This window comes from Nuphar pumila, chromosome 8, assembly GCF_984573655.1.
Source record: "Nuphar pumila chromosome 8, dmNupPumi1.hap1.1, whole genome shotgun sequence".
Lineage (NCBI taxonomy): Eukaryota > Viridiplantae > Streptophyta > Magnoliopsida > Nymphaeales > Nymphaeaceae > Nuphar > Nuphar pumila.
This window is the reverse complement of record NC_143256.1, coordinates 4,122,722-4,194,810: the sequence shown is the minus strand read 5'-3', so window position 1 is coordinate 4,194,810 and position 72,089 is coordinate 4,122,722. Positions and strand designations below refer to the sequence as shown.

Below are 72,089 nucleotides of genomic sequence, written 5' to 3'. Positions count from 1 at the left end.
TGGGTACTGTCACCGGAAATCAAGAAAAATAGTCTAAATGATAAAAAAAAATTGTTATATTTACAATGCAACTGAAATTACAGCGATCCATTTAGTGGTTGGAGATATATGCTTCTAGAAAGGCAGACTAGCTGACTGTTTCACCGTACAGTTAAAGAAAATGTACCCAAATTTGAGTCAAAAAATGAATGCTCTAGAGAAGGATTCAACTTAGATGAAAAACTAAACTGAGTTAGATATACTTCTTAACTTTCCAACAAGCCAAAAAATTCAGTTTTTTTTTTGGATATCTGAGAAACATAAAAAAAAACATACCACTCTCATAAAAAATGGGCGCAGAAATGAATTTTCACTATTCATGCCTATTTTCAGAGGCTGTAACGACAAAATATGGAAATGGGATAAACATGTGAAACAAAGCCCTACTTGCTTGCTTTCAAACAAGCCAAAGAACATAAAAATTGGACTTAAAATGACAGAGATACATCTTTGTCACCATGACAGGGTTTGACAAGACATAATGTTGAAAAATGGGATTTAGATTCGAGGTAGATCCAAATCTTAAAAACACAAAAAAACTACGAAATTACTAATCTTGGTTTCTTTGATTGAATGAATGGTCCCATCCCGATTAACATTTTGTGGACACCTTCCTCGTGGGTTTTTGAAAAATAAAAAGAAAGCAAGGTTTTTCCAATTTAAATTAGTTTTTGAAATGGATCTGAATTTTGAGATGGTGTGGGGACCATTCTTCAAGGTATAGAGTCTTTCCTCCTTCGATGAGCAGGGATCATCCGAACCAGGAATCATTGATATTTGTTTTGGGTGGCAGCATTGAAGAGAGTTGCATATATTTATAGTTAAGACCTAAAAGAAAATCGAGTAATCACAAAAAGAAAACAAATATGAAAATGTTAGATAAATTCAATCTTAAGTAATATGTAAAATAAATAAAACACAAAAATAAGCGAGAACTAAGTCTCACCTCGAGCTTAGGTAGCCCTTTCTACGATGTTGACGAGTGCGAGGGAGCAGAGGTGGCACTTTGGCTAGGAACGAGCTCTAAAAAATGGGTAAGACTAAGGACCTGGGTCCTAGGCTAGGCCAAGTGGGCTAAGTAGGTTGACTAAGCTAGGTTAAGTTTTGTCTGGATTTTGGCAAAATAATAGTGCTAGGGGATTTGAAGACCAAATGCTGAAATAGGGTGCGGTGGCTCCTTATTTATAATTTTTTTAGGCGGATACATATATGTTTTCTGCATATTCGAGATCTATCTAGATGGATGGTTAAGGTTAGGATAGGTTCAAATGGACGGTTGAAATTCATCCAAGGTTTGTTGCCCTGAATGGATGTTTTTCAAAAGGAAAGGATGAGGGGGCCAGGATAGGCTTTCCATTTCGATTTTGGAAGGGTGAGAAGGCAAATCATGCTCAAGAATCGCACTGCAAAAGGGCAGTAGAGCGTTAATGACAACCCACATTAACAACAACCAATGTTAATGACAACTCAAAGATGATGATAACTTGGGTTGTTGTTAGTGGTAGGTGCTAACGACAATGATAGGAAGGGCAGACAATGGTGACAACTTAATGGGTGTTGATGATTACTTGGGTTGTCATTAGGAATGGTTGACATCACCATTCAGAAAGGGGAGTCGCTTCTGAAGATAACTCAAAGTCGATGGTAACAACTGGGAAGTGTTGACGATAATTTTTTATCTTTGACAACAATGCTTGATGGGCTGATGACAACCTGCCATTAGAAGGAGTGAATGACATTTCCATAACTTTTCAATTCAATGTCAAATTGAGGTGATTTTTTATGTGTTGAAAAGTTAAGAATGTTCCTTACAACTTTCATTTAAAAAAAAACTGAAAAAGGTTATTTTGGAGGGTCGAAATCTGATCGAAGACAGTTAAACATAGATTTTTATGGAGAAAATATCTTGGTCAAAAATTGGGTATCTACGTGCCTAGAAAAAGACCACTGCTAATTCATGCACATTAACATCGATCGTGCATTCGACATTTTTCTCGTTCGACATTATAGGTCTTCCTATATATGGAGAGAGAGTAGAGCGTAGGTGCTTAATGATGCTTGTTTAATGGGTTTTTCAGGTTTTTTTTTTAAAATTCTGACCATACATATGTGATCCATGTACATGATTTTATAGGGATCAGCTCTTGAAGTATTCGATTCTAACACATGGGTGTTTTTATAAGGTTTGAAAAAGCAATGGTCCAAAATCTTTGTAAAATTTTTAGGCTCCAAATATCATTTTTTTCATAAAAAATACATGATCTAGGTGTGGATTCTTTATAAATCAGCCATACCCAACACATTTATGGGGTCAAAACTCTAAAAAAACACTGAAAGAGCAAAAAAATCATTAAGCACCTACTCTCTCTCTCTCTCTCTATATATATATATATATAAGGTGGTAGTTGCTAACCACTTTGTTAGCTAAGTATCATGCTAACCTGGCTTTCAAAGGATTTTTTCACATTTTTCTTAAATATGACCATACATATGCGTTCTACATGTTTGAGTTTATAGAAATCGACTCTTGGATCATCCGAATCCAATAAGTAAGTAGGTTTTTATAAGGTTTAAAAAATCACGGTTCAAAAAGTTAATAAATATTCAAGGCTTAAAAAATCATGTTTTATAATCCAAGTATTGTTTCCTAGTAAATCAATCCTGTCAAACACATCTGTATGGTCAGATTTAAGTAATACATGGAAAAAATCCTTTGAAAGTGGTGGTTAGATAGAAAAGTGGTTAGCAGCTTAATATTGGTTACTAATGAAGGTACAGATCTAATGAGTTAGAGATGCAAGTTGTATAGACTCAATCTAACCACATAGATGTGTTCATCATGGTTAAATGTGTACATCATGGTTTGTTTGCTAAGGATCAAGCCTTGGATCATGCTCTTAAGAGTAAAAATGTGATCTTTTGAGTTATAAAATTTTGACACATTGTGGGTCGTTGATTTTTGGAACCCCTTTAAAAACATAATCACATGATTCAATTCAAGTTTCTTACAAAACGAACGATGCATCCATAACATTTGATTTAACAAAACTTGGAAATTTTTAAAGGAAAAAATATTTTTTACTCATTAGTTTTGTACCATCATTAGTAACCAATATTTACCCTATATATATATATATATATGCAAACATATATTTGTCTGATAGTTTTAGATGAAAGTCCACATTTTTAAAAAATATTCTGACATTTTCCTTTGTCAAGATCTTCTCCAACCGAGACTGTGACTATGGTTAAGACATTAGAGCAACTTAATCATTACCTTTTTCTATAATAATTAGGTGGAGGCAGCTTTTTTTTGGATATTTATACGGAGAAACAGCCCTTAGGAACAGAAACCTAGCCACGCTAGCTCTGCCTACCATACTTACGGTCATTATGAATGAGAATGCCAAAATATCTCGGTGCTCTGTGGTGGTTAGGGGCATCAAACAGAATTGGGTAAGCTTGGACATGGATCTGCCTAAGAAATATCGGTACTGAGTTTGGGACTGGATTTTCCTATGACTGGACTTACCTTAGGAAAAATCCATACATGGGTTTCAATAAGGATTATATAAACCAAACCAGGCCCATACTAAGTAAGAATAATATTTTATATATTTTTTCACTGTAAATTGCTGATCTTAATTGAAACTTGGAGCAGACCCTGGTCTGGTATGAAATTTGATAAGCAATACCATGCTTCGTATATTAATCAGACTCCGTAGGTCCGACATGAATTCTTAATTGGACCTCTTTCTTTTATACCAAACCAGATTCTTTTGGATATGATACGAGTCTGGATTGGGTCATACCTGACCTGTTGACATCTCTAGGTGGTAATTTAGATTTCGTTGACTGAATAGGTATCAAGCTAAAAATTGTAACCACACTAGCGTGTGTTACATGTCAAAATTAGGTATTTGATTGGTTATCAACCAAACCTACTTTTGAATTATCATCATTTATAACAAACTTCTTTTTCGTTTCTGTGAGAGAAAAGAATCGTATTCATCTTTTGCAACAAACTATGATATGTGACAGCTTACAATTACAAGTGGAACTCACTAATCAGTAAAATCATACCAAACCACTAATAAAATCATTTTAACTACTTCCACTGAAACAATAGAGCCCAAAAAAGAAAAAAAAAAAAAAGAAATTTTCATGGGTCAGCTCCCAGTCAGCAGTCAAGATAGCATGATGAGCTGGTTGGCTAAAATCAAGGAAATCAAGGATAATGTTGTTATCATTTTCAACCAAATTGAGAAGGATAAAGATGATTCAAATAAAAAGATAAAGGCAAGTCAAGTAAGGCAACTTTTATATTCAGCAGTAAATGTAAAGGGTTGGCTCTTGTTGAGCCTATATGTATTTCTCTAATAAAATAAAGTGAGAAAGAGAGTGAGGTTTTCTCGTGGATATAGGATCCATGTGATCTGAACCACGTAAAGTGTTAGTTGCTTCTTTTGTGTAGTTTGTTTCTTTTGCTCTCTCTATCCACCATATTTTTTTATGGTATTAGAGCTTGCTTGAAGCGTAAAAGTTGATGTTAGCTTTATCTTTTTAAGGTGGCCGACTCATCTCCTTGCCCATACCCACTTCAGTTGAATGTTATCAATTTTGTTTCACTCAAGTTGACTCAAACGAAATTTCTGTTGTAAAAACCCTAATTGATGGCACTCATTGAGAGCCAAGATATGCAGAGGTTTCTAAATGATGAAACACCCATGCCCCACTCACTATTGTTGATTCATCTGATACGACAAAAGTTGTTCAAAACCCACCGTTTGTTGCTTGGCGCTGATCTGATCAGTTATTGAAAAGTTGGATCATCGGCACACTTTCGAAAAGTGTATTGAGATTAGTAGTTGGGATTGAGACTTCAAGAGAGATCTGAAAAACCCTCGTGAATGTTTTCACTCAGGAATCTCAAGAGCGAGCTTTTCATCTTCTTCATCTGATGACCTCTCAAGAAAGGATCCGATCTTCTTGAAGAATATGTTGGAAAGTTTAAAGTTGTATGTGATGATCTAGTAGTTATAGGAAAACTTATTGAAGAGGAAGAAAAAGGTTTTTGGCTTCTTTGAGGACTTGGTTCCAAATATGAGTCGTTTGTGTCAGCAATGTTCAAACTGCTTGTTCTTCCATATGAGAAAGTAGTTCCCTTACTTCAAGATCATGAGGCTCGAAATAAGCTTCATGAACCCAATGAACGATATATTGCTTATTATGCTCAGCAGAATCAATATAAGAAAAGAGGCAGTAATCAATACCATTTCAATTCTAGAGGGTGAGGTTTTTCCCAAGGTGATCGGGGTCAAGGTGAGGCCTCTCGATCAGAGAAACAAGGTCAAGGAGGTTCTTCTTCAAAGAAAGATAAGGATGAGACTGTGATTTATCAAATTTATGAAAAAAGAAATCATTCAGCTTTAAAATATTACAACCAACTCAATCATGCTATTCAAGTTGATGGTACTCCTAAAGCTCTGGCGACTATAACAATAAAAGAAAGTCAGGATAAAGAATGGTTTATCGACACAGGTGCCTCAACGCACATGTCAAGTAATGTTCACAAACTTAAGAATCTTGTTCCATAGTATGGAAATTATCTGGTCATGGTAGAAAATAGACAAAAAATTGCCATTACTCATATTGGGGAAGCATAAATTAAATCCGCCATCAGATATCATTTTAAAAAACATTTTGTTCATTCCAATTTTAAAGAAAGATTTAATTTCTATGAGTACACATGATTTGCCTTACTCTTTTTAATTTACTTCTTCCGGTTGTATGTTAAAGGATATAATAATAGGCAGGATGATAGCCACAGGGACTAGGCATGGGGGACTCTACGCCATTGATGGAGTTCACTCAGCTCTTTTCTCCAATCGATTTATAAGGAAAGTTACTAAAAATAAATAGCATGCTCGTCTTGGACATCCATTTGTTGAAGTAGTTACTTTTCTTTAAAAAAAAATTTATTGATGTGGTTTTAGATGATTTAAAGGATCATGTTTGTGAAAGTTGTCAAATGGGAAAGGCTTGTGGACTTCATTTTCTTATTTCTGATGGTGTTGAATATCAACCTCTTGAGAAAATTCACTCGAATGTGTGGGGGGCAGCTCCTGTTTGATTTCAAAAAAAAATTACAAGTTCTATGTCATTTTTGTTGATGACAATACTCGGTTTTCCTGGATTAGATTTTTTTGAGATTTTGTGAATTTTTAAAATTTCATTGAAAAACAATTTGATAAAAGGATAAAAATCTTTCAAATGAATGGTGGGGGAGAATATATGAATGCCAAAATGATAGGATACTTGAATAATCTGGGAATCAAACATAAAGTTTTTTGTCCTAAGACTCCTGAATAAAATGGAGTCTCAGAGAGAAAGCATTGAAATGTCACAGAGTTGGGTTTGACTATGATGTATTATGCTAGGATTTCAAAAAGATTTTTGGTTGAAGCATTTTCTATTGTTGTATTTTTAATCAATCATTTACCTTCTTTCACCCTAAGCATGCAATCTCCTTACTTTAAATTATTTGGGAATCATCCTGATTGCTCCAGCTTGTGTGTTTTTAGAATGTTGGTGTTTTTCTTATCTTAAAGGATATGCAAAGGATAAATTTAACCCAAAATTGCTACCATATATTTTTCTCCATTCAAAGTATAAGGGTATAAGTGTTACCACCCTCAGACAAGACAAATCTACATGTCAAGACATGTAGTGTTTGATGAAGAATTTTTTTTCTTTTAGAAATCCTGCCTCTCTTTTCAAAAATGAAAATATTGGAAATGATTTTTCCAGTTTTATTGATTGAGAGTTTGGGGGTGACGACCAAGATGTTAATTCAAAGACTGATTCTTATATTCAAAGAGATCCTCGAAATCACTCTTATGAAGACAATAGCTGGTCAGCCTTGCTTGATACAGATCAACTGTTAAATAACCATCCTATAAGTTCCTTATCCAGAAATGATTTTCATCAAGACCCTGTTGAGATTGATCCTTCACCTAAAGAAAATGTTGATGAACATCCTATTCTTGAGTCTATCGGTAGAACAATGACTACCTGTTGGATATTAGAAAATTTTAAACCTAATCCCAAGTACGCTAATCTTCATATTTTTTATGAGACAATTCCAAAAGAATCAAAGAATATTAGGGTTGCCATTTTGCATTTTGGATGGAAGGCTGTCATAGATGAAGAAATGACAACTTTAGCTGAAAATCAAACTTGAAAATTAGTTTTATTGAAAACTAATATCAATATAGTAGGATCAAAATGGGTCTTTAAGATGAAACCCAAGTCTGATTGAACCCTAGATCATCTTGAGGCTAGACTTGTTGCTAGAGGGTTTACTCAAATTGAGAGAGTTGATTTTCATGAAACATTTTCTTCAGTTATTCAACCTGCAAGTATTAGAATCACTCTCATTGTTGCTACAGTAAAGCATTGAGAAATATGACAGCTTGATATAAAAAATGTGTTTTTACATGGATCCCTGAAAGAAATCATTTTTATGCAACAACCGCTTGGGTATGAAGATCCACTATTTTTTAATCATGTATGTCGACTTAAAAAAACATTATATGGGTTAAAGCAAGCCTTTCGAGCATGGTTTGAGGGACTAAGTGATTTTCTCTTTCAATTTGGTTTTAAAAGCAATGTTTTTGGTCCTTTCACATTTACATATCATGACGAAGAAAATTGTCTCATTCTTCTAGTATATGTTGACGACATGGTTTTCACTCGAAATAAGTCTAGCCTTCGCCAATAGTGACTAAAGTTGATACTCAATTCTCGGGTGATAAAGTTTGTGAAAATCTTACTTTATACCGCAGTCTTATCGATGCATTTTCAGTACTTAACTATAACTCATCCTAAATTATCCTTTAGTGTGAATTTTGTTAGTCAATTCATGCATGAGCTGATGGACAATCATTACCAGGCAGTGAAATGAATTATTCGATATGTTAAAGGGACTATTGATTACAACTTTTAAATTCTAGTGCAAAGCACTTTGGACCTATATGCCTTTTTATAGGAGGATTGGGCAAGCAGTCAAATCACCAAAAGATCTACTATTGGATTATGTATATATCTTGAAGCAAATTGTATTTTTTGGAGTGCAAAAAAATAAAACATGGTAGATCGCTCAAGTGCGAAAGTAGAATATCGATCCATGGCATCAACGATAGCAAAGATCACATGAATTCTTTCTATTCTCTGAGATATTGGAATAAAGGTAGAATCTGCTTCCATTCTTCATTGCGGCAATATTAGTGTTCATATGACCATTAATCCAGTCTTTCACAATCGGCCAAAGCATATACGGATCAATTTTCATTATGTTCGAGAGATGGTTGCTTATGACAATCTTACCACCAAGTATGTGACTTCCAATAAGAAAATAGCAGACATATTCACTAAATCTCTAAGAAAACAACAATTTTTGGGTCTAAGATCCAAACTAAGCCTATGTAGCCCTCTTAGTTTGAGGGAGCATGTTAACATTTTGTGTCAGCAGTCAAGATAGCATGATGAGTTACTAAAATCAAGGATAATGTTATCATTTTCAACCAAATTGAGAAGGATAACGATGATTCAAATGAATAAGATAAAGACAAATCAAGTAAGGCAACTTCTATGTCCAGCAGTAAATATAACAGATTGGTTCTTGTTGAGCCTATGTGTCTAATGAAATACAGTGTGATAGAGTGTGAGGTTTGCCCGTGGATGTAGGATTCGTGTAATATGAACTACGTAAAGTGTTGTTGCTTCTTTTGTGTGGTTTGTTTCTTTCGCTCTCTTTGTCCACCATATTTCTTGAGGATGTCTATCTCTCCCCTATGATGAGTTGAGCTGATCTTGAACTAATGACAAGCTCGAGCTAAAGAAGTTAAGCAAGAGCTGTTTTCTTAAAAAAAAAATCATTGTTCCCAAGCTAAAAGTAATAGGATTTGAACTATAGAAACATGGAGCCAAGCTCAAGCCAAACTCATTCACAGAAAAATATCATTATTTCAAATATAAAAGCAAAAGGATTTGAACCATAAACCTATTGGTTCTAAGCTGAGCATTTTGACTGTTTCTTATCACTACATTATGTGATGTAGCACAAATCTAAAATATATTCGTTGCTACTTAATGAAGCTGCACAAACGGAGCCAGATGAACATTTGTTTTTCACGTTCTGACTTGCTGAATCGTATTTTACAAGTTCAAACAAGTTCTTTAGGGTGCGTTTGATTGCGCAGATGGTGGTGTCTGCCGTCCATGCATTGAGTGGGGGCACATCTGCCCATGCTGGCTGCAGACGGGCAGGACGACGCATCCTGAGCATCCTTCTGGGAAGATTTTTCGTGTTTGGGAGAGTTCCGCTCTTCCCCTTAAGAGCAGAGGAAGATAGGACACCCTGAACACTTGAAAATAAAATAAGTCCTTGCCTAGCCTTGGACAAGGACACATGCTGACAAGACAGTTCATGGTGTCCATGTCCAGGCCTGTCCATGAATCGAATGCTCCCTTACCGGTCAAGTACGAGCCAAACTATGAGCAGCAGCTTGTCTCGTTTCCCAGCTCAATTATCATGCCTCATCTAGTATATGACAATATGTAACGAACTTTTGAATTTTCCTTTCAACTATACCTTTTGATACCTTGGGTCAACCTAAGGCACTGGCTAAGGATGCACAATGAGCCGAGCTGGCTTTGGCTCAGAGCTTATCCGTGTTTTTAAATGAGCCGAGCTTGTACATGGCTTTGAGGCTCGGGCGAGCAAATGAGCCAAGGTTTAATGACCTACTGATCTCGATTAAGCTCTTTATAGACATTTTTGGACCAGCCCTGTCCCTTTAACCCCTTCTCACTCTCAGGTAGCTAGGGTTTTCTTTTTCAAATTTTCTGATCTAGGCCGCTCGCCTTGTCGCTGGCTGCCAATCCCTCCTCCCCTTCACCTCTTTGACATTGATGATTCGACCTTTGTCTCTTGTGCCTCCCACTGAGGATCAGCTAGAAATCACAATGGGAAGCATGGTGGTGCTGGTCTTGCCACGTCAAAGGCCATACCAAAAGCTTGGTGACATCGAGGCCATGTCGGGGAGGTCTCCACTGCTCGAATTGATGCTCGAGAGCCTACAGATGCTCTGGGCATTCATCTAAAAGGTCGACACCATCCTCTCCTTCCAGCTCCTCGGCACCATCGTCGTTGTCTTATGCTCGATCACCACCTTCTTCGTCACCACGTCGGCCGACCTCACACTCTACATTGTCCCCTTCATTAGTCAGTCCCCGATGGCAACACTAAATTTTTTTACTCATATGCTTCTCATCATCATAGGAGGAAGGTCGTTCCTTCTATCTTCATTGGGGATGTTTCCTATCTTAATCAACACATTAATCTGACAATCACATTATATTTTAAGGCCTTATATTCTGCTTTGTTCGCTGCGAAGGATGTAATTGATAATGTCCTAATTGGGTCGATTCAGCATGAACAAGCTAGATCTATACAAAGGAGGTTCTCTGAAGATGAGATTTTTAGGGTCATTAAGGATCTATCGGGTTGGAAAGCACCCAGTATTGATAGGTTTCATGTCGACTTTTTCAGAATATTTTGGGACTGTGTTAAGTCAAATGTGGTGAGCATGTTTGACGAGTTTTATCGTAACTCTAGACTGCCTTATCATTTTCACTTAGCCATTATTTCGCTTATTCCAAAAGATGATGAGGCCACTGATATTTCTTGGTTTCGCTCGATCTTGGTTATGAGTATTCTCTATCGGATGTTTGTCAAGGTTTTGGCGAATAAGCTGAAATCGATGGCTCACAAGATTTTTTCACACTCTCAGTTCTCCTTCATCCATAATAAGAGGGTTCAACACTCGTTCATCATGGCGTCCGAGGTTGTTCATTCCTTGCAGCATAGCGGTCAACCTTATTTTGTTCTTAAATTCGATTTTCATAAAGCTTTTTATTCTGTGCATTGACCCTTCTTATTTCATATGTTATCTAATTTTGGGATTGATCATCGTTTTTCTGGTTGGGTGAGAGAGTTGATCTATAATGCCCAAGCCATGTTAAATATCAATGGTGTTAGAGGAGACCGGTTTAAGCTGGGGCGGGGTCTGCGACAAGGGTGACCTCTCTCATCCTTATTTTTCAATGTGGTTGTTGAGGGTCTTGTGGTCTTGCTTAAGCGGACAACGACATCACGATTCATTGATCTTTTGTAGGTTCTGAACTTCCCAGGTCATATTCTTATTTATGTTGATGATATGATCATTTTTTATCGTGCAAATATTCAGTAGATGCTTAGGTTTAAGCTTATCCTTCAGTTCTTCCTCTCTCTATTCGGGCTTTCTCTGAATGAGAACAAACATTCTCTTACTATGTTCAATGTTCAGTCCACTATGCTTGCAACTAGGAGGATGATTTTTAATTTCATTATTTTTTAGTTGCCTATAATGTATCTGGGGCTTGCCGTTACAAGTGAAGCGCCTCTCTTCTGCTGCATGGGCTACGATACTTTAAAAAGTGAAGCACAAATTATTATCGTGGCAGTCATCTTATCTCTCTATCACTGGCTATCTGACTTTAGTCAGACCTGTTTTTTTCACTATTCTAGATTTTTTCATGTTTATGTTTGTGATATCAGTGGGAGTGGAGAAGTAACTAATGTGCTGACAGGTTTTTTATGGTTTGGGTGTCAACTCAAGGTTAAGCTTTACTTAATTGGTTGGCGTTCAATGGTCTTACCTCAGCGTATGACTGGCTTAGGTGTTTCTGTGCCCAAACTGCGGAGCATTGTTCTTGTGTCGCCAAGCAATGTTGGCTGACCCACAAACCGGATAACCCTTTTTGCTTGTTTGCTTTTTGCTAAATATGGGGCTCCTGCTCTTATTCTGGTTTATATGTTATTTTATTATAAAGTCATCATGGGCAACATTGGCATATGAATTATTGCGGGTCCTAAGATATTCTTTCGTACACACAAGAACACACGAATTTGTGTTTCGGGGAGAACACACAACACCCACTCCGAGTACTGGCCCAGTTAAGCCTAGGCAAATAAGCTTAACTTGACAAGTCACGGGCCACATCATATTCTTATTACAAAATAATTTTCAAGTTGGACAGCTGTACTGCTGTGGTCATGCATAAATCACATCTTCAGCAGTCCAACTTACACAAAATCTACTAACAACTCTATGTAGGTCATATTCCTTTTTTCGCTTTTCCTAGAGGAACATGTCATATGGGCCTAAAGATTGACTTTTAGATGGAATAGGAGAACCATAGTTAATAAAATACATTATAGGTCAAACGGAGACTAAATAGCTCCTATCTCTTTTATATGGCACTTTCAATGATCATATGGCACCTGTCAATGACCCGTTAAATAATAGAGGTCCACCTAAAGAAAACCTAAAATACATGTGCAGTTACTCATGAACACATTTAAAAATTATCAAAAGAAAGTGAGCTTTCTCAGATTGAGGATCATTTCTTACCTTGTTGGTTTTATAACAATATAGCTAGTTTAAAAATAATAACATATTTTTTATGTTAAGAAGAAACCACCAATTTTTAAGATCACTGAAATGTGAAACGTTGACCCTCTCAGGTTCGAGTACCTTCAATATAAAAATATTAATAATAAGGTTGTTAATGGAAAGGTATTCACCATATACAACCCACCATGTTAACACGCCAAGTAACATTTCAACAATTATACTTCCATTCCTTCTCATGGTTTAGTACAATAACCCACATTGCTGACCTTTGGAGTGCCTTAACTCTTTCAGAGGTTGTGCACAATGAAGTGATGCATTCCTTGAGTGAATAAATCAAATAATGTCTTCAAAACTGGATGTTGGGCCTTGCACAAAAACACCTGAATAAATTCAAGGATCTCCTTGTAAAGTATCTTTCAATCTAAAAAACATCTATTACCATGTATTCTTACCTTTTTCAGTCCATCTCTCTCTCTCTCTCTCTCTCTCTCTCTCTCTCTCTCTCTCTATATATATATATATATATATATATATATATATATATATATATATATATATATATATATATATATATATATATATATATATATATAAAGAGATAGAGAGAGAGTTATGTGGTGCATTGGCATGGTTCTTGAATAACCATATCTCAGCTTCATTGCAAGTGTTATCACGGTTGTAGACCGTGGACCATCTATGCACTGACTTCCTTGGGAATGGAACTTGCATCACGCATCTCCTGAACTTTACGCTAAAACTATATTACACCTTGAAACTTGATTTTTTAAAGATTTATGTCATGATATAGAACTAAAGAAATCTTTCATATCCATAAATGCCGATTTAAAGAATCATCTAATCAGCCTAACACATAAGTTTGTCCAAACTCATTCATCTTTTTTTAATCAAAACCCCTGCTTGGATCAGTACAGATGACTAGGGGTGTCAACAGGCCTGGTTTACCCGAACCAAACACTATTGGGTTCTGGTATGGTGATAAATAATAAGACCCTCCGACCCAAAGGTCAGATTAATACATGGATCCGGGTATAGTTTGTGAAATTTTACCCAACCCGAGTTTTGATTAAGGCTCGCAAGTTTTCAATGTAAAAATGATAAATTTTACAGGGTATAGGCTGGGTTTGGTTCATGTAGTTCTTATCGGGTCTGGGTATGGTTTTTCTTATAGTGGACCCGATTAAACCCGAGACCGAAATGAGATACCATACCCGAAAACCAGGTCCAAGTTTGATACCACTTGGGTCAGAACCAAACCCGACCCGTTGACACCCTCTAAGATGACCAATCTTTATCTAACCATACTAATTTCATGGCTTATTAAACACCCTTGACCATATCCCTAGTTTAATATGTGCAACTTGGCCTTCAACTAATTAATTCACAATTAGAAAACTGCAAAGTTGTCACTGTTTCCACTTCATCAAGGAAACCTAACCCCCTCCCCAGTCTCATGGAAAACAATACACTAATCCATCTCTCTCTCTCTCTCTCTCTACATAAAGTTGGACCCAGGAGATCCATATGTTTATTAACAAAGTAAAAAGGTTGCCTTGAAGAAGAAAAAAATGGGGCAGAAGAAATAATGCTTTGGTTGTGTTCTTATTATATGAGATCATCCTTATGTAATGAATTATGAGAAAGTTGACCCTGTGAAGATACTTTCAGTAAATTAAATGGATTGGCAACAACTTGTGCACATGCCCATTCACTCGCATGTGTGCGTGCATGCACACATCATGTGTATGAGAGAGAGGTTATGTCACAGGGACACGCAATTTTGGTGACATCTCCCTCTTGACAACTGATCATGCTCGGAAATAGTGAAACAGACGCTCACACATACAAATACTATTTAAATTTTTTGATAAATTTTCACTAAAAATGCATTTTAGGTATTAAAAATACTTTTATTGATTAAAAGTTAAAAAAAAATCCTGTCCATGTTAATTTCCTTTTCTTGATTTATTTTTCTGAATTTGTGCAACATACTTGCATCGCATGTCGGGTTGTACCTGTATATATAGCCAAATTTGGATATAATTAATAATTGGGTTTGGTTTTGGTATTGAGTTTTGCATTCAAATCTGAACCCCAAATCCAACTAAGTGTAAACATCGAGTTTTAAGCTAGTAAGATCATGATCCAGTTTTATCTGATTCCATCCAACTCTGAATCCTATTAATTCAAAATCAAATTGGGTTGGACTTGGTAATGATTAGATCTTACCCAACTTCGACCTTTTACATCTGAGAGAGAGAGAGAGAGAGAGAGAGAGAGAGAGAGAGAGAGGTGGGAAGGAAAAAAAAAGATCCATAAAGTCCAAAAGTTGTAAAACTTAGTAAAAATATTTGTCTGGACTTGGAAAAATTATTTGATCAAGAGCCATGCAACATATAGACAACTAATTTGAAAAACAAAGAAGCTAACAAAAAATAATCAAGTAGAGGGCCGGAAACTTATGCGTGTAGGGCTCAATTTAAGACTAAATGGACCTTAGACCCAAGTTTGGTTGAATAGATCAATGGCCACACGTTTCCTATATACCAGAAGAGGGTAACGTTTGACTTGATACTCAAAGAAAACCGTGTGTTAACACATGCAATTCATGCATGAGTAAAAGCATCCATGAGCATATTTATACATGCACTCATGATTGCCTCCACACACACCACACACACACACACACATATATTTGGTGTTATTGAAGATATAGAATTATATGAAACTATTGAGCTAAAAATCATAGGTTTAAGCTTTATTGAGTCAATCTGCCCACATATATATATTTAGAATGGTTTGTTTGCTAAAGATCAAACCTTGGATCATGTTATTTTGATCCAAAATTATAATTTTTTGAGTCATGAAATTTTAGTGCATTGTGAACTATTAATTTTAGAGCATTTTTAATGAAAAATAATCATATTGTATCACAAATATGATACATTTTTCAAAAATGCCCTACAAATTTTGCTATTATTCCCATGTCCAAAATCACAAATATCTGGTTTTCAAAAGACCTTTTTACACATTGCACATGCAATTTTCTAAATATATGAAATTTTTCTCATTGCAAAATAGGTTTTGTTTTTAGATATGTATCTCTATGATTCGATATAACAAACTTGCGTATTTATAGTCGTTAAAAAGCTGAGGCATAGTCCTATAACTTTTCTGTTTTTAGTCAAAACAAAAAATCATTTAGGGTTTCTGTTTCTGTATTCCAAAACCAGAATAGAAGCATGCTTTGCAGATTGAAACAGACGCGGTTGTACCTTTTTATCTTTTCTATGTTATTTTTTGGCAACATGTGCTGAAAATCAAGAAAAATTGAAAAAAGACAAAAATAGATTAGGATGTTTAATTTCCAATGCTACAAAGATCACCTTAATCTGTTGAATGATTGAAGATAAACATTCTTTAAAGAATAGACTTTTCGATTATTTCAGTTTGCAGAGCATGCTTCTATTCCTGTTTTAAAGCTAAAAAATGGAAACCCTAGAACGGTTTTCAGCTTTGACTTAAAACAAGAAAGTTATAAGCCTATCACAAATAGAAGAGGAAAATCACGTTTATAGGATGAACTCTGCATATATTTAAGAGAAAATTATAAAAAATATTTGAAAAAATCACACATATATTTTTTGCATAGCAGTCTTTGTTCTCGAGTATGTATCATACGACTCTGATGTCAAAAAAATATATTTTTATAATCGTTGGAAAGCTGAGACATAAGCCTATAACTTTTTTGTTTTGAGTTAGAGCTAAAAACTTATCTAAGATTTTTGTTTTTGAGCTTTAAAACTAGAATAGAAGCATGCTCTGCATATTAGAATAACCAAACTATTTATCTTTAAGAGGATGTTTCTCTCCAACCGCTCATCAGATCAGGGTAATCTTAGTGGCGTTGGAAGTTAACGTCATAATCTATCTCTATCTTTTTTTTTTCTTAATTTTCAGTGCATGTGACTAGAAAATAGCATATAACAGACAAAAAAAGTGTAGCCGCACCTATTCCTGTCTGCAAATCATGCTTCTATTTCGGTTTTGGAATGCATAAATGAAAATATTAGAAGGGTTTTCAATTCTAACTCAAAATAGAAAAGTTACATACCTAGGTCTAAGCTTTTCAATGACTATAAAAATACAAGTTTTTAATGTCGGATTATAGAGATATAGATATAAGAAAAGAAACTGTTTTACAAAAAATAAGCACATATTTAAAAAAAAATTGCATATATTTAGAAAATCGCATGTGTAAAGGATAAAAGGGTCTTTTTAAAACCGGATATTTATGATTTTGGAGATTGGTAGAATAACAAAAATTGTAAGGCGTTTCAAAAAATGCATCATATTTGCCATACAGTACGATCAATTTTCATTAAAAAAACCTGCTTATGTGTTGGAATCATGTGATTCAAATGTCATTTTCTACTAAATAAAACTTTTAGATTACATTTATAGAATTTAATCTACAAAAGAAATCTAAAACTTATGATTTTCATCTCAATAGTTCCATATAATTGTATGCCTTCAATAACACCAAATATTAATCTTATATATATGATCTTCATGTATCCATACATACGTAGGCAGCATTATATATGTGAAGGCATGCATGCATGCCATGTTGAATATGTATGTTTTGTATGGCTTCGAGGAGCTTGGGGGCCCATTTACACTTATTTGTCAACGCTTCCATCCATAGGTATTAGGGAGTACTGACCAACTAAGATGACATCTTGCTGACGCAAGTTCAATAAATATGGGAGTGTATCCGCATCTAAACATGTGCCTATCAATATATATATATATATATATATATATATATATATATATATATATATATATATATATATATATATATATATGCATTTAGGTTCAACTACATCTTTGCAGAATCATAATTCTTATGCTATAGGTATGCATAACGGCGCATGTATATAAACATTTTTGCATGCATGTAGCATGCACACTTGCATTTTACAACTTGCTGAATGGTAGAAATGGAAATAAGACTACTTCAGTAGAAAACTTACACTAAGTTTTTTTTGTTTCAAAAAATGAGTTATCATGGTTGAAATAAATGTTGTTGGAGTCAGCTTTTCAACTAAATCAATTTCCGAAACCATTCAAAGAATCATCCAGTTAAGAATCGTTTTGAATTGGACTTTTTATATTTTATTTTTTAAAAAATTGAAAAAAGTCACACAAAAAAACAAAATTTAAAAATATATAAAAATTAAGTAAATGATGACTTATAAGGTCCAATCAAATTCAAAAATAAGCATTTATTAACAAAACAATGAAATGGCTAATAAATATTATAATTATTATAAAAACTAAATAATAGATGAAAGATCGATTGAGCAAATTTTTTAAAAATTTGGCCAAGAACTCTCTCTCTCTCTCTCTCTCTCTCTCTCTCTATATATATATATATATATATATATATATATATATATATATATATATATATATATATATATATATATATATATATATATATATATATATATATATATATATATAAGTAATGAGTTCCTTAGGCCACTTTTTTGTTAGGTCTCGTTAAGCCCCTTCATAAATCATAGTTTTAAGTATTTTTTCTCACATCTAACATCGATGTGATCTATAGGTTTTGTTTAGTGGGAACCAGCTTTTGGATCGTCGGAATCTGACATGTATATATGTTTTTTCAATGATCCAAAATCAATGGCTATGAAGGTACCAGTTTTTTTTACTGTTTAACAGGCAGTCTAGGTTAAAATCGCATGGTTTAGACTGTTTGGCAGATTCCTTCAGAGTTTTAAGCTGACATGGATAGAGAGTCTCTGTGCTTGGGGTAGGTTTTTTGAGTATATATATATATATATATATATATATATATATATATTGAGAAAAAAAAGGAAAATAAATTTTGCACACAAGCAAAACATACCACTCGTGTGAGTTGTGTGGTTTGAAATTTGGGTCGTGTGTGATGAAGAGCTTTTAAGGAAGTTGACAAAGAAGTTGAAAGCTCATTATCATCCTATGGAACAATATTATTTGAAGTCTTCTTAGGAGTTAGGCCAATATGTTTTCGGCATTAAATACTCCAAATGATATAAAAAAAAAAACTAGAGCCGTTAGCTAACAACTTGACATACCCAGGTCTCTCTTGATATTACAATGACTAAAGTGCCCCTAACAGTTGAAAACTCTAACAATCACTATTTGACGGTATGGAGTGACAAAAATGCCCCTACTGAAATGGACATGATTCGGGTTTGAATAGGAGAGCAAACAGGTTGGATGCAGGCTGGAACATGGTCGGTCTTAAACCGAATCCTAATTTTGACCACCAAGTCCAACTGCAAATTCAAAATCTGAAATATGTCATAGAAATATATTTGAATTCGGATCCAGATTTTACATGGTTATCAGATCTAGCATAAATAGGTCAAAAATATTTGCTTCGCATGTAAAAAAAAAAAAACACGCGCACAAAAGGATCAAATTTGATCTGGATCTGAGCACAGATCTATTGCCAAATCTAAATATGAGTCTGAATCCATGAAGAGTTCAAATGGTAAAAGACCAAATTCAATCCCAAACACGTTTGGATTTTCTTTTAAGATCCACATTCCAAAATAATGTATGGATTAGGATGGATGATGTGTCTAAATCTGATCCATTTGCGTCCCACGTGCTTGAAGGCCTTTTTTAGATATCATCAATGGTCAACTACGTGTTGTTGAAAGGAAAAGTAGGGGGGCTAAGGTTTGAGGGGTATTATGGTCATTCAACTATTTAGGGTTGCTTTTGGTATCAAGAATCTTTTCACAGTCGGAGACGAACCGATGTCAAATAAAACAGCGACAGACGGTAGTAAAATATGAAGGGTCGTAAATACCCCTAATGAATTTGCCAAAAATACAGTTGAAGTTTTTAGGAATTTGAAAAAGTAAGATCATCGCTTTTGTAAATATTGAGAAGTTGTAGTGAGGTCACTACACATCACTGATTTTTTGAAAAACCGTAAATGCTAATTTCTCGCAAGATTTTCAAAATATCGCAAGAAATTCATTAAAACATAAATATCATATTTTATCTAATATTTATATTTTAAATAACTATTTTTTGTGAATAATGCAAGGTCTTATTTTTGTATATTTTTTGTGATTTATTTATTCATAAAAACTATTTTTTAAGTTCTTATTATTGCCAATATTTTGCTAAAATACTTGAAAAATAAAGAAATTCAATTTCTGACTATTTTAACTGTTGATGTTTACTGTTTTAAACGGTTTGTCGCTATGAGTGAGGTTGAAAAAAAGCCAATAAAACAAGTTTTTTAAAAGGAAATATGTGGCCATAATTTCTTTAGCTAACACAATATTATGATGGATGTGAATTGGATATATTATTGATTTGAAGGGAAAGCACATGATGGCCTCATCCTTAATTACAATTAGGATCTATCCAGTGTACAAAAACTTAAAAGTCAAGGCATTTGAAAATTTCTACAAACATAAAAAGTTATTTTAGTAATACTTCTTTTTCTGATAAGCAGATAATTTAGTATTACTTATATCTTTATGTCGTGAAACAATTTCGTCGTTCTATTAAAATAAGCTTTAAATATTAATAAATGTAGCCATTAATTTACCAACATTTAAAATGTTTTGTGTTTTTTTTTTTTTAATTTAGCATGAAAAACCCACCAATATGGTTTGGACATCCATTAAGGGCCAAGAGGTGTCACGTTGACCATGGACATGACTCGATTTCTGCAATGTAAAACTCAGTCGGGGCTCCACTTGTCTGGCAAGAAGAGTGAGTGCACGTCACCTTGTGTTGGGACGTTGCAGGTTCGAATCTCAATGGTATGATTGTACAACTGGTAGGCGTATGCCTAACCCCAGCTTGCCTATCAAAAAACAAACAAACTCAGCGACCCCTTACCCACTGGGAATAATGTCACTTTGTCTTAGGCCTTGCGACAAAGGAGTCATACCCTGGGTATCGAACTCTTGACATCCTTCAACTTTAAAGCCTTAGCATAGCCAAGTATACCGAGCTCTTGTAGGTAAAATGTTTTGGACATAGCCCAAGTTGTTTAGTTTTATTTTAGACATAGCATGGTGTTGTCATCACCAAGCCAATTAAGCTGATCTCTTTTCCTTATTGGTATAGAAAGACCTGTCCAAGTCAAAGAAAGGTTGGGTTGAAACTTGATAGTTGAATTTCTAGGTACTTGTCATCCTTAATTATCCCAAGGAAAATATTTGGCATGCTAACTAAAACTAAAAGTAAAAAGCAAAAAAACAAAAGTAAACCCTAAAGAGATAGGCAACATCAAAGTCGCAAGGATTCAATCATGCAAAAAGGTCTAAAGGATATTCAATAACTTAAAGGAATTGCTAAGAGCATGAGTCAGGTTGGGGCCTTCAATCCTTTCCAAGGTTCCACCCATAGGACTTGGCTAATCCAAACCAACCAATGTTTCAAGTCTATGACATGTCAATCGAGTATAATTGCCTAGCTAAGTCTTGCTTATAACGCCCCAAATGGGTTTGGGGTAGTGGGATGGGGCCTAGGCGGTCTAGGTTTAAATCCCATGGGCGTCAACCCTTGCGCAAGCTGAAGCATGGTGACTCCCTAGAAGTAGGGTTGTCAACGGGTCGGGTTCGGATCCAGGTAGAACCAGACTTGGACCTGATTTCGGGTATGGTATCGGGTTTAGACCTGGATCTAATCGGATCCATTATAAGACAAATTAACCATACCCTGACCCGATAAGAACTACATGAACCAGACCCTGACCATACATGATAAATTAATATTTTTTTATCATTTTTATATTAAAAAATTATGGGTCTTAATTGGAACTCAGGTCAGGCCTGGGTCTGGTATAAAATTTCACAAACTATACCTGGAATCATGTATATATAAAAAAAGAAGAAAGTCTGGCTTACAACTTGTCTCAATATGTGGTCTTTCTAAGGAACTACTCACGAAGCTAGGTAAGTTAAAATCTTGTTCTTATCGAAAAAAAGAAGTTCAATTGAAAAAAATAAAATAGAAACAGTAGGGCGTTTTAGTCAAGCGCCTACTGGAATATTGCATACTTGGGGAGGAGGGTTTACAAATATCCTTAAAAACAAAGGGGTGTTCAATAAAAAGTTCTAGCACCAAGGTTACAAAGGTAAATTTCTCCTTTCAAGAGTTGATGAGAAATCAAAGGTGGGGAAGTGGCAGCCGAGAGATGCGGCTTGAAGTTCTCACGGGGTTCGCATATGCACAACCAAATTCAGCGTTGAAAATCTTATTCCAAATTTCTGCCTATGCAATCCATAGTTGACATTTTTGGATTAAGTAAACTTAAATAATATATTGGTTAAGAACTTCATTTAATACTTGTGGAGTTGAATAAAATATGGGTTTGAATTTTCACTGTAGCTGGTGTTCTCACACCACAGCAAAGCGACTTCCAGGCCTATAAATAATAAAGAAGAAGCCCTAGAGTTGTGTCAGAAAAAGAAAGGAAGATTAACTCCCTGGAGATGGCCCTGGAGCTATTGTTGAAAAGGTCTTCTTTTCTTGAGGAGAGAAGTCATGAAGGCAAGAAAGAGATTGAAGAGATAGGAAAGGTGTGGCTTCTATAGCTTTGTTTTCATCGATTTTTATTTTTTTTTTCTGCTGTTTGGGTGAATATGGGAAATGGGTTTCATTGTTCTCTTTTTCCTATGTATTCGTCTCCTGGTTTTCTTTTCTTTTTTTTCTAAATTTAAAATCTTGGGGTTCCTTTCTTTAGATTGGAAGGTGGATGGCCGTTGAAGGTGAAAGCTTGAAGCCTTCCTTTCCTTATAAGAAAAATTCAAGCATTACCAATGTGTTTCTTTTTCTTTTTTTTGAAGATAAAGAGAATCGTTTCATTAAGCTAGCAAATAAGAGAGAGAGAGAGAGAGAGAGAGAGAGAGAGAGAGAGAGAGAGAGAGAGAGAGAGAGAGAGAGAGAGAGATCATCGCTTCTTTGCTATATTGATGAATCGATTCTCTTTATCTTCGAAGAGGGAAGAAAAATATCAGATTAATGAAATGATTCTGTTTGTTTTCGAAGAAATTAAAAAATGTATCATTATTAACAGCACCAGCATCATTATTATTATGGAATGCAGAAAAACCTTGATTGGTTTTATCGATGATGTATTAGAATCTAATCTTTCGGTTTCTTTCTTTTATATCTTTTAGAAGTTACAACTATGAAGCTCCACAAAATCCTTTATGGTTGTTGCAGTTCATGAAATTCATGAAAAATCTTTTATAAAGATCTGCTAAAATATCGTGGACAAAACTCATTGATCACCAATTTGGATTGAATGGCCAATAAAACTTTCGGTTTTTGTGGGTCATGTGCCACAGAATATATGATTTATCAGAATATATTTCTATTTTTCCAGTATGATAATAAAAGTTGAGCTTCATTTTGAAGAAATATCAATTTCTATTTTTTTTTCAAGAAAATATCAATTTCTATTGGTCTTTTGTATTTCTTACTCCTGTTATATGTTGTTCTTGACCAGGCTTCAGGAGGAAATGAAAGGGCAGAGAGGGGTGGTAACATGAAACCATTTTCAGACGACCTAAAAGATTCGGTCTCAGTTGACAAGGTGAGTTTCATCCTTTATACATTGATTTTTCAGGCTACTGAACATGCAAAGATGTGGTTTATTATTATTCAAGGAAAATATTTGTCATATTTTTTTGCAGCTAATATGAGTTTCATTGTGAAAGTGAAAAATAATTTTATTGGTTAATAAAGAGTAAAAAAAAGTTATTATTTGGTAAATATAAAGAAAAATTATTGTTTTAGTTCCCTGAAATTCTTATTAATTAAGGACAAGAAAAAGCTTCATCATGCTATTGCTGGCTTAGGGGATGACACAAAAAACTTAGAATCTCCATTTCTTCAGCTGCATACTATTACTAGGAAGTCTAGGAACATAAAATATCCAGGAAAACTGGGAACTTAAATAGGCATTAGAAGACTACCTTGAATTCTACTGAAAGTTGAGAGTTTCTTGGATTATTGGTGTTCTTGTGGGAAATTGGAAAAACCTTGGAATCTTGATTAATTACTGAAGGCACTTGAATTGTACTGAAGAATCACCAGACTCAGGTCGTTAGATAGAATATAGTTGCTACAGGTGCCAGTTTATGCATCACATTCTGTGAATTGACAAATGATAATTAATTATTCAACTTTTTTTTTTTGTGAATTGACAAAATATTATTCAACTTTTTTATTTTGACTGTTTGTTAATAAAATCAACAAATCTGTGCGTTGGACTGTCCAATCCCACAGAAGTCATGGCTGTTGGATCAAGGTTTTTATCATGATATTTTGTCCTTTTCAAGAAAAATTAACAAAAAAGTTTAAGGTAGGAAAATAGCACCAACCTTTTTCTCGTGAGAATTTGAACTTTTTTGTTTTTCTCACGTTCTTATCTGCAAAAGATACCCAACAAAATTAATTAAAAAGAAACAATAATTTCTGCCTACATTTACATCTTCATCAGCTGCATAATATGTCATTTCTTTTTTTAAAAGCACCGACATTTTCACACCGGTTGCCAAGAGATAGATCACAAGACAAATAGTACCCTTGAAATTTCCAAGTGGGTCCGATACGCATATTGGCAAGTCAGAGTGGATCTGCAGCTCCAGGATCCGTCAAATATGTCGGAACCAATTCCTGACCTGGATCCAACCATCCATCTGTTGCAGGTTGGATCTTGGTCATGTTAGATCCAATTTGAACCCATATCAAATGAAATCCAGGTGGTTTTGATCCGGGTATGTGGGCAATATATCTACAGAGTCTGACTCAATTAAAACGTTGTATGCAAAGCTGTGTTGCAGGGCATGCCATTTTGGCTGCATGTCCCTGGTGACACGTCCGGACACGCCAGGCTACATACACACATTATTTTTAATTATCTTTGATGATTTTCATATTATTCCAGTAAAAAAATTTATAAATTAAAATATCAAAAAAAATTATTGATTAAAAACCTTTAAAATCCATGCCCTTGTATCCTATATTTCGAATATTTTACGAACTCACATCTCAAATCGTGTCAAGTGTTGGATTGTATCCATATCTTTGTGGTACAGATGCAAAATTCTTCATTAAAAAGTTATCCATATAATATATATGTATTGTAACATAACACTATCACTATTATATCCAGGAGGGCCAACTTGAATCTGCTAAAGCTGAGATGGGTGAAGTGAGAGAAGAGAATGAGAGGTTGAAGATGATCTTATCACGAATAGTGAAGGACTACCGAGCACTGCAGATGCATTTCTTTGACATTGTTCAACAAGAAGAGAACAACATGAAATCCTTAGAAGGCACTACTACTACTACCAGCAGTTCAGATCATGATACTGAAGAGACAGAGTTGGTTTCTCTAAGTCTCGGTAACAATTCCACAGCACTTCCTAAGAAAGATCAGGAGAAGGTGAACTGCAAGAGCAACAACAATAAAGTGGGAGATAATCGTTTGAAAGAAGGGTTAGATCTTGGACTAGATTGCAAATTTCAGCAGAATGATCAGACTCCACAGAATAGCCATGAGGGACCAAAAGGGGAAGACGTTGCAGAGGGGTGGCCTCCAAACAAACTTTTGAAGACACCTAGAAGTGCAGAAGATGATGTTTCACAGCAGGCCCATCTCAAGAAAGCTAGGGTTTCTGTTAGGGCAAGATGTGACACACCCACGGTGAGTACTGTTACAGCTCTCATATATATATATATATATATATATATATATATATATATATATATATATATATATATATATATATGAGAGCTAAACGATGAAAATTTTTGTATACAAGCAAAGGAAGTTAATTGATCTAAACGATGAAAATCAATTTTTGTAATGATCAGATGCAAGATGGATGCCAATGGAGGAAATATGGGCAAAAAGTATCTAAAGGCAACCCATGCCCAAGAGCCTACTACAGATGCACAGTCTCACCAGCATGCCCAGTAAGAAAGCAGGTATATGTAATTCAAGAATTGTAATAAAGTTAGATTTTTTTAGCAATTTAATTAAAATATGGATAGTAAATATGATTTTTCTCCAACTTTGATCAGGTCCAAAGATGTGCAGAAGACATGTCCATACTCATAACCACATATGAAGGAACCCACAACCACCCCCTCCCACTCCAAGCCACAGCCATGGCTTCCACCACCTCCGCTGCCGCTTGCATGCTCATGTCAGGCTCATCTGCTCCTGCGGCAGCTGGAGCTTCCACCGCTGCCGGATTCATGTTCGATCTATCCGATAATTCAAGAACAAGACCATTATATCTATCACATCCTACCATTTCATCATCCCCAACTTACCCTACAATCACACTGGATCTGACCTCCACATCCTGTATTCCCCAATTCACCAGCCTCCCATCTGCTTTCTCTGCAGCCCCTAGGTACTCTTCTTCACTTGGGTTCTCAAATTTGACATTTTCTTCAGACCAAAGCACCCTTCCTGCATCTTGGAACACCAGCACTCCCTCCACCAACAGCGGCTATTTCAGCTATGGGTCCCATCAATTCAACAAGAGCCCAATTGTGTCATCAGCTCCAGCAAGACCACCACATGAGCAATTCTATCAGACCTATCTTCAAAAACTGAACCATTCATCATCAGCACCAGTGTCATCATCCCAGCCAAACTTCTCGGCCGACACGATCACAGCTGCTACGAAAGTGTTAACATCGGACCTGAATTTCCAGTCGGCATTGGCAGCCGCGATCACATCTATCGTCGTCGACGGCGGCAACAATAATGGGACTATTCCTGCTGGGCAGAGCAATGGAGAGAATGTGGTTCAAAGTTTGAAGTGGGGGGAGCAGTTTTCAACATCCATGGCTGCTTATTCATCAGCAGGAGGTGGAGCAGGTTGTGGATCAACCTATTGGAATAAGACTTCTGCTAATGCTAGTGGGAATGGAAGCTTGTTATTTCTTGCACCGCCTTTGCCTTTTTCTTCTACCAAGGGTGCTTCTGCCTCACCTGCTGCTGATAGTAGAGAACATGTTAGCTGACGCTTTAGGTGATTGTCCACCGTTGATTTTCTTGGATTGGAATCATGAAATTGGTTTTGAGCAGTCGGATGCTAGGGAGAGAAAGAGACAAGAAGAGAGATCCGGTGAGTTGGCGCAGGCTGACTTTATGCTGTACATTATGAAAATGAGGATTGAATAGAAGAAAGAAGAAAAATTTGTTGTGGTTGGTGAAGTTTTGGTTGTAGAGAGAGAGAGAGAGAGAGATGCAAAAGATGTCTTGTATTTATTAAAAAAGTTAATAATGGTCTCTGATATGAATCAGATCTACATAGATCCAAGGGCATATTTGAATCAAGTAGCTCCCAACTAGATCAAAATACATGTATTATTCGTTGGATTTTAGACCAGTTTATTGGAAGTTGGCCTTGATCGATATGAAAACCCATGTTTTTAACGTGGTATAATGGATTTTAGATTTATCTAGGCACACACCTGCCCAGGTTACCAGAGTGGTAGCGGGCCTGGGGAGAAGGTGCCGATGCCTTCGTCCTAGCTTCGACTCCCGTGTTGGGTCTGCGAGTGCCTTTAACTGGTAGCTAGGATCAGGCTTGGGTGTCGGTGACCCCTTCATAAAAAGTAAAAAGAAAAAAAATTATATACGAGCGGCTGCATTGTTTATTTTGACACGACAGCTGTCTCTCTATTGCAGGTTTCTCCATTACCTTTCATGAGACTGTGCGCCACTAAGGACATATTGACAGTGAACTGATAGTTCCCTGGTCCAAATCTATATGTGACTAAGGGTGACACCGTGATAATCAATGCATACAATTAGGGGTGGCAATTGGGTCGGGTTGGTGGGTCATGTCGGCGGGTTGGCGGGTCAGCATACCTCAACATGAACCTGACCCGTTTCCCGTTTATTAAACGGGTCGGCTGTGGCAAACACGAACCCGACCCATTTATTAAACGGGTAACCCGACACGACACAGTCAACCCGTTTAATAAACGGGTTGGCGGGTCGGGTTCAGGGTTTTGACTGCCTTTAACGGTTTTACCCTATCAATTTTGAAAAGTTGGAGGGGGTGTCCTGTCATTTTCCCTTGAAATTTGTGGACCCCACACAGGAATCTTGACAGCCACTTCACGTGGCTGAATTAACTTGTCCCATTTTTTTATGGGAGGTGATTGGTGGACCCCACAAGCATTACAATTTTTAACTTGTCGCATTAAATCATAAACAACGTGAATTCAAAACTTTGGCGGGGGTAAGGGATCGGTGGACCCCACAAGCATTAAAAATTTTAACCCGTCAAAACCGTTTTACATTGAAAAGTTTACAGGTTGGAGGGTTAGCGGGTCAGGTTGACCTGCCTGCCTAACCCGTTTATTAAACGGGTTGGCATACCCCTAACACGAACCCGACCCGTTTAATAAACGGGTTAGGCGGGTTGACCCGTTTACGACACGAACCCGTTTAAGCCAAACCCGAACCCGCCTAAGAAGCGGGTCGTGTCAGAAATTGCCACCTCTACATACAATCAAGATAAAAAATGGATACGTGGGTGAAAGTTTTAGAGAGTTAGGCCTCAATCTCATACCTTCGTACCTGTTCTTTTTCTCAAAATTTGGTTATGATGATGAGGTTGGATTATCTTTCTGAGGTAGGCGATTTAGTCAAGGCTGTGGAGAAACTCTCTTGTAAAGATTTTCTAGCTTGTAAATCCTCTTGGACCAGGTTATATTTTTCACTCTTTTAAGGTTTTATTTATGGTCTACCAATTTGGGAATTTTAGTAATTGGCTTTTGAGGGTCATTTAGTGGAGGGGCCCTAGTAATTTTCTCGGTATCTTGGTCCAAGTAAATGACATTGGTTTTAGACTTTGATTCTTTTTTGGACTTTTTTTTGGTCTAGACCCTATCTCTATGACGAAAATTGGGGTTCCTCTTGGGATAACTCTTGCCCGATCTTCTAGATCCACTAAGACTTTTTTAACGATTCTGAATGACTCGTGCACAACCTCTTTTTTCAGAACTTCACCAGAATAATTTTCTTCTTTCTCCTTGACTTGAGTCTCACATTTGTGGACCTGAGTGCAAGCACGCTGTGGTGGTTCAGATAATAATGAGGCTCCTTTCTTATCAGCAAAGTCATCGTAAACTTTGAGAATTTTGACAAAAAAATTTATTACTAGTTTAGCTTTGCTAATCATGTAGAGTTTTTCATTCAGAATGCAACTTAGTTCCTCCAGAGCTTCTTAATTTTCTAAAATTAATCAACCTTTGTCATTGTAGTCCTGGATTATGTGCTTAAGGGGAATGCACTCTTCAATGTCATGGCCAAGAGACTGGTGATATCTACAAAATTTCATTGTCCCTTCTTTTCATCTAGAGAGGATTTGACACTTTGGACAATTCAAAATACTCATTTTGCAGAAAAAATATCCAGGACTTGAGATTGAGTCTATTGGATCTTAGTGAACTCTCTGTCTTTGGGTTATCTATGACTTTGAGTTGGCCCTTGGTTTTGTCTAGGATACTCAGATCTTTTCTTTACTTTTTGAAGAGTAGCCACAATAACCTGGATCATTGGCTATTCTTGTTTTTCGAATCTATCATTTTAGACCCAATATTAACCAGAATCCCATCATACATGCTTCTTTTAAATTTTGCTTTCATCCAACTGACAACATCAATCAGATCCACAAAGGTCTCACACCTCTCAGTAGCCATGAGGCCCTTGAGAAGTTGATTAAAGTTGTTCATAATGAGTATGATGGCATGTGATTCTATTATAGGGTTTGCCATGCGATGGTATATTGATCTTTACCCGTTTATAAAGTCGTGAGTGTGCCCATCTTTCTTCTACTTAATATCATAACGCTAGTTGATTATTAGAGAACACCTATCTTAAACCAAAATTGCTCAATGAATAGGTTCATGAGGGTCTAGAACTATCTTATTTGAAGAACATTCAGGGTAGAGAACCAATACAAGGTCTCCCCATCTAGACTTCTAACCATCAGATCAAGGCACAATCATTCTTTATGCAATTTGAATAGGTCTTTTGGAATAGATCTATGTGAGCTTCAAGATTTTTTGTTCTGTTGAACTTGATCAACTTTCAGGTGGTAAGACCCAAAGGTTCATTGTCTTGACTCAAGACAAAGTCTTGGATCTTGTAAAGCCTCTTTTTTTCTTTGGTGCCTTTTATTTGTCGAGTGACATTTTTTAACTCTTCCTCTTGATTTCAGACTCACTCTTCATACTCACTGGATTTAGAGAAGATGGTTTTGACCGTCAATGACTCTAGAATACTGACTGAACCTTTTTTACTGGCACACTCTGACCTTTTTGGTGTTTGTAGCTTTTCAACTTGGCTTCATTTTTCTGAAATCTCTGATGTATTTTCTACATCAATATTCTTAAGGCAGCATTGGAAATTTTCACTTAAAATGGACTCTTTAGAGAGTTCTTGGATCGTCTCTTTGCCCTGAGCATAATATTCTTCTTCCTCTTCACCATCTAATCCCTTCTCAAAGGATTGATTAAAGGAATCCCCTCCAGAGAGAAGGGTTTCCCCCACTTTTTGAAGTGAGCTTCCAACCAACAAGGCTCACAACTCTCAGATGCCTCTAGGTTTCATCTTGGTATCCCTTGGTGGATCTTGGATCATAGACTCGGGTTGCATGTTCAGGTTGAGATTCTCGAAACCTTGTCCCAGATCAAATGAGATCGAGTTCTTAAGAGCATCAGTATTGAAATCCTTCTTCTAAACCATGATTTGAGATGTAAAGAACCCAAATAGCACTTAGGTTAAAATTTCAAAAATCAGGTTTTCTGAATCTTCTCGAATGCTCCACAGATCTGCAAGGACACTTCAACGGGTTCTAATAGGTAGAGGTTTCTTCTTACCACCAAACCTTTCACTATATACTCAAGCTATGACTCTTGGTACTTGCGAGCGGGCTCCCGATCTTCTTGGTCCACTGTTGAAATACCCAAGCTTATGGCTTTTGGTACTAGCAGGGGGATCCAAAGAGCCAAAATATGAAACAAGATATGGGGTTTTAAAAAATTCAAGCAGAAAAATAGTGGTTCCATAATCAAATCCCAAGAAAGTGAGAAAATTATTTGAAGAACTTGAGATGCGTGAATGCAATCTAACCTAGATGATGCATGAATGCAGTTTTGAGAAAATATTTTTTGAAGAACTTGAGAAAATTATTTGTAAAAGGGTTTTTTGTGCCTTATGGAATTTAGAGGAAATATATTTGCCATATATCCCTGACTATGGCCACAAATATATATTAAATATAGTTCATTTGATTCTAAAAGAAAAAAATACTTAGAAAACTTTTAAAAAATATGCAATAGTTTTTTAAGATAGCCTAAGAGTGTAGGTCGTTTGTGGCTTAAAAGAAGATTATAAATCTAGATATTATTTGTGTTCTGACTATGGCCACAAAGAAAACCAGCATCAAAATTTATAAAAACTTTTAAAAGCAAACTAGAAATCATAACGAGAAGAACCCCTTTTATCGATCAGAAAAATGATCTCTGGTGAGGGAGAAATCATTCTGACAAGTTGAACCGTTATTCAAATCAAGATTTTCACTCAAGAAATACTGGTTCTAATTGCGAGCTTCAAGAAAATAGAAATCCATGGTAAAAATTTATAAAAATTACAGCATAAAAATTAGACATCACAATGAATCATTGGCTTTTTATGGATCATCGATACGATCTCCGATTAGGGAGAAATTGTTTCGGCAAGTTGACCCTGGCCCTGAATCAGGTCTGTCAGTCCAAGAAACATAGGTATTCTTGTTGGATAAAATAAACATAGAAATTCATCGTAGAAATTTATAAAAATTGCACAGATTGAATTAGACATCATGAGGAGTACACTTCTTTTTACAGATCATCGATCTGATCTCCGACGAGGGAGATATGACCTCAAAAAGATGCTCTTAGATTTCCATAGCATTTTCCTAACTCAGAAAACAGGTTTCGACTTTGATTTTTGAACACAGGGTTACAAACTCTAAAAATCTTAATTTTTTTATTGAAAACCGTAGACACATACATGATTTCACCATAAAAATTTAGATTTTATTAACTCACATAAACTGGAAAAATAATTACATTAACTGACGGCCAGATTTGCAGATAATGAATCTAAAACCCTAGAATAAATAAAATTGATTATTCATGCTAAAAACATAGAAAAATATGTAAATGATGCAATGAATCATGATTTGATGCTTAAATAACTAAAATAAACATGAATATGATTAAATAAACAAAAAAAATCAGGGAAGCATGGTTGAAAACTTGATTTAGCCATTAAAAGAGGGATTCGACCTATAGAAAGGTCGAACATTGATCTTTTTCGAGCATTTAGCACAATAAATGTATCATCAACAATTTCAACAGATAAAAAATGTGTAAAACCCCATGGATGATCGGTAGATCGTCCTCTTAAATCATTTTTATGGTCCCTTAAACAAAAAAAATGAAGAAAGAGCCAATACATAGGGGCGGCAATAGTGAAAATGCATAAAAAAATAAATAAAATAATAAAAAAAAGAGAAGAAGAGAGCTTACCTTGGTTGCAGCAATGGAGGAGGAGGAAGGAGCCTGAGAGAAGTTAGAGAGAACTCAGATGAGAGAGGGAGAGATGCCTTAGTCGACCTCGCCTATGCCCCTATTTATAGTTTTTTATTAGGTTTAATTAGAGAGTTTCGATTTTTCGGAACTCTTCTTAATTAACTCAATTAAGGGAGGGCGATTTCTACTTGAGAGTTCTAACCTAACAAGGCACTAACTAATTAACACTAATTGAATCCTAATTGACTTTGAAAATCCTCAAATGTGGCGCCCCCTATGTGGGCCCACATTTGGTTTTTTTAAAACCCTAATTAAAAGTTAAAAACAAAGTTTTAAAAATACTAAAATAAAGGTATAGTTTTAAAATCAATTTTGACTTTTTCAAACTTCTAATCTAAGTAGGATACTAGTTAAACCTAAACCAACCTAAATGTCCTCAAATGTGGCGCCACCTACTCTGGGCCCCATTTGATTTTTAAGAAAATGATTTTAAAGGCTTGAAAATAAAGGGGTTAAAAACGGTTTTTTTTTACAACTTCAAAAGGACACCTAGACTCACTAATATTTTTGTATTTTTGAAATGTAAAAAACATAGAAATAGAATAGAATTGGATAAAAAATGAAAAATTAGGGTTTACACCCCTGCAGGGTGAGCCCCACATGAAGAAAGTTATAAAAATTAGAAATCTGTTTAAAATTTGAGTTCAAAATGAATCCAGATCATTTTTCTAAAAAAATTAATTTTGAAATAAGGGAATATAAAGCCCTGGGGATTGCCCAAATGGCAAATATGGATTTAAAACCTAGGTTTTTGAAATTGATTTTGAAATAAGTTTTTAAAACTCGAATCTGGATTTGAAAATTTGAAAGATCAAAGTACTGGACCTCAAAGATGACATGCAATAACATGCAATGCGATGAAATGACATGAAATGATATCAAATGGCATGAAATGATTACATGTAAACCCTGGGTGAGGGATTTGAAGTCCCGAACTCCTGACAGAGACAAAGAATTGAACATTCTTGTTCGAGGATGAAAAATGAGGATTGAACATCAGACCCGATATTGGATCCAATCCAAATGTGAATTGAGTCTCGGATATAACTAAAATTTTCAGGAAGGGAACTGATCTGAGCTTCAATTAATAGTTATACCAGCTGGGGGAATGATAAAATGAAGTTCTGGATAAGAATGATTTGAGGAATGATTTTTCCCCGGCAGGGCATAGAGTGACACTGGAAACAAGGTTTGAACTGGTCTCGACTGGTTTAAACTAGATTCTAGGGTTTCTAAACTCAGAGGAACTAAAACAACACTAACTCAACCAAACTCCTAGACTGATTGACCGAGAAATGGTATAATTCTCAGAGAAATGATGAGAAATGACCACTAAAGTGAAATGGGTAACGAGACTGCACTGGGTTTGAGTTAGAATGAAGATCAGTAATACTGAGATGAACTAAATTTGAAGCTCAAACACCAGCTCAACTGATTAAATTTAGCTCAATTTCAGTTGAAATGTGCTGAAATGGGCTAAAGTGGACTCCAATAGTATGGAAAACGGATTTAAACTGAAACTGGAACATTTGAACTCCTGGTGAGCTCAAGCTAGTCTCAGAGGAATAGGGTCAACTGGAATTGACTGACTCTGAGACAATTGGCTACAATTCGAGCTAGAAATGAGATCATTTTTTAGAAAATGAACTGATTTTAGCCAGAATGGTTAGAAATGAACAAGATTTACTCATCGTGAGCTCAAGGGAGCTGGAAATTACAGACATTCTAACTATTTTGAGCTTTGAAATGAGCTTGGTTGGGTCTAACTGACAGTGGCCTAGGGGTAAAATGGTAATTTTTTTGACAGAGTGGGGTGAAATGATACCTAAACTATGATCAACCTAGGGATAGACTCCTAAGAGGACTGGCATCTACTAAAAATGGGTGTATGAGGATGAATGAGGAAAATTTGGGGTGTTTACATTAGGCATGAATTGATTTTTAGTTAGCAATCATTTTAGTTTGTTTTAGCAACTAGTTAGAAATTGTTAATTTGTTACTATTCTAGTTAGATTGTCAGTTTAATTAGTTAGTTGATTTAGATATAGTTTAGTTATTATTATTCTTCTAGTTCTTTTATCTAACTAACCTCTTTTATTTTAAAAAAATGTTCCTCTGTCTTCCTTGTTTTGTTTTTCTTTTGTGAGTTTTGTCGGAGGGTCTGTATTGAAGGATAAAAGTGCAATAGCAAGAGAGGTCATGCACGTATTACGAGAAGAAAGCTAGAGTACTTAGAAAATAAGCCCTATAAATTTTATTTTTCTTTATTTCTATTTTTTTGGGGTCAGGGGGCCATTTTATTAATTGGGTTGTAATAAGGCCATTTTATTTTTTTAAGCCCTTTGCAGAGGGTAACTCTTGTAATTATTTAATTGTTTTTTTCTTTTATTGAAGGGCAACAAATGTCATCTTGTGTGGGGTACAAAAGTGATTGAACCCGTTCCCTGAGTTTGACCCAGACTTCACCACTAGTGTGAGCCGGCTTTTATAATTTGATACACGGTTTACACAGACACTTTTATTGAAAAATATCATTTAAAAATACTTTATTAGAAAATTTGAATCAAATTTTAGCATCGTTGCTGAGAAATGATGTTTTAAAAACTGAGTACCCACTTGCCTTTTTCGCGTTATTTAGAACTATTAGTTTCTTTCCTTCATATTATTTAGGATTGCTAGTTTATTTTTCTTGCTTATTAATTATGATTGTTAGTTTGCTTTTATATTTAGGATTTTAGAACCACGTTGCTTGCGAGCCCTAGAGACCAGTTTACTTTTTCTACACGGCCCACCTAGTAGCTTACCCCTTAGTAGGTGATTGTGCACATAGTTTGCTTTCTATAAAATATTTGTTTGGGTGTAAGTGTGTGGTGCATGTTTACTATTTTCTGCTTTATTTTATTTTGCCCTCTTCATAATTTGCTATAGTTTGATCATGTTTGCATATTAGGTAGGTAGAAAACCTTTCTTTAGGATAGTTGCTATATCGGTTTACTCTCAGGTGTATGCAAGGGTGACGCTCACTTGACCCTGAGCTTGTTGAGCTAGTAGAGGACTCTGAGTCTATCATTAGGAGAGCCTGTCGATCCGGCCCCATGGCAGAGGATCGGCAGTTGACCCATCCCCTCTGGGAGTATCTCATTTCCAATGAATACACTCCCACCTCCTGCATCGCTAGACCCATTGTAGGAGCAAACTAGTTCAAAATCAAGGCCAGTATTATCTAGATGTTACCTTCCTTTTATGGTCTTAGTAACGATGACTCCTACCGTCATCTCGACAAGTTTCTCGAGATCTGCTCTACGGTGCAGATCAACAATTTTGGAGTTGATGCCTTGAGGTTGACCTTGTTCTCGTTCTCCCTCAAGGATAAAGCCAAGCACTGACTGAAGGCTTTAGGCACGATTCAAATCACTACTTGGGAACGAATACAGAGAGAGTTTCTCAAAAAATACTTCGAAATTGGTAAGACGAACTAGTTTTGAAAAACCATCACCAGTTTTTCCTAGATTGAGAAAGAACAGTTTCATGAGACACGAGAGAAGATGAAAGATCTTTTTCGAAAGTATTTTCATCACCAGGTGCCCCGTTGTCAACTGGTACAGTACTTTTATGATGGACTGACTGAGAAGAATCGCCAGATGGTAGATGCAGCTTGTGGGGGCACTTTCATATTGAAGAGTGAGGATGAAGTGTGGGCCCTATTTGAGACCCTTAGCGAGAATTTGATGCACCACGCTTCGGCCTCACATACTAAGAGGGTTGCACCTGCTCATGATAGAGCGAAGAAGGCTGGGATTTTCAAGATAGGGACACACCTTGAGTTGCATAAAAAGGTCGATCTGCTGACCCAAAAATTAGATCATCTGTTATCGAATCCCTCACCAGTTGTGCAGGTGTGCACATTGTGTGTTAGCCCAGCACACCATGTCTTTGACTGTCCCGCGGTGCCACAGTACTCTGAGTTTGTCTAGGAGCAAGCTCAGGTGGTGCAAGGTTTCGCTAAACCCGTGCCCAATCCTTATTCCAACACCTATAACCCAGGTTGGCAAAACTATCTCAATTTCTCATGGAGGAATCCACAATAACAACCCCTCATTCCTTCCCAGAACCAACCCAAGAAAGATGCTTATACGCCTAGTTTTCAGAGATCTTGCTACCCTTCAGCCCAGCTTCTTTTAGTCAACCCTAGTTCCAAGAGCCCACTTCCACCCAATCCTTCGAGGACAAGATGCTCGAAGCATTTTCGGACTTTAAGGCAAACATGAACTCCCATACTCAATCCATTGCCAAATTAGAGACACAGATAGGACAACTTGCCGAGACGCTTAACAGGCAAAGCGAGGGGACATTACCTAGCCAGCCTTTGATCAACCCTAGGGGTAAGGAATCGATGCATGGCCTGCATATGACAGATACACATTAAGAGCAGGCCCAAGCGATTACCACCCTTAGGAGTGGGAATGAGCTCCATGGAACCAGAGAGACTGCAGAAGAAAGAGAGAGACAAATTGTTGAGTAGTCAGTCCCTATTGAGACATCTCAGAAAAGTGGGAGGGCTCCTCAATCTGAGCCTTCCAGATCATATGTACCAAAGCCCCCTTTTCTTGAGGCTTTAGAGAAGCCGAAGTCATTCGGCAAGCAAGGGATGAAGATGCTTGAGATTTTCAAGCACGTTCAGATAAACCTCCTTCTACTTGACGTCATCCATCAAGTCCCTGCATACGCAAAGTTCTTGAAGGAGATTTGTATGCAAAAGAGGAAGTTGAGGTCCAATGTGCCGAAGAAGATATATCTTACTGAGCAGGTGAGTGCAGTGCTACAACACCAAACTCCACCCAAGCTCAAGGACCTAGGGGCTCCTATTATCTCTTGCGTCATGGGAGACATTATTGTTGAGTGTGTTTTGCTCAACCTTGAGGCAAGTGTGAACATCTTATCAAGTTTTTTTTATGATGCATTTGGGTTACAGGAGATGAAGCCGACATCGATGACCCTATAGCTAGCAAATCAATCTATCAAGGTCACACGAGAGATTCTTGAGGATGTTTTGGTCAAGGTGGAGGATTTTTACTTTCCTGTTGACTTCGTTATCTTATATATGGAGGGAGTGGATGAAGTGCGGCAGACACCCATTATTCTAGGTCGCCCCTTCCTGGCCACTGCCAATGCGTGCATCAATTATTGTACTGGTACAATGGATGTCATGTTTGGCAAGAGAAAGATGAGGTTGAACATTTTCAATGCAGTGATGGGCCTTGTAAAAGAGGATGCTTCTTTCTAGGTTGATTTGATTCAAGACCTTGTAGAAGTAGAGTCAATATGGACGTTGAGTGATTCACCTTAGGAGGAGGAAGATGAATCACTCGAGGGAGATAGCCTTGGATTGATTGATAGACGGTTAGGTGAGCTAAATTGGACCTGACACTTCAAGCCCCTCCTTAATTTGGCAAAGAAGCCTGCCAGACCTTCCATCGAGAGTTAGCCCAAACTTGAGTTAAAGACCCTGCCAACCTCACTCAAGTATGCCTTTTTAGGCAAGGATCAGACGCTCTCCATCATCATTTCAACAGACTTAACTGACACTATAGAGTGTCAGCTTCTGCAAGTTCTGCACGAGCATAAAGAGGTGATTGGATGGTCTGTGGTGGATTGAAGGGAATAAACCCCTCTTTTTGCATGCATCAGATTATCATGGACGAGGGTGCTAATTCCTCAAGAGAGATGCAACGGAGGTTGAATCTCCATATGAAGGAGGTAGTGAAGAAAGAGGTAGTCAAGTGGCTTGATGCTGGGATCATCTATCTCATCTTCGACAGTTAGTGGGTGAGCTCAACTCAGGTTGTCCCAAAGAAGTCTGGGCTCACTATTACCATCAATAATAAAGGAGAGAGTATCTCCATGAGGACTACCACAGGGTGGCGAGTATGCATTGATTATCGAAAGTTGAACAATGCAACACAGAAGGACCACTTTTCGTTGTCCTTCATTGATCAGATTTTAGAGAGACTCATAGACCAACATTATTTTTGTTTCATGAATGATTATTCAGGATATAATCAGGTGGTCATTCAACGCGAGGAGCAAGACTAGGAGAAGACGACGTTCACCTGCCCATATGGCACCTTTGCGTTTAGGAGAATGTTGTTCGGGCTCTGCAATGCCCCGACAACATTTCAGCGGTGTATGATGGCAATTTTCTCCCACATGGTTGATGACTTCCTTGAGATATTCGTGGATGACTTTTGGTGTATGGATCTTCGTTTGATGATTGTCTTTAATAGTTAGTGAAAGTGCTAAAATGATGCATGGAGACAAATCTTGTACTCAACTGGGAGAAGAGACATTTCATGGTTTAGCAGGAGATTGTTCTTGGACATATTGTGTTCGAGAAAGGGATTGAGGTTGATAAGGCTAAAGTGAAGTCCATTACTAAATTATTTGCACCGACCTCAGTGTGTCAGGTGCAATCATTTTTAGAGCATGTAGGTTTCTATAGGCAGTTCATTAAAGATTTTAGCAAAAAAAAATTTACCGTTATGTAACCTACTCTTGAAGGATCAGCCATTCCATTTCGATGATGCCTGTCTGAAGGCATTCTTATCTCTAAAAAAGACCCTAACCACTGCCCCTATTCTTTGATCTCTCGATTGGTCAGTACCTTTTGAAATTATGTGTGATGCTTCTGATTATGCGGTCAAAGTCATTCTTAGCCCGAAGATCGAACAGAGGTCTCATGTCATCTATTATACTTGATTTATGAAGAAAATATATAATTCAGGTTGAATATAAAGTTTCATAAGGCCATTAAGTGGCTTTAATATATATATAAGAGGGAGAGGCCTATTAAAGAGAGCCTCATTAAAAGTAAAAAGGGAAGGAGAGACACATATGGTGTCTCTTCTTTTTCTCAAGGCATTCAAGTGGCTTTATGAGTTTTTTTTATTATTTATAGTGTCTATTCTTCTTTCAAAAGTTATTAAATTGACTTTTTAATGCCGCCATTCATTGTTTTATTTATTATTATGTACTATTTTATCTATTACATTGTTTCTTATTCTTTATTAGTTTTTAATCCCTTTAGAGAAGAGGGAGGGGCTATCCCATAAGACTCCCTATTTATAGGGAGCTTAAAAAGGGAGAGGAACTCCTTCCCAAGTCATTAATTTGACTCTTAAAAACCCTCCTTTTTTATTATTTTATTTATTGCATCCTCTTTCTTTTAAGTTTCTTATTTATTATTTTTTTTATGATTTTATCTCATTTAGAGAAGACGAAGGATCGACCCACCCCTTCTCCTTCCTCTCATTAATATCCCCAAAAAAAAGTGTGCTCATATTTACTTAAGGTGGGGCCCAATAGGTGGGGCCGACCCACTATGTCCCTTCTTTTCTTTGTTTATTACTTTGTCATTTGGTTTTCCTAATTAAATAGTTTAGATTAACTTTTAGAATAAATTTCATTAAAATAGTTTGTTAGTTCTTAAGTGATATATATTAAATAAATATGCTATCTAATACTAAATCTTAAAGTATTTAATTAAAACTGAAATTTACATTTTCTATTGATTCGGGATCCATATTGGATCCAATTCTATTTGGATCAAACCCATACCTTATCCAAATCTAAAGTGAGTTTTGGTTCTTCTTGCGATCCAGATCTAAATAGTAAACCCAAATCCAATCATTTTCTCTAATGTATTTTGGATCTTCCTGCAATCCAGATCCAGATATTGGATCCGTTTTCCTTAGCTAATGGATTATGGATCTTTCTTAAATATTGATCCAAAAACCCAAATTCAAATGGATTTCAAATTGCGAACTTAAATTTCAAGTTTTAAATTCCTTGAAACCTTTAATTTTGCTTGAATTGATATTTCAGATTCTCATTCAGTTATGAACAGTTGATAATTCAGAAATTATAGTAAAATCTTCTTTTGATTTGTTAGATAATTTACTAAAATTTCAATCATCTTTGTAGCGAATAAAACAACTCTTAGGAATTAAAATAATAATTCATTTATATTATGGATTGTGATTCTCAAGAATTAAGTGAAATGAGGTTCCAGTTTCATTTATATGAGAAAATATATTAGTTAAAAGAGGTCGGGGTAGGCCTAAGAAGACTTGGATGGAGATGATAGGAAAGGATATGAATGCTTTGAACCTCACCGAGGACATGGCATTGGATAAAAATGATTGGAGGAGAAGGATTCATGTGGAAGACCCATAATGATTTTCTTTTTTGGTTCATATCGCCGACCCCAATTGTTTTGGGATGAAGGCGTAGTTGTAGTTGTTGTTGTTGTTGTTGTTGTTGTTGTTGTTGTTGTTGTTGTTGTTGTTGTAGGTTCCAGTTTCAAATACATTAAAACTTAACAATAAAAAAAATAAGTGATTTGTGGGGAAACTAGATGCCAGTTGCCCCTGATTCCGTTGATCTATGTACACAAAATGAGTGAAGTTGCTACCAACGGGAGCTCTGCTTATCTGGTAGGAGCAGCTAGTGCACGTCAACTTGTGTTGGGACGTTGCAGGTTCAAAACCCAATGGTATAATTGTATAACTGGTAGGGGTCTGCCTAACCCCAGCTTAGCTTTCAAAAATTTTTTTTTTTTGAGTGAAGTTCCTACTGCAGTTCTTGATTGCAAGGTTGGGTTAACAAACAAGCTCTAATAATGTGTTCTATTCATATACCCAAGATTCCAGTAGCATGAATTCAAACTTAGCAATCACGAAAAGAAAATTGAGCAGAAACTGGATTCTATTTCAACCCCGAATTCCTTGAATCCGAACACCCTAATGCAAGCAAATATCCACCTACAAGCGTAGTTTATGTATACAAGCGTAGCAAAACACATGTAATACGCGCAGAAATCCATCTGCTAGTCTTGCTGGGAAAGTGAGGATGGGTCCCTATGCATTAAAACTTAACAAGGAACGTCAAAACCAATTGAGAGGCAACTGGATTCTAGTTGCCCATAATTTTCTGAACCCAAACTCACCTAATACGAGAAAGGATCCACCTACAGGTCTTGCTTGAAAAGGTGGGTGCACAACCAAGCTCCAGTAATGCATTTTATTTTATAAAACACATTCTCAAGAATCAAGTCAAATGTAATTCCAATTCCACATACATTAAAACTTAACAAGCGGAAGAAAGTGAATTGAGTGTATAAAGTAGATTCTGATTACCCTAATTCCCTTGATCCAACTCACCTAATACGAGCAAAGATCCACCTACTGGTCTTTATCGATACACTGTATTTTATTGATTTTTCTCGCCAGGGGCTTAATATAATATACGGAAGGTCCTGGAAACAAATCCCAACCAATTGGATTTGCAGATGGCCCTGCCGTTGCAGATGTTATTGCTTCTTCTTTTTCCTGCTCTATTTCTGGCCGTGGCAAAGACACAGTATCATGACTTTATTGTAAGTCAATCTTACAGTACCCATTCTCTTTCCTTGGCTACTTCTCATGAGCAGGGATACAAGTATAGCTCAAGTGCCTGGCTATGTAACTTCTTCTTTTTTTTTTCCTATATTCGTTACAGTTAAGGCCTCGATTATCTTCTATTCACCGGTACCTCTTTTAAATTTTAATACAATTTACTGTTTCTCTACAAAAAAAAATACCTGCCAATCACAGACAGTATTATGAGTCCCCTAAACATTAATCTTCAGTTTCTAAGTTCATTTGAATTTTTTTATGTCCAACCATATCTGAGATTTATCTAGGCATACCCACCCAGGTTACCTGAGTGGTAGCAGGCCTGGAGAAGGTGCAGACGCCTTTGTCCTGGGTTCACTCTCACTGGGTGTTCGGGTGCCTTTAACTGGTAGTCTCTGTAAGGTTTGGCTGTGGTGACCCGGCCGTGAGATTACTGGCTTAGGTCGGAAACTTGATCATAAAAGGAAAAATATTTATCTAAGAGCTGCTGCAGGTTTATCCTGACACAACAGCTTTCTCTATACTGCAGGTTTCTCCATTACCATTCACGAGACTCTGCGCCACTAAGGACATATTGACAGTGAACGGACAGTTCCCCGGTCCAACTCTATATGTGACTAAGGGTGACACCGTGATAATCAATGCATACAATCAAGCTCCTTACCCAGTTACAATCCATTGGTATAGTACATGTCACTGCTTTCCTCTTTTTACTTGCTGAACCAATTTAAGGAAGTGAACGATTCAGGTTTGAGTTGGATATCCGACAATTCCATAAGCAAAACCACATCTGAGTTGGATCCGGTTGTTGCATTCTTATGTCCACGTTTGAATCCCAGTAGTTTAACATGAAGATTAATGTGATTTTTCGGTCACCATTTTAAATGGACAATATCATGATATTTTCAAAATATCATTATTTTAACCAAAGCCTGGAGTGTTGTGCGGTCGTAGAATGCTATTGTGGTTGAAGGAACACGGAATGTTGAGCTGTCAAGAGACATCATATTCAAAAAATGAGTGTAGCGGAGATGAATATGTTTAGATGGATGTGTGAAAATACAATAAAAGATAAGATTTAAAACGAAGAGATACGTAAGAAGGTAGGCATTGCATCCATTGAAAATAAGATGAGAGAGAATCGTTTATGGTGGTTTGGACATATTCGGCGAAAGCCTAATGATGCTCCAGTTAGAAGAATGGAGAAATGAAAAAATATATTAGTTAAAAGAGGTCGGGGTAGGCCTAAGAAGACTTGGATGGAGATGATAGGAAAAGATATGAATGCTTTGAACCTCACCGAGGACATGACATTGGATATAAATGATTGGAGGAGAAGGATTCATGTAGAAGACCCAGAATGATTTTCTTTTTTGGTTCATATCGCCAACCCCCAATTGTTTTGGGATGAAGGCGTAGTTGTTGTTGTATTTTAACCAAAGCCTCATGATTTTTTACAATATTTGTCCCTATATCAGAAGCAAATCTAGTGTTTGGGGGCAGGCTAGGGCAGATCCTGCTAATCTCACCCACAGTTTACAACCACGAACCCCACCCATTTTTCAGTACAAGTGAGACCCACGGAGGGGCTGAGGGGTGGGGTTTGTTGTTGTAAACTAATCTCACCCAGCGTTTGACAGGATCCGAGTGTTCCGCCCAATTAGGGGGAGCCACGTATGGCTGCCCCTATAAAAAAAAGGGGCGCCCCTATTAAAGAGGAGGCCCCATGCATGACTAGTCTCTGTTCCGCAGGGTATCCTTCGTGGGAAAAAAAAATGCTTTTCTCCACTAGGGTCGAGAGCAACATGGAGCACCAGACAAACGCTCCAAGTGCAATCTACAATATTTTTTTAAAAGAAAGTACAATATGCTATATTATGTTATTGTGCCTGTGGGTGTCTATATTCATCATATAACAAAGAAAAAAAGGAGGAAAACTATGTGCCAATGACTAACCTGTTTGAACGTTTTGAAATTTTTAACACAGGCATGGACTCAAGCAGCCGAGGAATCCCTGGTCGGATGGCACGGAGTACATTACCATGTGTAGTGTTAAACCAGGAAATAATTTCACCTACACCCTGCTCTTCAGCACAGAGGAAGGGACCATATGGTATCATGCTCACAGTGAATGGACGCGTGCTATGATTCATGGAGCCATAGTCATCTATCCAGATATAGGAACCACCTATCCATTTCCAAAGCCAGACAAGGAATATGTTATTGTTATAGGTATATCTACTCCACTCAATGTTAGCAGTCCCTTTTTGCCTGGTCTGCTAAATTTATAAATCAAGGTAAAAATACAGTCTACTTAAGTTATTATGCACTGGCAAGGTCTATGTCTGATTTATTGCTGCATTAATATTCAATTCAATCACCTCGATCTCAAGTAGTTACGACCTAAACTTACTACCCAACTTATCAACCAGCTTGACTGCATGGCTTACCATTTAGACTTACATGAGGTAACACGTGCGAGACTTGGCTTATGCTGTTTTGACAGTGCTAAACCTGATGCATGCCTACTGTTTGAGACACCAAGGGATTAAAGGGCTTGGCCAATTAATGGTGATTTAGCGATCCAAGGACTTACCCCAGCTTTATTGTCTGACCCATCTTATAATTGGACTTCTTTTTAGTATACCATATCCACCTACGTTATACTCGGTCAGGTCGAAGCTGGATAAAGATCCAACCTGATTCCAACCCTAGTACTCAGTGAAAATGCATTGAGAAAAGCTTCATCAACAGTATTTGGTGTAGGGCCCTATTCGCATACTTACCTTCCCAAGGTAGAGCAGGGGGTCTCCTAGTCCTTTGGAGGCATGACCTCGTGGGGAACAATGTTAGGACTGGACAATTCTCCATAATAACATCCTTCTCAGTCCACACGTGTTTTCTCCCTTCCGCATAACAGCGGTTTATGGGACGGTTACAAGCGAACTCAAAAAGCTCTTTTGGCATGAACCTCATTAGTTGTTCAGGATAGTGTGTTGGTGGCAACTTCAACTCGATATTTAAGATTCAAGACGCCAACAATACCTTTCACATGAACCGAACTAGGGAATGATAAGTTTCTAGAACTTCATGGATAAGTGTGATATGATAAATATTTGTATGTGTGGGGGCCGGTACACATTGTTGGGAAGTGACCTTGCACGGAGCCGAATTCGCAGTTGGATGAAGACTTTGCTGTTATGCTCGAAATCGCCAAGGAATCTGAACTCTCAACCCTTTTCACTAAATGCTCTTAGTAACCAGAACTGTTACTTTCTGTGAATGTTTATATGTATTTTAATACTCTTTTTCCACTGTATTTATAGACATGAAAAGGTTCAAGCTTTGGGACACAACCTTGGGAGAAATCCCTTCATCCCTCAAGAGATATGTCTCTTATATTATAACGGTTGGAATGACCTCCAACAGTCACTTATGGGCATATGACCTTATATCTCTCACTTGGTCATAAGGGACTTTCTGTGTTTATTTGTTTGTTTTCAATAGGAACCTTGCATACACACTTTTCGAGTAATCTTTACTCACCCTGTGTTTATATGCTTGTTCTCAATCAGAACCTTACATACATACTTTTTGAGTAATCTTTACTCTTATTGTGTTTATATGCTTGTTCTCAACCAGAATCTTGCATACACACTTCCAGAGTAATCTCTACTCTTATTGTGTTTATATGTTTGTTATCAATCGGAACCTTGTATACACACTTTCTTAGTAATCTTTACTCATTTACCACTTAGACATATTTGAATTTCATCTAACTTACATGTCTAATGAAAGCATCTTCAGTGACTATCTTAGCTAGCGGGTCTACTACCATGTCACTTGAAGAAACATAGACCATTGATATTTCATTTTTCATAAGCATAGCATGAATATATTGATATTTAACTTCAATATACTTACTTTTAGAGCTATTATCTCATGTTTGTATTAGTCTTATAGCAGCTTTATTGTCATAATATAGTTAAACTGGATCCTTTAGAATGTCCCATTTGAAGTCATTTAAGAAACGATTTATTCACACTCCAAATATGGTTGTCATGTTACACGCAATATACTCAGCTTCTTAGGTATGTTGTGTCATACATCCTTGTTTTTTTTATAATCATGCAATTGCCCCATATCTTAACATAAATACACAATCAGATGTGGACTTTGCTTCATCTCTATCACCAACAAAGTCAGCATCTAAGTAGCCTACAAGCTTTAAACTATCTGACGATAACATAGCTTAAGTTCCTTAGTTCTCTTTAGATATCGAAAAAAAAAATCACTGCTTCCTAGTGAGAGAGCCCATGATTACTTTGATATCTACTTACTAGACCTACAACAAAGCTTAAGTTAAGTCTAATATAAAGCATTGCATACATCAGGCTTCCAATTGTTTGAGTATAGGAAACATTCAACTTTTCTTGCCCATCATTTTGGACAGTCATTTTTACTTAGCTTTTAGTCTTTTACTATAGAAGTACCTTTTGCCTTGGTACTTTTCATTCTAAATTTTTTTAGAATGTGGTCAAGATATTTTTCTTGACTCAGACATAGCAATATTGATTTTCTATCTCTATAAATTTTAATTCCAAGGATATATGAAGTTTCACCCATATCTTTTATTTCAAATCAAGAACTTAACCATGATTTAGTCATATTTATCTTGTATATGTCATTTTCTGTAATTAATATATCATCAACATATAGGGATAAAAGAGTAAACTTACTTCCACTATTCTTGGCATATTTACAGTGATCTAGACTATTTGCCTCATAACCTAATTTGGTTATAGCATTATGAAAAGTCAAATACCACTCTCTTGGTGACTGCTTAAGTCCATATAAGAATTTATTTAACTTGTATACTTTATCTTCTTGACCTTTCACTTCAAAACCTTCTGGTTACTACATAAAAATAATTTCATTTAATTTACCATTTAAGAAGGCTATTTTTATATCCATTTGATATGGGTTAAGATCAAAACAAGCTACCAATGCCAAAATAATATGAATAGATGTCAGTTTGGCTACAGAAGAGTAAGTTTCTTCATAATCAATCTCTTCTTGTTGAGTATAACCTTTTGCTACTAATCTTACCTTGAATCTATTAATAAATCTATCTGCCTTGAGTTTTTGCTTGAGAACCCACGTATTATCAATTGCCCTATATCCATTAAGCAAAGTAGCTAGTTTTCAAACTCTATTCTTTTCTATAGAGTCCAACTTATCTTTCATTGCTTCCTTCCAGAGTTTAGGCTCATTAGAAACAATTGCATCTTCAAAACTCAAGTTATCAAGAGTTTTATCAAAATTCATGGAATAGCATAATTTCTCACTCAAGAATGTATAATAATCATTCAAATAGGATGAAGGAGTTCTTGTTCTTTTCTGTCCAGTTACTGGTTGTGAAGTTTGTTTATTATTCACAACTTGATCATTATGTTTTAACTCTTGAATGAGTATCTCAGGATCATTTTTTATATCCAAAAAGATATTATCATCTTCAGGATCAAAAATGCTTTCTTGAATTTTCAAGAATTCTACCTCTCTACTCTCTATAAATTCTTTTTTAAGATTATATAGTCGATATTCCTTTGATCCCTTTGGGTATCCCATGAAGATGCATTTGATAGTTTTAGTATCTAACTTGTCTCTCAGTTGACTAAGAATCAACACATGAGCAGGTGTTCCCTACGTTCATAAATGACTCAAGTCTTGCTTTCTACCAGTCCATAATTCATGGGGAGTAAACTCTATAACCTTAGAAGATGCGATGCAACTTGGAGAAAAATAAGGATGGGCATGTATGATTGGAAGCCTAACTGGAGAAACTCTTAGTCAATTGATAAAACTAAAAATATAGGTAAAGGGCTTTCTAAAATAATTTTTGCAAAAGGTTCTTTTTAGGAAAATTTTCTTAAGTATTTTTTAGATGTAATGAAAGTGTGATATGCAATCAAAGTAAGGCTCTTACAAGAATCTAAGAATTTTAAAGAGATTTACACTTGCACGAAATCTTCAATCAATTCTTTAATGTAGAAATTGTAAACTTCTTTAATTATTTTCTTCTTTCTTTATTGCCATAGCTGAAATCCAGTTGTTTTAGTTATTCATCATCAAAATATCGTACTTGAATTATCATGAATTATCGTGTACAACTTCCTTGTCTTAACAGCTCCTCTTGCAAAAGTCAGTTGGTTGGTTCTTTGCCCAAATTTGCTTAGTATCCATGTCAGTTACTCAGATTTAATTAATGTCCCTAAGAGTTATATATGGTATAAAAAAATCTCAACAATTAAAAAAAAGCTGGTTTTTGTTATTTAAAAATTATTGATATATAAAGTTTTATTAAAATATGTAAATATATCAATATAAATAATGATATAAACAATATTAAATATCAAAAAATTTGCTTGATGTGTAAATGCTATGATAGCAATGTTATTTTTTCAAAACGTCAGCAGTATTTTCTAAATATCCGTCATATTTGTGACATAAATTAAAACAAGTAAAAGACACTTTAATCTTAAAAGTGAGGAGTTGTGGCATGTTCATTCAAATCTCATGTCTCCCAAGTGCAAAATTACAGTCACCTCAACACATGGCGCATGAGCTCCAACTGTTAGAGAGAGAGAGAGACTATTATTGGGGAGGAGGCATTTGTGGCCTGTACCGATCATTTTTGAAGTAAAGATATTCTATATTTTAGAGATTTTTATAGTAGTAAGGTCCAGTTTTTGTTTTTTTTTTTTACAATATTTGAATAGTACAAGTCACATGCTTGTCTCTTCTTCCAAATGGCTTTAGGTGAATGGTGGAAAGGTGATGTGATGAAAATGTACGTGGAAGGAATGACGTATGGCTGTGACTTCAACCTGTCTGATGCTTATACCATAAATGGCCAACCCGGTGATTTCTATTCATGTTCAAAACCAGGTAAGAAAACTTAGCCTACCCAATGTGATCGGAGCAAATTTTCTGTTCATAGTTCCAAAACTATTACCCCAGCTTATTGTGAATGAGTCTCATTTTGCACATTTAATATGATGCACCAACAAGATCTATCTACTAGAAATAAAATATTCGAGTTGCCTACTGTTCCCTATTAATGTGTACTGTATCCAAACACTGTGACTGGTTATTTGATTCTTTTTTAGCTAAAGATTAAATTCTAATATATTGTTGAGAATAGAAGAAAGCGCCTTTCTACTCACTCACTATAACAGTGTTTGATGTAACATAAATTTGTTTCAGATTTTATTCTAACGTGCATAGAGAGATCCAGGGATCGGTAATATGCTTGCTAACGCATTTGTTTTTTTTGTAGGGACAACTCGGTTTCTAGTTGAGCACGGCAAAACGTACCTTCTGCGCCTTGTGAATGCTGCTATGAGTGTTGCGCACTTTTTTGCCATAGCAAATCACACTCTTACTGTTGTTGGTAGAGATGGATACTACCTTAGGCCATATAATAGAGAATTTGTGATGATAAACATAGGGCAGACAATGGACATTCTTGTGAAAGCAGACCAACCACAAGGCTTATATTATATGGCTGCCAGTCCTTATACTACTGCTGAAGAACCGTATTTCGACAAGTCTGTGACTACAGCCATAATTGAATACGAAGGCCACAACTCCTCTGGTACCTCACCGCCCCTTCCCTATCTTCCATATCCCAATGATACCATAGCAGCATTTGATACTGTTGTGCATGAACGAAGCTTAGCATCAAAAGATCACCCTGTTGATGTTCCAATGGAGGTTGATACCAAGTTGGCCTTTACAGTGTCGGTGAATAAGGATCCATTCTGCCATAATTGTCCCTGCAAGTTTAGGCTTGCTGCCACTATGAACAATATATCATTTATTGATCCGAGGATTGACATACTTGAAGCATACTATTATGGAATCGATGACATTTACAGTGCTGATTTTCCTAGCTTTCCACCATATATGTTTAATTTCACAGCTGATGAGCTTCCAGTGGAACTTAATGTTCCTTCATATGGGACGAAAGTGAAGGTCTTGAAGTATAACACGACAGTTGAGCTTGTGTTGCAATCGACCAACATTGTTGCGGGGAATAATCATCCTGTTCATCTTCATGGCCATAGTTTCTATGTGGTCGGACGAGGTTTCGGAAACTTTGATCCTGAGAAACATCCATTGAACTACAATTTGGTTGATCCTCCTGAGGAAAACACAGTTGGAGCTCTATACAGTGGATGGATTGCTGTGAGGTTTAGAGCAAGAAACCCAGGTATTACGTAGCTACTCTCTCACTCTCTGTTGTTGTTGTTGGTGTCGTTTAGAACTATACTTGCATTCACTAATGCTGTTATTAGTGGTCTTATACTGATTCTCAGATAGATCAGTCTCACCTCTATATACCTGAAAATGTTTGAGACACTCGATGGCCATCTTACCAGACCAATGGTTCAAAAGTCTTAAGAAATCTACAAACGTTTCTTTCCAAGACAAACAAAAACTACACAACTAGGGCGAAACACAAGAAGGGCCTGGCCGGAGCTTGGCTCTTTTTCTTTTTCTTTTTAAGAAACTTGGCTCATTTTAAAAAGCAAATGTTTGACTCGGTAAAAGCCCAAGGCAGCTTCAGTCAGGCTCGGTTCTGCTCAAGTGGACTAAATTCACTAAAACAAAAATTGAAATGTATGGCAAGGAGGAATTCGACACTGCGCCCTCTTGAGCACAAGGCCAAATCCTACCTAAAGTTGAGACACGTGTAATTCAAAATGTTCAATTCTTTATTTTAGTTCTAATCGATGCAATCCAATCATATATTTAAAAGAAATTATTATAAAGTAAAGTTTATGTAAACTTATAATACTCTTCATGGATATTGTTCACATTTTCACTTTTACTAAACACACACTAGGCGTTTCACTTTTCTAGATGGAGGATCTCAAACCGTTGTTTTCCTTTTTTTTGAATGAAGGATATTTTTGCCATCTTCCCAAACCATCGTTTCATGGAAAGAATGGCAGCAAAGGGTACTTAAGTTGTTGCAATCGCATCGGATTCTGATGCTATGTGATGCCGACACACAGGGATACGAGCTGCATGAGCTTATATACATGACGCTCATTGGGACCCCCGAACACGCATTGTGGCTAACAGTTGTCTTTGGAGGGCAACATATAACCTGCTTCGTGTGTGTGTGTATATATATGTATATATATATATATATATATATATATATATATATATATATATATATATATATATATATATATATATATAGAGAGAGAGAGAGAGAGAGAGAGAGAGAGAGTTGTAGGTGCTTGAAAATAACGTCAAAAACAAGTTTTTCGGCCCAAATAAGCAACAACAATGACAAAAATGACTATCATTGACCTTTAGCTGTGATTCTTGTCGCCGCTATTGACCTTTAGCGATGACTTTTGTCGTTACTATTGCTCATTTGGCATAAAAACTCATTTTTGACACTGGCCGTCCATCAAGCAAGCGCGTCCATGTGAAGTATCTAATGTTCAAGCACCTATGCACTATATATATATATATACGAGAAAACATCATTTCTCAACAAGTTTTTTGTTTTTGTTTCCCAATATTGGCCAATTCACAAAAAGAGTTTTGCTTATATTCTTTGAATAAAAAGGAATTCTACAAAAAGAGCTGCCTGCCCTTAGTGTTTTTTTTTAAAGGGTAACATATTAAAGTATTAGAGGTATATAGGATGGAACAGATGACGAGTAGGCACCAAAGTTCCAAGAACATAGAACATGAAAAATAGAAGAAAATCAGAAGAAAAAATGAGAAACCACAAAGACTAGCTGCCAGCCACCGATGATCGGCAAATGCATCGTTCCCCAACCCATTTGACGTTAGATCCAGGCCCTTTGAGTATTAGCCGTTCTTGTAGTAGGCACCTAATGGTCTGCAGCATACCGAGCAGGGAAGCCTGTTATCCTCTCAAGATTCGGTTATTCCTCCTTATCCACACTACCCTCCACATTAAGAGAACCCAACAAGGCCATACAAAAATCCATGTAGAGCCCATCCTCCCAATCTCATCCTCGACAATAAAAAACGATAATGTTCGCTCATCCAATCCCCGTGCCTCGGGTTTGTTTTTTAGAATCTCATTAGAGTGGCATAAGATCGATGGAAGTTGCGAGAATGGACCACCTTCCAACCTTCAGCTTCCTCTATGCCGCCCGGCAGCGTCCTTCTATCCCCATCGATATTGCTCTGCGTGAGAAAGAAATACGGGAAAGCAAAGCCAGCAGCCGACCTCACAGTCCACCAATGCTTGCTTTGGGACGGTAGGCAGGAATGCATTGATCTCCTGAGCGTCGAGCGGGTGCATGCATGTCAACACAGTCCTTCAATGTTCTCGCTAGGGCCAGGAAGATATTACGGTCGAAGATCTTATGATCCTTTGCGTTTTCACCCCTTTGCCAAGCTTCCAACGTCCCACTAAGCTCGATCAGTGCCCGGCTGTTAGTCGCCTTGTTGTGGTGCCAGCAAAGTCCCACCACCGGTTTCTCAACCAGCGGTAACAGCCGGCTCTTCCCATGTCGTCAATCCACCATTCTCCTCCTATTTTTTATATCTTACATGTAGCACTATTTGATAACTACATGAAATAAGTGCACAATATATAATGCGAAGATTGATAATGGCATGACCTTACCTCAATCCGCAAAGTGTCAAACCTTTATCAAACCCAAACATGACCCAGTGACATTAATTTCTTTGAAATTTCTTATACTTTCTTAATTGAACTGGAAAAGCAAAATTTTCCTCGTTAATGAATAAGGGCTTCCGCTACGAGGAAGTGAATATACATGGGCAATTCTAAGAACCATGAAATTCATTTGTTTATTATTATTCCAATAGTATTTGTTTGGCTACTGCTACTGCTACTGCTACTGCTACTGCCCTACTCACATTCTTGTATACAGGTGTTTGGCTACTTCATTGCCATGCGGAACGCCATTATTCTTGGGGAATGTTAACCGTTTTTATAGTGTTGGATGGTCCAACACCTGAGACAAGTATGTTACCTCCACCAGACTACATGCCCAAATGTCCTGATTCGGAGCTTATTCAAAAGAGGCCAAGTGTTCAAATGGACCTAAAGGCGTAGGGAAATGTTTATGCAAAATTAAATCGTTTATGGGAGTATGTAGTCGTCAGTATTGCCGCTTGCGTGTAATAATTTTCATGGATTATGTTTATTCATGAAACTCTATATAATAAGCTATTCACTAAAAGTAATAAAGGACACTGGAATCACTCCTATGGTAAGCTATTTATTTCAAGTAATAAAGGACACTAGTACCTTTCTCTCTCTCTCTCATTCTTACTAGTGCCAAGTTCCAAAGCAGGTTATATGTTCCCCCGCCCCGAACAGGGCCGCTCATGTTCGGGGCTTCCAAATAGCGCCACGTATACGATCGAGACCGGCATGGTTCCCGATGACAGTCCGCATCATACTGCATCGTAATTTGGTGCCGCAACAAAGACTTAAGTAACCTTTACCGCCATTCGCTTCATCTTCCTCGAACGGACATAAATGCCCTCCTTCTAGAAAACTGAACCGTCGGTTCGTGAAAAGGACAAAACTGCCCTCCATCGTTATCGCGCCAAAACGTTCCGCAGAGTTTGCGTATGTAGCAAGCGTTATGTTGTAGGATTCAAATAGTTGAAAACAATTCATTCTCGCTCTAAGCACTCTACCGGAGATTCTTTGCTTTCATCTGGAGTCGTCGAAGCATCCTTTCCCTTTGTTCCAGAGCATCTGTTTCCGTCTTACGCGCAACCGCAACATAGTTGTTACCACTGCTTACTCTACAGTTGGAATATCCAAATTCTCATCGTTTCAGTGAGTTTCGTGTAAGGTTTCTTTCTTCAATCTGAAGATTGCTTCTTATACAACGATTTGTTTCTTATGAACCCAAATATTTCGATGATTTCTAATCTTGATGATCGTGTAATGTGTTGTGCAGGTTACCAATGTCTGCGCCTCATCAGATTAGAGATACCCTGTCGTTCTATGGGTTGTCTATTAGAGAAGTGATCCGTCAGTCCCATCTATCTAAGGTTTTTGAAAGATACCAAAATATACTTAAGATTGAGAACGATAAAAATAGGGGAAAAGCCTTGGAATCGTATTATGCGGAGGATTATCCATCAGACATCGAGGCTACGGACCAAAGGAAGAACTCTGAAGAACGAAAGATGCAGAACAAGGATGACGAAGAGAAGGCAAAGGCAAGAAATATTGCTGAGAATTTGAAAAGAAGGCTGAGGATTGACGCACGGGCGAGGGAAAATATGAAGAAGAATGATGAGCAGTATCAAACTTATGTTCAATCTTTAGTATATGAAACCAAGGTTGTTAAATGCGATGAGGCGAAGCGAGGCGTTGAGCCTGCGCCTCGCCTCTGAGGCGTACGCCTCAGGTACTGAGGCGTACGCCTCTCACAACTGGTATGAAAGTGAAGCGGTGGGAGGGGAGGCAGGGAGCGGTGGTGGAGCAGCTGGCCGGCACCTGGCGGTGGATCCACCGGCACTTGGGGTTAGCACAGCCGACAAATCGGGCGGAGGAGGAAGACTTGGGGATGAAGGAAGGCTTCAGTAGGTGGATCCACCGGCAATTTGCGCATCACAGCACGCCTCAGTACCTTGAGCGTGCGCCTCGCCTCTGAGGCGTACGCTTCAGGTACTGAGGCGTACGCCTCTCACAACACTGTATGAAACTGTGGCACAATGTAAGAGGAGAGACTTGGAGCGCAGGGCAATGTTTAACAGGGCATGGCTACTGAAGAAGGAGGAGGAGAGGTGAAGGCAAATGAATAAGGAGGAGGAAGAGAAGCAACAGAATAATCCTCAATATGAGGAAGAAAAGGAAAGGCGAATGAGGGAGAAGGAGTTTGAGGAAGCTAAGGAAATGCAAAGGCAGGAGAAGGAGAATGAGGAAAAGAAGAAAAGGCAACGGAAGGAGAAGGAGGAAGAAGAAGAGAAGGAAAGAGAAAGGAAGAAGCAGGAGGAAGAACTGCAGGAAAGAAGGAAACAAGAACTGGAAGAGAAAGAAAGGTGGCGGAAGGAGATGGAGGAGGAAGAAAAGGAAAGAGAAAGGAAGAAGCAGGAGGAGGAAGTGCAGGAAAGGTTAAGGAAGAAGCAGGAGGAGGAAGTGCAGGAAAGGTTAAGGAAGAAGCAGGAGGAAGAGGCGAAAAGGCATAGAGAAAGGAAGCAGAAGGATGAGGAGAAAAAGCAGAGAGAAAGGAAGGAGGAGGGGGCGAAAAAGGAGAGAGAAAGGATGCAGGAGCAGAAAAGGGAGAGAGAAAGGAAGCAGAGGAAGGAAGATGAGAAAAGGGAGAGAGAAAAGAAGGAGAAGAAGGAGGAGGAGAATAGGGAGAGAGAAAGGAAACAGAAAAAGGAGGAAGAGAAAAGGGAGAGAGAAAGGAAGGAGAAGGAGGATGAGAAAAGGAAAGATAGAGAAATGATGGAGAAGAAGGCCGAGAAAAGGAAGGCGAGAGAAAGGCATGCGATGGTGGAGCCGGTAGAGATGGAGCTTGAAAGTCAATTGGTGGCAGTGGACCCACCAGAAAGTCTCAGGTTGGAGGGAGAACAGGAGAAAATAGCGACCAAGGTAAATATATCTGTTCTGTCTGTGAAGATTTAATAACATGTTTAGCGATTTTGGTATAGCGATTACTGTGTTAGGTATTAATATGTATAGCGATTACTGTGATATTCTGTCTGCAACCAATATTATTTATAGCGGTTAGTAGAATAGTATTTATAAGTACAAATGGAACTAAATTACAATTGGTAGGAATAATATGTTATTTTGTGTTACAGGGAGTTCACAGGAGAAGTAGAGCACCAGGTGAAAAGCTCGGAGGTCGGTGTCAATGGCCTGTAGTTCTGTCGTGGTATGGTCAGCTGAGTGCATATCAGAAGGACCGATTACGAAATATGCACTTCGGTGGCCTTTTAGACCAGCAATATTTTGAAACTTGCTGGAATACCATGACCCACCTGGTAAATAAATGGAATGATAAGACGAACACATTCCAGTTTGATTCTTTTGAGATCACCACGACTCTAGAAGATGTGGCGAGGATCACTGGCCTTAAGTGCGATGGCAGTGCTGTTCTGTTACGGCATTCAAACTATAACGCAAGGGAGAAATGCACGGCCCTGTTAGGAATGTCGATGGACGAATGGAGTTAATGTATTTCTGGTGGAATGAAATCCACATCAATGAAGGTCTCATTTTTTCGTAATAAATGGGAAGGCCACTCCGCTATTTGTGCATCTGAAATAGCTGACCAAGAGTTGCGCGACTTCCTTCTATATTTTTTTGGTCTTACATTATTTTTCGATTGTTCTGGTTCGAGAATAAGTTTCATGTGGCTGCAGTACTTGGCAGACTTAGACGAAGTAGACAACTATGCCTGGGGTGCCGCTATGCTCGCACACTTGTACAGTCAACTCCACCGTGCGAGTAACGGTACGAAAACAGTTGGTGGATTCTGGCCATTTGTTCAGGTATTTGTTGATTACATACTTAGTAATTGTAAAACAATCTCATTGTAGGTTGTGGTGTTACTAATAATATTGTTTTTGTTAGGCCTGGGCGTTGGAACATATTATCCTATTGCGTCCTCGCTGTGGCCCTCCGATTTGTGGTTTTCCAAAGATCGGTCGTTGGGCTAGAATAAACGTCGCAGTTTATAATGCTAAGTCCATTTTAGATGGGCTGCAACTAAACGAGGTAACGTTCTAAAATTGTTTACAATCGTGACAGCATTTACCATTGAGTATTATAAATCGTTGTAATATTCAGCATTCCTAAGTATCCAACGCTGCAGGATTGTCTTCCGTAGTATATATCGTTGTTGTCATATCATGCGTAAATAAATGTTAATATATTTGTCATTCGTTATTAAAAAGAATTACCAATGTACAGGTTTTGTGGAGACCTTATGGAGATGGGGAGGACGATGATGAAGACATTGTTGCGGTGGCTGCTAGATTGTCTTACCGCGATTTGTGGCTATTCTGCAATTTTGAAGCCGAGTTGCAGCAAGGTAGTCGAGTTCTTCTACAATCTGGCTTTGGGCAGTCTATCCCAAATAAGCCTTTGGAAGTGAGAAGGAAGATGAATAGTGGTGGTGGCAGGAACGTTAATTGGCCCGATTACTACAGGGACGAATTATTAAATTGGAACTCAGGTGATTTGATCCCTTCTATTTCGAAACCACATGAAGGACGACAATTTGATCCCTTCTATTTCGAAAGGTATTGGGAACCAATGCGGCGAAATCGAAAGATTGAAAAAATTATGAACCCATGCCTCACAACTGCCCCTTCTCATGTTGCAGCCCAGCCTCTACAACCAAAACGTCGTCTCTCTCTGGTTACTACGACTGGTCCCTCAGTAACAAAGCGCGAGGAAGAGCAAACACTTGCACTAAAAGAGAATATTGTCTCTGCCTCAAAGTTCGAAGTTATGGAGAGGGAGAATAAGAAATTAAGGGTAGAAGTAAGCACTATGGGGATTCAATTGAACTCAGTGGTAGAGATGATGACCAGTTTTCTTAATAAAGGTCTCGCAACGAAGATGCCATGCAGGATAGACAGTGCACAAATAAAAAGTGAGAGACAAGTCTATGATATTTCATCTGATTCGTCAAGTGCCTCGGAATAAATCATAGTTTTTCATTTTTATCACGCTAGGTTTTTGTTGTAATTGTATAATGAGTTGTAGTAACGTGACATTCTTTTATTGTTTAATTCTTTTTTATTACATCTTTTCGTCTATGGATCTCTGTAATAAATAAACTTTAATCGAAAATAGATGTTTGTTCAAAAATCGTGGCATTGCCTAACCTCTCTAGCATCGCTAAGATATATCATTTCTGTTTAGCAATCGCTGTATTTGTCTCCGCCTCGAAAGAATATCGCAATAAGGATTGGCGATGTAAGCCTTGAACAATAATTTAACGAGTTCTGACAGCGTAATTGATAACAGTCAATAGCGATAAGAAAAGGGTTTGTCGTTGCATGAATATATCGATGTATCCATATACGATAATCAATAGAATAATTATGAAAGATTATTCATACCCAAAAGCTTGTTATAATGCGACCGACAAACGATGGGGTTTTTATTATTTAATTATTTTTAATTATTTCTATCGAAAAAGGGCGGTTTGTGGAAAGACGTATTTTTAAATTTTTTGAAAGCAATCATTTAATTAGGCGACGGCTATCGAAAATAGGGCGGCATGCGAAAAGATGTATTTTTATTTATTTAAAACACAATCATTTAATTAGCGGGCTGTTTTTCGAAAATGTCTGGCATGTGAGACGACGTATTTTTAATTATTTCTATCGAAAAAAGGGCGGTTTGTGGAAAGACGTATTTTTAAATACTTCGAAAGCAATCATTTAATTTGGCAGCGGCTATCGGAAAAAAGGGCGGCATGCGAAACGACGTATTTTTATTTATTTAAAACGCAAGCATTTAATTAGCGGGTTGTTTTCGAAAAAGGGCGGCGTTTTCGAAAAAGGGCGTTGTTTTCGAAAAATGACGGCGTTTTCGAAAAAGGACTTTACCTTTGTATTTGACTGAGGACGGCGTTTCCGTATCTGCGTTGCAAAGGTGCCATCGATATCTCCGTCCAGGCATGGCGCCGAAGAAGGGGACAATCGGAGCAGTATGACCAGCCATGGCGTCCAAGAAGACGACTACGGGGCCAATACGACCCGGCACGGCACCAAAGAAGATGGGAACACTACGACCGGGCACGAGGGCAACGGAGAGGACGGTGGGAGCAAAACGACCAGGTACGGTGCCAACGGAGAGGACGTCCGGAACAAAACGACCAGGCACAGCGGCAACGGAGAAGACGATGGGAGCAAAACGGCCAGACACGGCGCCGAAGAAGAACACAACCACATCCATATTACCAGCATTAGCGCTTAAGACGTATATTTTTTGAAACGCCTGAGCGGTTTAGTCAACATTTGCCTTTTCATGTTGTATTTTGACTATTGTTGTTTACTGTAGACAATAATTTCAATGTCGAATCCTGAATACCACGCTCATGGTGCACACAGTTCAACATTCACAGGCAAGGTTGGGCGGCAACGCCCTGACGAGTCCGTAGATGACATTAAGCAGATGCAAGATGAATTTGCAGTTGGGAACACTATCAGTAATTTTGTAAGTATTTAACCACTATCAATTTTTAGGTCGTTCCGGTTTGTATGTTTTGAAGTTCGTAAATTTGTGCAAGCAGACAATGTGTGATTTTGTCAATTACATCCAGAGCAAGCCAACGAGCAATACAGTATGCATCATCATCCCTTATTTCATGGTATGGTTGTTCCGTTGTTGTTTTGTTTGTTTTTATTACGTACTAAAGTTTCTTGATGGTTAAATCTTACTATTTCGTGCAACAGATGTACGTCCGGCGAAAGCCATACAGCATTGGATTCAAAGATGCAGTAACTTGTTGGAACAGCGATGATGAGTGCTTACACATTTCGAAATTTGGAAAGGTAAGTGAACAAACCTTTCCTCAAAGGTTTAGTCGTAACATCTCCATCACAATATGTCTCTGGAATGAGAAATTATTTTTTCGATTCGCAGATTTTACTCCCTACACTCTGGCAAAATCCCGACCATTGGGTCCTATACGAGATGAATTTTCTGGAAAAACAACTATGGTGCTATAACTCATTGGACTGCCACAGTGGCGTAGAACGCGACGCTATGCATTTGGTAAGATTGTGGTCATAGGTGAATCGTAGTTATTCGAGGTGGACCGGGGTGTAATATGTTATCCCTTTATCACAGGCGGGATTCCTTAATGAGGCTATGGGTGTCGACATTGCGGAGTGGATGTTGCTCTGTGCTGACGATGCTCCTTTACAAAGTAATGGGGTCGATTGTGGCATATTCGTAATGAAGCATATTGAAGCAATATACAATGGAATATATGTTACGTCCCACGCTGTATGAGCTTTGTATCCGATGTTATTATTTATTTCTGTTATATATTCGTTTCACATTACATGTTTTGTTGCAGGATATTATGCCAGAAATACGCGACGAAATATGCGAACAAATGATTGAGTTTAAAAAGAACGGCAGACAAAATATGTTTTCTTCCTCTCTGCCATCACCGTTCTCGCCCTCCTTCTCGACAGCAACCCAGTCGGTGCAGTCGCGCTGAGGATGGCCAGCAGAAGCTCCACCACGTTGTCTTCCTCTCCCTAGCGAGGAGGTCTCAGCACAGCCGTCGTTCCGGTGACGGGCGTTCATATCGTTCCGGTGATGGGTGTTCTACGAAATGTAAATCGTAATCAGAAATCGTTGTATGCTGAACCTACGGTAAGGTACGCCTAAGGCGATTTCTTGGGACGCATCTGGACGTACTTTTGGATTTATTTGAGATCGAAAAATTCGGTCCAATCACATTGATTAATATTTTGAATACCCCCCACATTGTTCAATATCATTAATGCGGAGTGCATTTTTACTGAAGATTTGCTTTTGGTTTAATGAAACTGACGTATATACTTGAAAAATGACGGAGGTTGATAGGACGTTTCATTAATATTTGATTGACACAACACACACTTCCACTTTGCTTCGCGAATAAGGAACCGACAAATCGATAATATTCACACCGACAAGTTTTCATGGTGGTAGCAGTGTAGTTGAGGGTAGACCACTAAGCGTATCGCTTCGTACTATTCGTAAAATACGAAAGCTACATTAATGGCCGTTATTCACCACTTTTTTCATATGCCAGCAATAAAGCGATGTTTAAGCATACAACATTTCATAGCGATGTTGAATATTATCATTTCGAATATTAGAAGTCTTTGTTCATTAAAATACATCGTAGTCTCACTCAGCGACTGTCAACCACGCTGATTTAGCGCACATCTTTTATCAATTGCAAGCCTTTTAGATGCTCGCGAGGCCTCCTTCACTTTCTCCTCCACAATTAGAAAGGACGTCAATTTTTTGCAGAGTTCTTCGCGGAATCCAGGTATATCAACCTGCAAAAACAGATTGTAAAGTAGAAGCAATAGACATGCACTTAATCCCCAATAACAGAGGCGAAGAAATGGCATACAGCATCGAATAAGGGTTTTGCACCATTGTATATTGCTTCAATGTACTTCATTACAAATACCCCGCAATCAACGTCATTATCTTGTAAAGGAGCATTGTATGCCGTGCGATAGATCCACTCGCTAGCATCGACTCCCAAAATGGCTTTGAGGAAACCGATCTGAGAATAATGCGACCGACAGTAAATTCATGACCCCAGTACACGACTTGTTCCTCACATATATATTGAAACTTACGAGATGGGAAATGTCTAGCCGTAAACCACTGTCAACTTCCAACGAATTGTAACACCATAGTTGTTTTCGCGTAAATCCATCACGTATAAGACCCAATGCTTTTCAGATTGCCATAGTGTAGGAATCAATATCTGCAAATAGATCGAAAAATTGATGTTAGCACTTGTTATGTTGTAATATTGCACTCTAGGTTTGTTTGCTTACCTTTTCACTTGACAAAGGGTCTCTGCAGTGATTACCGTTAACCCAACAAGGTATGCCGTCTTGAAATCCACTAGAGTATGGCAAACGACGTAAGATAGTCTGCAAACTCAAACATTGCTAACACTAACGATAACATACGAATCAATTGGAATAAATCAATAACGGAAAACAACATAAAATAAAACCGATATACCATGAAATACGGGCTTACGACGCATATAGTCTGGCTTGGTGCGCTGCTTTTAATATAACTGACGAAATCGGATATAGTCTGTTTGCAACAAATATGTTGTTGTTAACGGACGTACACATGGCTTATGTATATAGACAACTGCTACTAGTTTCATACTAACAAAATTACTGATCATGTTGTATTGTGTGAATTCACTCTGCATTCTGTTGATGTCCTCCACGAGTGATTGACTAAGTTTTCGCCCAACTTCGTCGGTGGATGTGCGACTGAAATGAATGTGGACATTGCAACGAACGATATTGAAAATACATTATACAGTACACAAAACACAAATCGCAAAAAACGGCATGAAACTGACGGATTTTGATGAAAATGTAGACGATGTGTAGACAATATACCCATGATTCGCCATTGTTGATCGTGTAGCTATCTTCGTCTGTGTAAGTTTGTATGTATGAAGGAACCGTCTGTTTGATTGTTGCTGGTTCACGAAGTAGAAGACAAACACAGCTTCTAGTACTCGTGCGACTATTTATGACCTAAAAGATGTACTGCTCAACCAACATGATCAATGAATATTGTACGACAAATCAAACATTTATTGTTATCCATTGTAACTGAGTAATTCGACTTCATATTGTGGTTATCGTTGAATAGCGATTTGTGCAGCAATACTCGGCCTTTGTAAAGGGTGTTAGTCAACGCCGATTTGCGGTGTTAAATGATACTAGTATAAATTGATAGTGAACGTTTGTTCATAATAACCCCACGGATCTAAAAAAAACCCACGGGTTGAACCACATATCGATTGTGAGAAATTGTGATGTACCACTCACACTTGCACTTCGACTGTTAAACCGAACAATGTTCCCCCTGTACCAGATGAAGAGGTTGACTTACCTCTTAAGAAATGAAGTGAGGAAGAGAAAAGACACATTGAGTAGCCTTTTATTTATAATATATGGATACAACATTTCACAGGATAATAATAATGATTTCAGAAGGCAATTAGAGGTGTCACAGGAATCTCGTGTAGGCAATTAATTTAGTTGTCATGCCTCTTTGTATGCCCCGATCTCCACAATGCCGGGTATGTTTTTGCGTTTATAGTCATTTGTCACTGATGACTTGCGGTCCGTGGTTGGATTTGCTTAAATCGATAGATAGCGATTTTTTGCTTCTGCATGAAGTCGATTGATGACATCACTGTATGGCGAGTTGTGGTTATCGTTGATTAGCGATATGTGGCATTGCAGCATAGCGATTTGAGGGTATTGTTCGACTGTTGCTCTAAGCGCGATGACAATGGTTGTTCAAGTAAGCTTTTTTGGGGCATTGACCAAGGTTGCGCTTCATTTTATGATCCAAGTAGGCTTTCAACCGCGCAGGTGATAGCATACTTAGATCATAAAATGGAACGCAACCTTGCTCATTGGCCGAAAAAAGCTTACTTGAACAACCTTTGTCATCCCACTTTGATCGACATTCGAACAATACACTCAAATCCCTTCGCTGCGATGCCACATATCGCTAATCAACGATAATCACAAATCGCCATACAGTGATGTCATCGATCGACTTCATGCAGAAGCAAAAAATCGTTATCTATCGATTTAAGAAAATCCAACCACGGACCGCAAGTCGTCAGTGACAAATGACTATAAACGCAAAAACAAATCCGGCATTGTGGAGATCGGGGCATGCAAAGAGGCATAACAACTAAATTAATGGCCACCACGAGATTCCTGTGTCCCATACCTATCTGTCGATTGCATCAGAGCCTGTCATGAAAGAGAAAATATTAGACACTGAATTAAGTTTCACAAGAAATGCATACCTCCTCGCAACATTGATTACATACCAAAAGACTTGTAAAACTGTAGCGATCGTTGCCGGAACTGAGGTCGGGAGGAATGTAGGTTTGAACGTTTGGTGGTACTTCGGCATGGTATTGCTGCATGATGGACATTACACGAGTTAGCTATTTGACAAGCTTATCGCAATGGGAAGCAATATAATGTTTTACATACCTGTTCATTGCAAGGGCCTTGTTGTTTTTTATTACAGGTAGGTTGTTTCTTAATTCTTTTCTTGCCAACCAATTCTACTGCACCCTTTGCCCTCCGACGACTGCGATTAGAGGCAGGTTTTCTTTTGATACCCTTCGCTTCATGAATATGTCCATCATAATCAACAACGTTCACTACTGACTTGTTGAAGATAATGTTTACGCTTCGGTGCAACTTCTCAGGAGTGTCAAGCGAAACATGATTTTGACCTACGCTTTTCGATCCCATTATCTTCGTCTGGTATTCATTCGCTGCAACGGACTTAATGTGAATTAACTCTACGTTTTCAAGTAACTCCGTTGCAGCTTTTCTCACACATGCATAGCCTTCTTCACTTCTCGATGCCAAATCAGCAACATGCATGAATGACCTACACTGTTGTTGCTAACGGGAGGCTATGTGGCACTTCTCGTCAACACCAGATTTACTCGCATTGTCCATAACGAGCATTTCAATCTTCGCGCGTCTGGTTCATCTTCGCATTACGTAAGACTCAGGTATTTCTTGTATCTTCTCTTGATTGAGTGCCTTTAATGCATGACAGCATAGAATGCCTTTGAATTCATACGTTTTGCACGAACATTCTACCCTTCCGTTGTCAACATTGTACGTGACATGTGCTTCTTGCCTTTCCTGATGCTTTTCGCTTTGACAAAAAATATGGTATTCGTGCATATTCTCGGTTTGCACGAGTCCTTCTATTTTGTAATTCATGACATGCAACACCTCTTTCTTGATCCATTCAAATACAGTTAGTGTACACAGAGCTGCAGGTCGCATCAATATTTCCATGCCAAAAGTTTGAGGTCGTGTATTGAAGCATTTCACGTCTTGTTCAAACTCATTTTGGCTTAGACCGTCTACAAATAATTCATATTGTTCCATGAAACGAAACATTGTTAAACATGAATACAGAGTTTTCTTCGGGGTGGCATGCATAGATTCGGCTCTTTGTGTGCTTATCATACATGCACAAAAGTATTGTCTTCCATATGCCAATGCCCACTTCTCTTTTTCTGCATATAAATTTTGTAACCACAGACAGTCAGTAAGGTCGTATGTCTTAATCATTTTGTCCCAATCCGACTTAAAAGTGACCTCGTCTACGCTATGAAGTACACACCTTGTAAACGTTTTGTCAAACCCTGTATTCTGATTAAATATGTGTCCTATGTTCTTTGCTGCATTTTGAAAGATATGCCACAAACATAGGCGATGATGTGCATCTGGCCACACATGAAGCACTGCAACCGCAATTGCGTGATCACCATCTGTAAGTACAGTTTCAGGATGCTTTCCGTTCATTGCCTGTGTAAATACTCTGAACAACCACTCAAAGCTTTCCTTGGTCTGGTCATACACAAAAGCACCGCCTAATATACAACTTTGTGTGTGATGGTTCACTCCCACAAACTGCGCAAATGGCCACTGTTCAGTATTAATCTTTATTGTAGTATCAAACACAAGCACATCATTGAAGCATTCATAATCTACTCTAGACTTTGAATCTGCCCAAAACATATTCACAGCATATCCATCTTCGTCCACTTGCATTGCACTAAAGAAACCATGTTCATTGCTTGATTTATTCTGTAAGTAGCGAACCAAACAACATATTTCTCCGTTCTTCATGTTATTTGTCCTCTTCCTTCTCAAGTAGTTTCTTAGATCCAAAGGAGTGAATGGCACATTTTCGCGACCACCATCTATGCGGGTAAACAAATTGTATGTCTTTCTTGGTGCAATGTCGGCGCTATCGGCTATTTCAGTCATTGCAGCATGTGCTACAGTTACTTTACGATGTGACCTTAGCATAGCAGTCATAAATGATGCAGATAAATCATGATTATGATCACTGATTAAAGTACGCACGACAAATTTCTCATTCAGATGTCTTCTCAAAACCAATCTCGCCTGACATCCACATCTTGATTCTGGCATGCTCCTTGTTGGATTTCCCATTGATTTCTTCCAACCTTGCTTGGAATAGACATATGTCTTTCTAACCAAGACACCCTGTGCATTTTTTGACCAAGAAAACCTTCTCACACTGAAGCCAACTTTTAAGGCATAATCATTGTAAAATTTATATGCATCTTCCTCGTTATTAAACTGCATTCCTTCTACAGGAACATAGTCACGTGTAATTCCATGTACATTCCCAGTTCCTACGATATCAAAATCTACCTCATTATTGAATTGCATTTCTTCTCCTCGAACATTCAAGTCAAGTATACTTCCGTGTACATTCCTGGGGCCTACACTTTTATTATGTGCACTGTCATCAAAATCTACCTCATTATTGAATTGCATTTCTTCTCCTGGAACATTCAAGTCAAGTGTACTTCCGTGTACATTCCCGGGGCCTACACTTTTATTATGTGCACTGTCATGGTAGTCTAACTCATCATTGAATTGCATTTCTTCCGCTGAAACATTCAAGTCAAGAGTGGGTCTGATTTCTGCACCCTTCTTTTCATGTGCATTGTTAGTGCAGATGTTTAATACTTCAGTTGCGTCATAAGTATAGATATTCAATTCTCTAGATCTTTCGATGGATTCAGCTACATCGTCTTTATTACAACCTGATGATAAGCTCAACAATGTTTTAAGCAATATATCAATTTGTGTTTTGCAGCAAAATAGCAAACAAATCGATATTAACTAACAAAACGGGAGTCTGTTACTAATACAGCGGTTTGAGATACAATGCATACGATGAATGAATATAGGATACCTGATGGGGTAGAGGCGCTTCCTAGCATCTGCAAACAAGCATTCTTGTCAATAGGTCCCAGCGTCTTACAAATATCGATAAGTTTCCAACCTTCGTAAGAACAAGATCTACCTGCAATAACCAAACAATGCCTTAATGGCACACAAGACGACATGCCTTCTTCATCGATCGCATGATGAGATGAAAAGCTACTCACGCTGCCTTAATGGCACTGGTTGGAATGTTTGTGCATCATTGCTTTCTTCGATAATGCCTAACAACAATGACAAATAAAATAAGACAGCAGAATGTTTTGTAAGCAATATATCAATTTGGGTTAGCAAGCGGCATAGCTTTACTACGATTTAATCAGGATGCATATAACAACGGATACCACTAGGGTTAAGCAAGTCAAAGCAACGATTTAATGCATGACAGTATCAAATCAAGTGCAGTTTGATGTTTGCTTATACTGAGCATCGACTTATCGCTTACCATGCCAATAAAATACACATGTCGTACATGTGTGTTGACGATAACACTCTCATAATATCCACGAGGCTCTAAAGCGAGTTCAATAGAAGTCGCTGAGAGAGCAGCGATATGCATGCGAAAATCGCCCCGCCATTCGTGTAACGATGTGTTTCTGCATCCACATGTTTTCAAAGTCTGTGTACAAATATCTTACAAATACATATTACATGAAATATAATATCTTACACAAACGATATGTATGTATAGCGATTTGTAAGATATTGAAAATCGATGCGGCAGTTCAGCATAATAACTTACAAGTCGACGATACAAAACCATACTATCTAAAAGGTCGATAAATATATCGCACAATAAATTACAAATTGATAAGGAAGAACTTGAGCATAATAGCAAACAAATCGATATTAACTAACAAAAATGTATCTCACAAAAACGGGAGTCTGTTACTAATACAGCGGTTTGAGATACAATGCATACGATGAATGAATGTAGGATACCTGATGGGGTAGAGGCCCTTCCTAGCATCTGCAAACAAGCATTCTTGTCAATAGGTCTCAGCGTCTTATAAATATCGATAAGTTTCCAACCTTCGTAAGAACAAGATCTACCTGCAATAACCAGACAATGCCTTAATGGCACATAAGACGACATGCCTTCTTTATCGATCGCATGATGAGATGAAAAGCTACTCACGCTGCCTTAATGGGACTGGAAGGAATGTTTGTGAATCTTTGCTTTCTACCATGATGCCTAACGACAGCAAAAATGAAGAGAAGACACCGGAATGTTTTGTAACGCAAGGCAGGCACGAGAAGGTGACAGTGTGTTGTACAACAGGATAAAAAACAAGGCGGAAAGCTAGACTGGAGACGAAGGCAAAGTTTTGGTTGATAATGGGAGCAACTATTACAGCAGATGGCGCAGGGGTTTAATGAATAGGGAACATCTCCACTTTAAATGGTTAACATCAAACTTTCTGTATGGAGGACTTTTTTGTCTTTTTATCAACCCGTCGTTTCACAACTTTTGAATGGAGGATATTTTTGTCATTTCCTCGAACCGTCATTTTAGGGCAGGAAAAGAAAGTAAGGGTGATTCAGTCTTTGCAACAGCACCAGAGTCCGATGCAAAGTTATGTCAACATACACGGGAATACGAGCCCCATGTGCATGAATACGTGGCGCTCATTCGATCCCCCGAACACAGACGTGGGATTCAGTGAATCATCGGAGGCGAACATACACCACCCTCTCGCCAAGTTCCTAAGAGAAATATTTGCTTCTTATTGCCAATACAAGCTGCCCCAAGCCTGCAAGATTTGGCCATAAGTAATCGTGAACGTGAAGCCCAAATTGACATTCTTCTATATTTTTGTGATTAACAAGTGTTCATGTTAATAAGCTAACATCCATACCATTCGCAAGGGAGAGTCTCGGTGATCGAGGAAGGTGAATGGTCACATGGAGCAATGGGTTCCAAGCAATGGAACCCAGGAGTTCATTCGAAGTCCTCAGAAGGGAAGAGGACAACAATGTGAAGGAGCCTAGTTCGAGATCCTGGTCAGATGTAGTGGGAGGGTGTAAGTCACCATATTCCAAAGATTACACCATTGAAGACTAAGGCGTCCGATGACAAGCACAGGCTTTTTGTTCCTGCAAGAAGGAATCTTGATATGAAGAAATCCTTGCATTGCACAGTTATGGAGGGCTTATCGGGTGATGAAAGATTCACTACCAAACTTGGAGAGGTGAAACAAAAGAAAGAGACGCAGCCAAACTTGAAGAGTCATTCAAATAGTTTTGATGTCCTCACTGAAGATGATATTCATGCATCAGCAAAGAGCTGAATAGGAAGCACCACCAAGGTGGTATCCCATGTAGTAAGCGGGGTTCTATGCCAAGCTGAAGGCCCAGGTTCGAATCCCTCTGCCACATGGGGCTTAAGTGGGGGTGGAAAAACCTGACACGACACTCCAACCGGCCTCTTCGGCGGGTTCGGGTTTGGCTTAAACTAACCCGTTTAATAAACGGGTCGACCCGCCAACCCATTTATTAAATGGGTCGGGTTCGTGTTAAAGGTATGCCAACCCGGCTGACCCATTTAATAAACGGGTTAGGCGGGCGGGTCAACCCGTTTATCAGAACCCGACCCGCCAACCCGTTTACCCGACCCCGACCCGCCAACCCAACCCACCAACCCGCCCGCCAATCCGTTTACCCGACACAACCCGTTTATTAAACAGGTTGGCGGGTCGTGTCGGGTTACCCGTTTAATAAATGGGTCGGGTTCATGTTTGCCACAGCTGACCCGTTTATTAACTGGGCCGGGTTCATGTTTGCCACAGCTGACCCGTTTATTAAATGGGTCGGGTTCGGGTTGAGGTATGCTGACCTGCCAACCCGCCGGGTCGACCCGCCAACCCGACCTGATTGCCACCCCTAGGCTTAAGAGATGTCGGGTAGGGTCTGCCTAACCCCAGCTTGCCTATAGGCAGCACTTCACAAGAGGAGAATTAGCAGCGCTTGGGAAGCATTGCCAATGGTTATAGGCATCGCTTCACAAGAGTTGCCAAAAGTGGGTGTGACTAATTCATACAGCAGCACTTGGGAGTGTTGTCATATGTAAAAGACTTTTAACAGCCCCTTTCAAGTACTGCTTAAGGACCTTGACAAATTTTTTAAAATAACTTTGGATGACGCTTTACAAGTGGTGTTGTCTTATATATTACCTTTAGAGACACTGCTGAAACATTGCCAAAAGTTTTCCTATTGAAAAAATACAAGCTCGCCTTTTTTATAGGTTTCATGTACAAAGTATGTGATGTTGCACACTAAAGCTCGAATTAAAGGGGAGCCAAAGTTCCTAGCAGAGTTAATCGCTTCACAATGGAGAAGGAAAGATGTTCAACTTGTAGGTACAAATCCTCCATCACCTTCAACTAAAAACCCATATTAATTTCAAAAACCTTATTTGTCTAAACCTCATCAGATCCATTGTTCACAGAACTGGCAATGCTCGGTGGGACCCTACTTTCTCAACTAAGGCACTTGAAGAATCTAGAATAGTGTGTGGAGGTCAATTCATGTCATATTCTCTTTATTTATCGTTGCACCCTCCAAAACAATTGAGTTTGTGTTGGATGCACTGGAGATGGAATCAGAATCGAGCTCGGTTTGTAGATCCAGATGGCAACAAACAGGTACTTTAAACAGAGTTCCATGGACTCGAGCAGATTAGACCTATTGGATTTCGGGTTATGAGCCTTATGGTCTGCACCCTTGTGGGTACGGTGGGTAGGAGGCTAAGAGATTTTGTGGGTTTACAAGAGAAGAGGTAATGCAGGTTTAGGACAAATAGGATAACTCGGTAAGTTTGGATTGGGCTCGATGAGTGGTTGAGGTTGGAGTTTAGGATCATAATGAGTAGGGTCTGGTCTAGGGGCGCTTAAGCTACCTTGGGTCATATGTAGGGGTATGGTATATATTTCAGAGGTTTGGGATATCTGGTTTAGCTTCATAGAGGTCTGGTGATACCGAATGGGCAAAACTGCATGGGGTTTCCAAATCAGGAAGGTTATTTTCAAGGGCTCTAAGGATTGTCACCGAGGTTCAGGAAGCTTCACAAGATAAGGTGACAATGTTTACGATATGAGTGAAGATTTGGACAATAGCTGGTCAGTAGGAAAAATCATGAATAGTCCAGAGATGGTGGACCTGTCCAATTGGGTAGGACCGATTCTCGACAGGATGTGATTTTGTACACCCTTTAACTGCCAAAATAAGACCTAATTGACAGTCAAAACTAGACTAAGAAGGGGGTCAGTTGAACTGACTCGTCCTAACCAAATCCTAACTAGATCTAAAACTTACCAAAGACAAATAATTAAAAAATAAAAACTTTGACTTTGTTAGACCTAGACACCTAATTTGGAAAGTAGAAAAGAGAGGGAGGCATCCCCCTTCCTTTTGAAAAGTATGGGGGATAGCCCAACTTCTTTTTTGCTTTAACTTCTTCTTCCAAGTTGGCCTCCTATGAAGCCCACATGCTTCCTTTTTCTTCCTTTCTAATTGACACACTCTATAAGCCCACTTGCCTTCTTCTCCTTCACTCTAGTGTGGACATGCGTCTATTAACTTTTCTTCTAGTAAAAGAGCCATATTAGTAGTTATATTTCCTTCTTTAGACCTGTTTGTTGAGCTATGTACACGCCTTTAGGTATCATCTTGCACCATCAAGTTGTCGTTGTCTTTCTCTTTGTCAAAATATCTTTTTTGAAAATAATTTATCATAGTCAATCTTTCACTCTTTTTAAAGCTAGTGTGCCTACTTTTTTGTTATCGATCGAGCTTTGTATACTCAACAAGAAAGAGGGACATTATGTAGACACCCCATTTTAGATCAAGATATTTTTCATATCAAAATCTCTATATTTTTTCATCAAGGCTTACTTCAATTTAATTTTTGACCTTTAAAATGACCTTTTTAAGGTTTTTAACTAAAAAATACTTTAAAAAAAGGTTTTTAACTTTCCAACAGGTCAAAAATAATGTCAAATTGACACCAAAATCAAAAGTTATGACTAAACAAGTTCTTAAGTTATAATGACACATTCAATTATCATTATCATACCTTAAATTATTGTTATCGCACTTTAAATTATTGTCAACCATTTTTGAATTGTTGGCAGTTGTTATGAACCATTTTCTACCCCAGGTCTGATGAGGAAAATCCACCTTAGTTCAAGATCTGCCCAACTAGGACTATGCAGAGGGAGTCCTTCTTTTCTCAGATTCTCCAGAAAAAACCTGCCTAGCTCGGAGTCCTATCCAGGTTGAAAATATGGTGAGACGCCCCTAAAATCTCATCCAAGGTGGGAGTGTTTTGTATTTTGACTAATTTGCCCTCCTATAACACTATATATAGATATATCCTATTTAGTTATTTTTAATAAAATTTATTTAAAAATTTCTCTAAGCTTCATTCTTGGTTCTTGTTCTTGTTCTCTGAGATAACATATTTCTTCATCGCATCTCTTCTATGTCATCATCAACTCAAAGGGAACGCCTTTTTACCATCACTTGTCATTGATCTCCCATCCACCTCACATTTTTTTGTCTAGACGACCAGGAAAGACAACTCTCTCTCTCTCCCCCCAACACTGCATGCCCTTTTTACTCATGGTGCACACCTCTCTCTCGAGTCATGTCTCATATCTAGCCCATCAGAATT

The 72,089-nt window shown here is 37.8% G+C and overlaps 2 protein-coding genes across 2 annotated transcripts; both read left to right on the top strand.

The window, feature by feature from the left end:
• The first annotated feature begins 22,099 nt into the window (after positions 1 to 22,099).
• Positions 22,100 to 26,883, top strand: LOC149829466 (WRKY transcription factor 72A-like). The gene is made up of 5 exons (XM_090015958.1): positions 22,100 to 22,216; positions 23,149 to 23,235; positions 24,820 to 25,353; positions 25,524 to 25,637; positions 25,734 to 26,883. The coding sequence occupies exons 1-5, from the start codon at positions 22,130 to 22,132 to the stop codon at positions 26,688 to 26,690; spliced, it is 1,779 nt and encodes a 592-aa protein (XP_089872084.1). The 5' UTR covers positions 22,100 to 22,129; the 3' UTR covers positions 26,691 to 26,883.
• Positions 26,884 to 36,972: 10,089 nt separating this feature from the next.
• On the top strand, positions 36,973 to 52,925 carry LOC149829465 (laccase-14-like). The gene is made up of 8 exons (XM_090016195.1): positions 36,973 to 37,131; positions 38,013 to 38,142; positions 42,078 to 42,178; positions 42,306 to 42,457; positions 43,764 to 44,008; positions 48,596 to 48,724; positions 49,116 to 50,051; positions 52,741 to 52,925. The coding sequence occupies exons 1-8, from the start codon at positions 36,973 to 36,975 to the stop codon at positions 52,923 to 52,925; spliced, it is 2,037 nt and encodes a 678-aa protein (XP_089872321.1).
• The last annotated feature ends 19,164 nt before the right edge of the window (positions 52,926 to 72,089 follow it).

Coding starts and splice junctions, on each gene's coding strand:
- LOC149829465 (XM_090016195.1), top strand. CDS start 36,973: ATGAAGATGCTTGAGATTTTCAAGCACGTTCAGATAAACCTCCTTCTA. Junction 37,132..38,012: donor AGATATATCTTACTGAGCAG/GTGAGTGCAGTG, acceptor TGCATGCATCAG/ATTATCATGGACGAGGGTGC. Junction 50,052..52,740: donor GTTTAGAGCAAGAAACCCAG/GTATTACGTAGC, acceptor TCTTGTATACAG/GTGTTTGGCTACTTCATTGC.
- LOC149829466 (XM_090015958.1), top strand. CDS start 22,130: ATGGCCCTGGAGCTATTGTTGAAAAGGTCTTCTTTTCTTGAGGAGAGA. Junction 22,217..23,148: donor AGATTGAAGAGATAGGAAAG/GTGTGGCTTCTA, acceptor GTTCTTGACCAG/GCTTCAGGAGGAAATGAAAG. Junction 25,354..25,523: donor CAAGATGTGACACACCCACG/GTGAGTACTGTT, acceptor TGTAATGATCAG/ATGCAAGATGGATGCCAATG.